This window comes from Magallana gigas, chromosome 5, assembly GCF_963853765.1.
Source record: "Magallana gigas chromosome 5, xbMagGiga1.1, whole genome shotgun sequence".
NCBI lineage: Eukaryota > Metazoa > Mollusca > Bivalvia > Ostreida > Ostreidae > Magallana > Magallana gigas.
In genome coordinates, this window is record NC_088857.1 from 38,224,284 (window position 1) to 38,296,372 (window position 72,089).

Below are 72,089 nucleotides of genomic sequence, written 5' to 3' on the forward strand. Positions count from 1 at the left end.
ATAAACATAATAAATTAACCATGTTGTTATACACAGAATATTTATTGTCTGCATATTCTTTATGCATAGTGTAAGGGATTGCCCAAGTCTGGTGCTTGTCTCTTTGCACACGCATATTGGAGAAGTTTGAAAAGTAGCTTTGCTTAAAACTCTCGCGTGATACTACTGATCAAGTATATATGATAGATCAAAACTAATTTGCTGAGCATAAGGACAAATCCACGCTATGAACAAATCAGTCCAGGATATAAGAGTTATCGAACGTTGCTAAGTTCGCTCCCAGTTCTACCTGGGATGAGGCCGGAGCGGAATGGATCGTAAACCAGTGGCTAGCGAAGATGTAAATCTCTTGAAAAGCAACGATTGAAAGAGATCGTTTGTAATGACAAATTATCGTCAGTTCCTGATGTCGCCTCTTGGATTCTGGGAGTCAACAGTACCCTCTCCTTAATTGATATAAAAAACATTAACTCAAATTATATGATTTATTTTTGATAACAACATAGGTACAGTCTATGGGTATTAACAAAACAATTTGTCAAGAACCGAAATATTGATTCTAAACAAAAAGAAAATAAGTTCTTGCGATTTAGCTGTCAAAACCAGCTACATGATGCACATCATAACACATCACTCGTGCAATCCAGACACAACCATTATGAGGCTTGTACCATATGCATTGTGTTCACGTCTACTGTCCTTATCATACACATACATGTTGGGGGGAGGGGTATCACATGGTTTGCTTTAAAACCTAGATCAAACTTAAAAGGAAATACTGCCACAAAACGTAAATTTAACACGTACACAATAAATTCTTTTAAAAGTGCACTACATGTACCAATTTAACAATAACTTTCTATAATTTCTACAGATTTTCCTAGCTATAGACTTTGGGCATGATTTGAACAGTTTTAGTTTAACCCCATACGCATTTGCTATGCTATGATTAAAACGTATGTTATATGAACAACTGACGACGGCAATGAGCTCACGTGAGCTTTCGATGGAGCCGGGAAATGTGAAATGAGCTGAACACTAACGTCACTTCCGCTCAGGGTCGGAAAGGATTTGGATTTCCTTGAGGTTGTTGCTGATACGCCTGCGTAGGCATTTTTGGCGCGTTTCCAAAATCATCCTGCGGTTCTTGTCCATGAGCGAGTTTCTAAAGGAGAAAAAAATAGAATCAAGGAAAAAGTAATGATCTCGACTTTGCATTCTTCAGAAAACGAAACAAAATACTGAGGTACTGTATACTTTCAATAATTGTAGTGTACTATATCACAGAGGAGCTGAATTTATGATTATTTTATTAACGTCTTTTTTCCGAAATAGGCAATCAATCATGTAAATTAACTTCTATAGAAGCAAAGATAAAAACGATTTAATAATACATATAATGGCAGCTCTGTCAATAGAATGCTCTGTCTGTATAATTATAAAGATGTGCTTTAAGTCGTTATTAATTAAAGGCGGCGACTACATTCATGCGCGGGTCCATAATCTTTATTCGGGGGTTTGGGGGGGTGGTTCCAAGGGATTTTTCATTTTCCCGGGGGGGGGGGGATGCATATTTTCGGTAATGTAAAATTTAAGGAATTTGAATTTTTCAGGGGAAATTTTCCCGCCACCCCCCCCCCCCACAATTCTAGATCCGCGCACTATATTCGTGTTTGCCCGCATAAAATGTACGCAGACTATAGATCTCAAGATCATAATATATACATGTATAATGAGCAATCAGTAGCCTTATTAATCGTTTGTATTTTAAAATTTACACTCTATCATAATGTGTTTAAATCCTGCGACTTTTATTAAGTGAAATTCAATTTAGAAATTCTACGTACAAAATCAAGGATGTCTTACCTCAAGGAAAGCATTGGAATGATCATAGGTTTCTACAACAACAAAACTGGTTTATTCTTTTAAAGAAATTTGAAAAGATGATAAAAATATCTAACTAAAACTGTCTGAATTTAGATCTTATTAGAGTTGAAAGAAATTTATGCATACCTGCAGATTTAGTCCCATACAATGGCTGGTTATATCCTAAAACAGAAAAGAATATGAAATCTAAATAAATACAAATAGTGCTATATGACAAGAATGCCCCACTCAATGCTGCATTTGTATTTCAACATGCAAAAATTTTTCAAGAGAGCGAATTGAAGAAATGGGTCATTTAAGGTCAAAGAGAATGTCAAGGTCAGAAAGTTATCATGCATAACATTGTAGCCCTCTTAAAATTTTTAAGCTTGAACATTTGATAAGTGTGAATAAAGATCTTTGGTACAATCAAGATAGATCAGAAAATTATTACTCTCCGTATTTAATTGTGTGAAATTTTTCAACCAACAACCACGAACTTGAATTTATTGGCATATTCAAACATGCGCTAAAGCTAAATATGTCAGACAAGCATTTGCAGATCACAGTGGCATGGTCTCCAGGAAATGGGTTTTTTCTTCTCTCGTTTGAATGCATTTTAGTTTTGTTTTAAAAATTCTTATGGATGCAGTTGTCTATGAATGTAACAGGTAATTGTAAAGAATATAGCGTGCCATAGAAATGCACACATTATTATTATTATTGATCAGTTTTGTGAAGAACAAAGTAAAGTATGGTAAATTGTAGGGCATATGGAAAGCTAAAGTCAGATAATTTTTACACAATGTAATTGCACTAAATCATTTTTATTAGAGTCAAAAGTTCTGTAAAGTATATTTTGAAGAGTTTCTCTGAAATTGAATTAAACATGTAGTGTGATGAATTGCCATACAGAAAACCGAAAAGATAGTTAAAAGATGGACATGTCAAGTCTGAACACGTGCACCATTAGGCAGCAGCCATATACATTTCGGGTCATTCAATAGATCTAAAACAACAGGAGGTGTCCGAGGAAACCTTTATAAAATAGCCTATATACCCATATTTATCAATAACGTACCAGCATTAAGCTTACTGCTGGATAAATCCCGAGCAATTCCGGATGGAACTCCGTGCGGTGCTAAGTGACAGGTAGGAGACTCCTCCTCCATAAGTTGGTGCTTTTGTTTCCCGCCATAACTGAAAGAACTACGGTCTTCAAAAAGGTACCGCAAAGAGACGTAGAAAACCAGCACCACTAAACACGTGACACCATAGATGCGGAAAGTTATCCTACTTCCTGTTGAGAAAAATCATCATCATCATCATCATCATCATCATCATCAAACAATTCAAGTTTTAAAAAAATGTGTATCATACATAGATAATGTTTTTTAAAAAATGAATTTGGAATACAAGATGAGTCATATTCTCTATTAATTACCACGTCTAAAGACCTACCGTAACCGTAGACCATCAGTCCCCCAAACACTGCACCGCACCCCCTTCCCAGCCCGTGATGGAGGCCCTGAAGAATTCCCTGGGCCGACGACCGGAGACCCAAAGGGATCGCCTGGGTGATGTAGGAGCAGCAAGACGCCCACACAGCCGCGTGGGTCAGGCCTACAGGACAGATGGGACGATTATTGTCACATTCTTTTATAAGAATCGATAAAATTGTTTTTTTCCTATATGAGGATTGCTAGAGTTTTTTTTTTATTTAGTGTTCTCAACAACTTGTGTGCTATGCACTGTTGAAAGTGCATGGTATCTTGAAAACAACATATAAGGCAGAATACGGTCTATTTCCTCGGAAACGTGTTAGTGTATAAAGTTTGAATGTAAAACTAGTTTACAACTCTTCTCGATAGAAATAGTAGACACCATCTTCGCTAGCCAAGTGTCCCATAAAAAAACCACGAATCGGACACTTGGCTAGCGAAGATGAATAGACACAAATAAAAATCTGTACGCGTTCAAAATTCATTACAGTATCATTGTCGCAATAAAAGAGCATTTCTTAATGTGAACTTGTAGTCCAAACTACTGTAGACGTATAAAAAATTCGTCATGGATTTAATTTCGGTGATTTATACTGCCAACGAAAATAACGATATTAAATCCTCAACGAACAGTATGTATTGAACTGTAAATTATATGGAAGTGTTTCTAGAAACTTTAACGGATCTTACGATAACCAAATGTTCGCTAAAATATCAAGATGAAAACAAAAAGAAAAGTTAAAACTAGTCTGATACTTTATAACTATCATCATTAGATTCATTTTTACTCCTGCAAATTTACGCTCTTCCCCTTCTTTTTTTACCGCATGAAATTATTAACTTTTACAGCATTCAATGTCCCCGTTTTACCTTGTACAAACTCAAACGGTAGGACCCACCATGGGTTTGTGAGCCAGGAAATGTACATGAATCGCAACACGTTTCCCACCAGTCCAGCATATAGGACCTTCACGTGACCTGCAAAAGCAATTGTATCAACATAACCAAAAACTCCCGTATATGATCTAACTTCATAGTCAGAAACTAAGCATTTGGACGTAACAACAGCCTTATTACTATGTTGTTTTTTGCTTGCTCGGCGTATATTTGATCTGATTCATTGACATTCAGATTTATTCACTACCACCAACAGAAAAATAAACCCCCCATAAAACAGGGTGATTAGTTGTAGAACTGCTATACTGTGATCATCATGTGGAGAGAAAAAAAAATCAATTTTCCATTCAGTTTGTTTATCGATTAATCTCTAATTCACTTAGTCATTATTTATAGATTATTGGTGTGATAACGCTTGAGCACAAATATCTGAAAAATTTGCATTTTTAAATTGCTAAAAATCCTTAGGATTTCTCTTTGAAAAAGAGCCATTTCTAAAAAACTTTTACAAAGGGAAAATTTATCAATTTTGGGCAAATGACATTTATATAAAATACACTCTGACCTTATTTACCATCAATTTATCTTCCAGGACTTTTTGAACGCAAGATTGAACAAATTGTACTACGTACACTATACATGTATCTATCCAAGACTCATCATAGCCAGAAAATGTTTGCTTGTTCAAAGTGTTTGCATAAAGAAAGCATAATGTTTCAAACAGAAAAGAGGATAACAAAAAAAGCACGTTATGAATAGGTACTAACTGAATTACATGTACCAATAATTTTCGCATCTATAATTATGGTCTTTTATCCAGAACACCTGAGTATTTTAAGCTTTATGAAATAAACTGCGAGCATCTGATTGATTCATAACATTTTGTGGTATTTCGGTGATTTGAGTCTCTAAAAATAGTAGCAATACTAGAACGAAGTACTAAACGTTTTATTATTGCGTTTGGAATCTTAATTCTTATTTCAAAAAATGAAGATAATACATATAAAATATCCGGAGAGAGGGAGAGGAATTTTATGCGTGGGACAATTCTGAATTATTGACGCTGAAATCCTGTCGGTGCTACGCCACTGATTGTGTCTCGTTTAGTGCTGCAGCACACTTAGGAAAACGGCCTCTCGTGGGATGAGGCTACTAATCCGTCCGCGATTTTCCTAGATTCAGATCTCCCATTGCACTTCACATTTTCCATGCTGCGTGCACATTTTATTTCACATAAGCTCCAAGTGAGCTTGCAATTTTTATATTCTTTTGTTTCTAATTAAGGTTTAAACGTTGCATATGCAGCATCTGCTGACAGTGCTATTTTTTCATAACGACGAACACAGTACGCGAAATCGCACGAAATCTTGTTATAGCTATCAAAAAATTATTTTCAAAATGCTCAAAACAAACTTTTAACATTTTAGCGAATTTTCACCATCATAAATCCGCAAATTGGAAATCTTGCAACAGTTTATAATTCCGCCCGGAATAGAAGGATATAAAATCTACAGAGAAGACATAAACTTAATGAGGAGGACATTGGTGTGTTCGAATCGATGCATTCCAAGACGGCACCTATCGATCAACAGTCCTTCAGCCGACTACCAAACGCATATGACTTAATCATATTTGCAGGAATCGTACTTTTCGATCAGAAGGTCTCTTTTTGTCGTGGGTTTTACAAAGTAACAAGTCACGCAATTTCGATTTCTCTATGCTGCTTTCTCTAACCATTGATCGGTCTGCATGCATAGGAAAACCCTTGATTGCAGAGGCGGTACATTGTATTTGCAAAGATAAAGGTTTTGAAGGTTCACTATCAATCGCAAGAAAAAATTGTATTCTTTTCTTGCAATATTTCTTTTTATACCTGTCGATCCATGAGGTCATCACCTCATTAACTCGAAAATCGTTAGCGTCTAAAGGTTTGCTCAAAATATACGCTCACATCAAAATGGCAGATCCCACGCTCATTTCCTTCCGCACACTTTTTTTTATTTGTATGGAATTCACATGGCTGATTTTATCGGAAATCTGATAATGATTCTAATATTTACCTTATCGGATTTTTTCGAGAGACTTGAGTATCTGAAGCATACAGAAACTATTATTTACCAAAAATAATCGATCGATTTTAAACCACTGTATTTAATTTTAAGGTTAACCTTTGGATTGCTAAGGGAAACAACTGTCATGTTGTAAGGTTTGAATTTACTTGGTAGGGGTAAATATAAAAATTTACCACATGTCATGTTGTAAATTTTGTATTGTGGTATATTTTGTATTTACACCAACCCAGTAAATTCAAAATTTACAACATGACGCCACTAAATATTGAATTAAACATCCGTCCTGTTTTTTGGATTGAATTTTACTTTTTCCGTTCTTATTACCAGCTTATAGGATTGCCTGCAAGTTCTAATTTTTTTTTCAAAGTTTACCTCTATGCATTTCCCCCCTAAAAAACATAAAAACTAAAAAAGCACCATACTTACCAAATTTATTAATAATGTTTCTGCTAAAGAAGTAAGTAATCAGCTCTGATATATGGTTGAAGACGGAAGCAATGCCGAAAAGCGTGGGACTTCCGCCAATATCTTGTAGATGCCAGAACAGGAAAGTAAAAATTAGACCAATCCCGAAACCCATGAACCAGGCAATGAAAAGCACCGACATGTACTTAAAAGTGGCCAGCATCTTCAACACGGCGTACCATTTCCCAAGGAATGGTTCTTCCTCCTCGTCATCCGGTCCGCCGACATTGGTGTACCCCGAGTTCTTCACAGCATCATCCACCATATCATTGTTGCCCTTCTGCAGAGTGATATGCAAGTTTTTACCATTCACATTTTCGTTCACAGTTCCATCCCCATTCTGACCGTTTTGGTAAGAAGGGTCTTGATTTTCTATTCGTTCCAAGTTCGATTCACTTGCTTTTGACTCTAAATACCCGATTTCAGCATCTTCGTCGCTCTTGAAAATTCCTTTTGTTTCGGTTTTTTCTCCAGTGATTGCTCCAACGACTTTGTCCTTGACCCTGACAACTATTTCCATCAGCTGAATGTCCTGACCCCCGCCATGGCGAGCGTCAAATTTGAGTTGTGTCGCTGTGACAAAGGCACAGCTCATCAGGACCGAAAAGACGGCGAAACAAATCGTGTAGTTCTTTTCAGTCACGTATGTGTACATACAGGGGTGGTTTGGAAAGGTGGACGAATGGTCCAGCGCAAGCCCAACAAAGAACATAGAGAGACCCCATCCCAGGGACCCAAACATCCGCTGCCTACCGTAATTATCCATATCTTCTCCAAGGTATGCTAGGGTGATAGAATCTACAAATGTTATAGCAGGTGCGCTGAAAAATTCACCGATGACAATCAGCAAAAGAAGTTTAAAGAATGTGTCCTGGATGTCACTATTTTTGAAGCATTGCGTGCTGTGGGGAGGACAGGTGTATCCACCCGTGTCTCGTTCGTCGCCGGAAGAAGGGTTGGCCGTGGAAGACGATTTTGAAGTAGTGGTTGAAGGAGTTGTGCTTGAGACAGTTTTGTTCATTGGTTGTTTGGTCGACAAAGTAGTTGTTGGAGCCACTGATGGTAAACCGCCATCTGGAAACTCTGAGTCTCTTTTAAACCGAGATTGTATATGAATCAGAGCAGCATGTAACATCTCACTATGAGAATAGATAAACTCATCACTTACATCTCTCTTTTCCCTACCAATGACGCCGGTCACCCCTCGGCTGTCAAAACCTTGCGGGGGTCCGTGGAGGGTAGAGTTTCCGAATTCTATGCACTTATAGTGAGGGGGTTTCACAAACGCTATTGCCAGAGTAAACACTATCCAACAAATTAATGAAAATAGAAGCAGTTGTTTTCCTTTCTTGTACCTATCGGCCAAACTTCCCCAGAATGGAGCACTACAGAACTCCACAAAAGGTCGGAACCCGATCAGCATTCCACTCCTCGTGGGGTTCATGGCTAGCTGTTTGAAGTATATGGCAAGCAGAGGAAACAGGGAGCCAAAGGCCGCGAAAAAGAAGAAATAGAACAACTTACAAATCAGCAGGTCCCTGTTTATGTACGAAAACATGTTGTCGATGATGTCCCTTTTGGACTGCTTGTCGTACTCCGTGTTGAGATGTGAACGCACCTTATACTTTTGACTCTCGACCGATGGCGACTTCTCCACGTCACTATCGTCCGAATCCAGCTCTGGGGGCATCTTCAGGTTCTTCTATGACCGATGCCTTGTCCCCACGGTGCACTAATCACAATATTTAATATTCATTCCCAGACTTGTGTTGTTCAGATCAATGTGGCCTGTATACTTGCACGTTGCTCGCCTGGAATGTAACTGTACCGTATCCTATGATATAACGGGGCTGTTCGGCTCGCGAGAAACTACAGAGGCAAAGCGGTCCAGATTGGAATCAGTGCTGAAAGATGCTTGCTTTTTTTGGACAGGGCTCAAGAGCACTTACGAAGGAAGAGGCTTAGTAGTATGTTAATGCATTGATTTTACTTAACAGAGCGAGGTCCAAGACTTATCGATGTTCCATTGCTATTTAAATGCAGAGTTTTGCTACAATTCTAACCAGAATGGAGCTAAGCCCGGCTCCGTCATTGATTTTTAGATGGTCTCGTAACGATCAATATGTTAGTTATTAATTTACTAGATATCAATTGCGCCAAATTGGTGAAGAGTTTTAATGAATTAAGCCATATGTTAAAAATTCCACACAAGCTTTCACTCTTATAAAAGTGTTACGTTAAACGATTAAAATACTGTCGGTATTAAGGCAAGGAAGAGTATCGACCGGTAACAAATGTATTCAAATCTAAACATTGGGAAGTACATCCTTGTTCAAGACAACCAACACTACCAGAAAGAATACATTTTAGGAAACATATCATGGAAGAAGCGATAATTGGTACCGGAGATACATGTATCTAGTAGTGTTAAGAGACTCCAATGTGCTTCTGTGGCATAAGTTCGCCCACACTAAGCCATTTATAGCATGTACTACTCAATGTTATTTCATTGTGTGACTATTGATATAAAGGTTAAAAGAACCAACAAAAATTATACCAAAGTTTAAAAAAATTTATTCTGTACTGCTTTGAGTCAGCATAATTTTTATTAGCACAAAGAATCGATTGGTGAGTAAAATAAATTATTGTTCCTGTTTTGCTGTAAATCACATGTGGTATGTCTGCCATAATTACTGACCGTGGAATCGATGCCTTATTTGCAGGGAGGAGGCAACCTCCTCTATCATGTCCCTGTGAGAGGAAAACTATCATGACTTGTGCAATCAACAGCTGACAGGATAAAACAAAAGAATCTGCCAATACTTAAATGTCAACTACAGTTTAAAGAGATACTACATGAACAATGCCTTAGTTTTAGGCTCTTGCTGATAGCACCATTTTGGAAGCTGCCAAGGCTTTTTTTTTTAAACTGTTATCAGCTAATTTCAGCTGTAATAAAATTTCAAAGGTTGCTAAGTATTTGTCTCAGTAATTTTTACTGGAACCTTTAACACAAAAGCATCTCCTTTAACTACAGTCAATCTGCATGGAACTGATATCTCTGTCAGCAATGTCAGTTTGAATGTGAGTTGATGAATAAAAGAATACAAAAGAAGTAATATTTTTTCTACATGTTTTAATCAGTCCTGTAAATTCAGTTCTTTGAACAGTGCAAGAGATGACAAAATATGCAGAACACATATTGATGTTCTATACCATGAAAACATCATTGTATGCTGTAGTAAAATATTCTCCAGATAGCTCTCTTATGCAGCCATGTAATCAATTCTCTCTCTCTCTCTCTCTCTCTCTCTCTCTCTCTCTCTCTCTCTCTCTCTCTCTCTGTTGTGGCCTCTAATCTTCAGTATTTAGTATTTTGAACAATTCCTTCATCCCCCTATCATTCTATTGATCCTTGCCTCTTAAATCCACCCCCCCCCCCAAAAAAAAAACCCCAGTCTTTCCACCCAACCTTCAATCTAATTTTCATCATTAACATCACTTCCCCCTCCCCCTGTGTCTTCTTCGTCAGAGTCCAGTCCTTTTGCTTCTTTGGCCTTCTTTATCTTTGCAATCAAATCTAAACAACAGAAAATAGGCGACATTTATCAGATAACACCATTGATTTTCTCATCACACTGAGAAAACAGTTTTATGGGAGGAAAGCAAACAAGATGATGGCTTAATTTACCAACACAGAATCTTAACTTGGCAAAAATGACTTACAGTAATGCTTCAATAGATTTTGAAGTATAATGAGAAATTTTTATTGCATGTATTATCCTTTGCTACTGTATTCCTGCAGTATTTATTTTTAGCTTTAATATTCTATTTGAAGAAAGCATCAAAGTAAACTTATGTTTCTGCCTAATCAATATTTAACACAATGTTTCAATGACATAAAAAAACAAGATCAGATAAAAATTTACATACTTCAATTTTATACATGATTTATATATAGATTGTATGATAGAATTGTTTATGTTGTTTACTTTACACAAATGCCTTTTTATCCTATAGGGAAAGAAGTAATTTTTGCTCATATTTGATAATTCCATGAGTTTTTGCCACAACAGAAACAAAAAATTTATTCCAACCAGAGACTAAGGGGCTAAACGGAGCAACAATGTCTTTTTGGAACAAATAAAATTGAACTTAATGAGAAGGTAGGAGCCAGTTGTTCAAAGTACATGTAAGTATAATTTGAAAAAGCAACAGGGAAATAAATGTGTTAGCATGTAACATGATCAAGTGGTATTCATTTTTGTTTTAGAGAGGTTTCACAGGAATCAAACTTGTATGTGTTATATTTAAAGAAGTTTTTATAAATGACAGGAACACGATGGAGTAAAAATTTATGAAATTAAAGAAAACATAAATGTAGATGCAAAATTATTTGTTGATGATTTAATTTTGTTATTTTCGTTGGCAGTGTTTATCAGCGAAATCAAATCTATGACAAATATTTAACCCAAGTATTCATAAATACAGAGTTGATACACTTTCAGAGATTACTATAGGACAATATTTAATCCCAATGATATTTTATTTGGTTTAAATACAGTGAAATTTTAACCAAATGAATATATGTGCTTCTCCAGTAAATACATAAGAAAGTATTTTTCTCAATAAGTTTAGCTATATTCTGTAAAGTAGTTTCAACAAGCATGAGTTTACTTGTATGTTTAATAATAGGATAAATATGGTAAACATTACTGATAAAATGTTTCCATAAAAATAAAATGCATTAAGATAATCTTTATATTGTATTTGATTAAGTAAAACTACTGAGCAATCATTAAACTTTTAAATCATGTTAGCCTCCCTTTCCTTCATACGCGTTTTTAAAAATTGTCCATTCCTAAAATTAAACATTACACTCAAAACTCGATATACAGTGGTAACGGCATATCTAAAGCGAAACATTCTGATGTACTAGCTTGATTCCATATAAATTTTACAAATTAGAGACTTCATGTTCTTCAAAAGACTGATTCAAAGAATGTTTGGTATTTCTTTCCTTTGAATTCTTATCATGACCTCATTATGACCTCCTTGGAGTCATAATTTGAACAAATTAAACCTACCATAGAGTAAATCAGAAAATAAGTGTAATACATTTAATGTGAATATTACCGACTACTTGATTTTTCATCAAAAGATTTTTAAGCCACCCAACTCTATTTTCCCTTTATCTGAATTATCTCCCCTAGGTAGGGAGCAAGATAATTCACTTGAAATAACGTGAAAGCTCTCCACTCAGTGATGCTTTGTGTTGTGTTTATTTACAATGGTTCTTTTAAAAAAGATGATGGCAACCAAGATCAGAAAACCTCACTCAAGCCATAGGCTCAGGTGAGCTGAAAAGATGAAAATATCATTAGCTGTGTCTGTTCAGCAAAAAACAAAACATGAACAGAAGTGTCAGCCCCATAGATTCTGACTGAGAAATGTCAGCAATCAAATTAAATCACAAATCAAGCAGTAATTACATGTGGGTGAAAGTCCTGAGATTGTGTGATTTTCCAGTGGCTTGGTAATCAGAAAAGTATTAATCTTTAATTCATAATGGTCATGGAAAATAATACCGCTTCATACATCATCTAATCAAAAATCTGTACGATTTCTCTTATCACTATTGTTTACCGGTAGAACATACAGGTTTTGCAAACTGGTTTCTGTCACTTTCTCTTACATATTTGGATGGTAAATATCATCTTAAGTGATTAAAAAAGAGGTTTAAAGTAGAAAGAGTATATTTAGTAATTAAGGAAACATTAACTAAAAGAACTAGATGCTGTCATTAGACAGTCATACCCGCACCAAGTGTTTGCCCCCTAAATAACACTGTTTTGTACCAGTTCTAGTAAAAATGAAGTCCACATGCAATTTCCAGTAATTTTTAAAATTTATAATTCTCAAAAAGGATGACATCCCATCCCATAATAGACATGAGCGGCCCTTTATGTACAATTTGACGTTAAACTGTTTGCATGTGAATTTTAAGTTAATCAATAATCTTAACATTTCATGTCATAGGAAGTATGATCTATATAATTATTACAAACAAAATTAAATTATTCCCCCTCCCGTCGGTGGTTGCCGGCTAGAGATTTGCTTCTGTGTGCAAATATCATCGTGTGCACAGATTTAGAGAACAGAAGGGGTGGGAGTGAGGGGTCCAGACCCTCCTGAATTGTCTATTCATTAAATCATAAGAGGAGTTCTGGGATCTAGATTTTTTTTTAGGAGTAATAAACATCAATTTTCTGCTACTAATTGACTCCCTGAATGAAATTAAAATTTTTAAAACCATACTGCATATCTATAGGACAGCCCCAATCATATCCTAAAAGATGACGTAGCTACTCCAAAAGTTGTAAGGGGAGTTCTGGAAACCATAATTTTTTGTAAAAAAAACAAAATTTTTTTGTTGCCAACGATCCCTGCGATAAAATAAATTCGGAAACCTGATCACACTTCATAATGACACCCTAAATCATATCCGAGAAAGTCATTTGGCTACTGCAAAAGATATTGACGTTTTTGAAGAGATTTTTTTTGTAAATATCGTCATTTTTCAGCCACCCCCAGGACAAAATTGAAAAACTCGAAACCTTATTAAACATCTATGGGATACCTGAAAACATACTTCAAGAGATTATTTGTCTATTGTTGAAAATGTAGGAGGAGTTTGAGGAAGAAGGTTTTTTGTGAAAAAAACCCCCATAATTTTTAACCAATTATTTGACTCCCAGGACTACCAGAGAATTTTTGAAACCTTTTTACAAAACAAAACACAACACCCCCAATCAAACTCTAAGAGTTCAGTTTGCTGGTTAATAAGATGTAAGAGCAGTTTGAGAAAGTAACATAACAGATAGACAGACGGACGGAACAGGGTTACAACAATACACCCAAACTTTCTGTAGAAAGCGCGGGTATAATGATAAATTCTACAAAGAAGAAATTACTTATTTAAAACCAGTCTTATTGAATATCATACAGCAATATTAATTGATTAATTAAGTGCAAAATGAAAATAAACTCTTAAAAGGGTTGTACTAAAATTCCATAAACTGCGCACAAAACTTCTAATTCATTCACTGTGATTGCAACAGACAACAGTGTACAGACAACTACGTACATGTATTGTTCTTTTTCAAACAATACCTTTAATCTAAATTCTGTGCTTAATTTTCCCCCAGAGAAATAGAAATAATTATAACTTGAAGCATACAAAGCAAATACAAACCTTTGGCAGGGTTAAAAACTCCCATAGTCTGCTCATTGCACACAAAACATCGCTTTGATTTCTTGTACTGGGCAAGAGCGCACTTCTCACAAAAATAGTGCTTACATCTACAAAATCACCAGCAAAATATAAACATACAAATATTGGTATGCTTCTGAAGTATTTTGAAATGTTTTCATTTTAATGAATTATTACATTTATCTGAATCACCAAAATTTTAACTGTCTTAAAATTCTATCAAGAAGAGTGGAAAATAATCAAAACAAGTGACCCTTTAAACTCCATTTTATAAAGATGAAAAAAAATTCTTTACAAATATGTATCATAAGACAACAGATTTTTGTGGACCTAAGAAGAGTAAGTAGGCAGTTAGTGTTATCACACACAGATTATGTAATCATTCCTGAGTCAAGGGACTGTATTCTACTGATAAACAGTAATGCACCTTTCATTAAGAAGTAATTATCCCCCAGTTCCCCCTTGGGAATTCAATCGCACTCACTTTGTCATTACTGGATTGGTGAAGAATTCACGGCATATGAAGCACTTAAAGGGCATCTCATCCTCATCACTGCTGATCTCGTAGTTACCTTCATCTGTAAGGCATCATAATATAGCCATGATCATGACAGTGAAATAAGCTCTAGACTGAGATTGAAAATTAATTAAAAATATTGGTACTAGGATTAGGAAAATTCCTTTACTGATACAATGTCTATTCATTCCATAACAATAGAGTTTATAATAATTACAATGCCACTAATATTAATGATAAGTTATTTAATAAAAAATGATAAATTTGGAATTTCATGCCTTTATTTTATTCAAATTGAATGAGTAAATTTTAATAGACTCTGAAAAAATTGTTTTTTAAATTATCATGATTTTTAAGACATTTTAAGGCTGTAAAAAGTTATTTCTAAGTTTAATGTCACTCGCATATGTAGGTTAAAGAGAAATTGTCATTTAAAAAAAACACAAACCCCAATTTTGAATTTTATTTTTTTCAGTTTGATTTTACTTTTTGCAACTACATGTAAAATAATGCTAACTGTAGAAATGCTAAATGTTTAGGGCACATTATATTAACAGTGCCTGTTTGGGAGGGTAACAGTTGAAATTGACACCCCTCGAAAACCATTGTCAACCGACACGAAGCGGAGGTTGACAATGGTTTTCGAGGGGCGTCAATTTCAACTGTTATCCTCCCAAAGAGGCACTATTTATTTTGTTATACTGAATGTCTTAATTTTAAAGAAAACATCACTGCTTTTAGATAGGAATAACCTGAATTCTAAGGCTAATCATACGTGCATGATTTTTGCGCATGTAACAATTCGTAATGTTACCCGTTGCTAGGTGCATTGCTAACGCTGAGGGTAATAGAATAGATTATGAACTGCGTCTAAACCAATCAGATTTCAGTATTTAACATGAAAGTATAACAACATGGTTTATTCTTCAAATATAATAATTTTGATTGTCTTTAAAACTGACAGGGAGAACATTCTACAAGTAGCTTGAATACTTTTTTTTTTTGGAATAATAGAAATGAAAAAAAAAATGACAGAATTTGATTGAATACTTTGTTCGTGTTAATTTTTTCACCCTCCCAGTTACGATTGGTATTTTGAAGGTGACGTTAAACTCAGAATTAACTTTGGGTAGCCTAAATGGTCCCTAAATGTTTAGATTTTCTCTTTTCTTATATGTGCATGTATTTTACAATTCTTTTTATTCATGCGGTAATAAAACAAGTCAATTTGCTGGAGGTTCAAATAAGTTCTTAACTACTGGTTTTTCTATCATACAACAGAAATAAATATTTAAAATCCAGATTTCTTACCAGTCTTGCCATAACGACCTTCATCCATTTCTCTCTCTAGCTGCCATCCATGTTTGTAATCACTTCTGTCATGTAAAAATTTGCAACTGTCTATAAAAAAAAACAATTAATTTTTTTAAATCAAATTTCCATTAAGCAAAATCAATGTATTATAAATTTCCAACATAAATATAATAGAAAGCCAGAAACAAAAAACAATATAAGTATTGTCTTAAGCAGAAACCTTGGTCTATCACGTGAACAAATTAATTAGGAATTTAAATGTGTGTTGGGTTTTTTGGAGTGTTTTTATGCCCAAACTTGACTTGCCTCCAAATCCACAGAATCCTGTTTCTTTGTAATCTTTGCAGATGTCGGGCTGATAATCCCATCGAACAGTGGCGCGAAGATGTGCAGGTGCCCTCATGGGACCTTTTCTGAAATGAACAGAAACGGTGAAGTTTAATTATCTGTTTATCAAGTTAATGTCTCCAATAGGAGATACATTCTACCTCAAAATTCACACTTTTCATACCACCTACTCAAAAGATTTCTACAAATAGTTCAAGTGACTGTCTGTTCATTGAACTTACATCACAGTAGCCCATTTATAGGTGACAATGAAATAAATTTATTCTTTCAGTTGGATTGATTTTACAAATTAAGCAAGGTTAGTGTTGGACTGCGTTATGTGACTCCCTGTCTTATGTGACTTTTTCTATTAATCCCTTGGATGGTCAGATAAGACAGTCTAGACTGTATGTGTTCATACTTTTGAATCTCTTCTGTAATCCATCCCCCTCCCAATTAAGATCTATAATGTCAATGATGAACTGGCAAGTAAAGGACTGATCATTTCTGCCTCAGAAATTTATTCTGTGTACTGTGTCTTGAATGAAATACATGATTGTGCTTCACCAACTGCAAACAAATTGATTCAGATCATAATTCTATTATATAAATCTATTATATAGACATACCTAACAATGCTGAGTTACCAGCCTTAAGCTGCAGTAGACTGCATGCAGAACCACATCACATGAACCTAACAAAAAGATGGTAACTTATCTTCTCACCAAACAGAAAATTAAACAAAATCTGGTAAAATTATTAGACCTTACTTAGTAAATGTATTTGGTGTGTTTCTTAAAGTTAACAAAAAATTGACCTTATGACTCACTAGTTCATGGTTATGCAAAAATAAATTCATCTTCGTTAGGGTTTCTGATATGCTACAATCCTCCCCAATCATTATGAGGAATGCAATGTTTGGAATCCTGGGCTACTGAAGATGCAATAAACCATCAACAACTTTGACTCTTCAGTAAGACTTTTTCTTTTTATCAAACCTAACTATGTTAGAAAAGTATAATAAATATTATTTTAGTTTACATGTACATTAGATAATTAAATGTGTGAATGTCAAAAATCAGATAACTTGATATCTGGCATCAAGGGCAAGTAAAAGACGCAAGATTTTATGAAGGGAGAGTAAGAAAAAGCTATGCCTGCAAAAGTGGCTGCTAAGACAATGAAAAAGCAGTTGATATTTCCAGAAAGTAAGATAAGGTCATTAGAGAGAAGAATGGAGATGGACCAAAGGGTCACCTTTAACCCTCTTTAAGCTATTCACACCTCAAGTGTAAAATTAATTAAAAAAATTTAAAAGGTCAAGAGCATTAAAAGTATTTGAGGATCAACTTAAGAAAAGGGGGTTAAAAGCATTAAATTACAGTCTATTTAATTCATATGTTAACAGATAAAGATCACAAAACCTTGACGTTGTGAAAATGGGCTGTCAGATGAGGATAGAGATACATTGTACGGATAAAAAATGCAAATTTCTAGAGGTATGCATCAAACATTTCCTGGAAAAGGCACTTGCTGACTGATTTATCAACATACCTCATTATGAAATGTATATCTTACGTAAACAGATGCTTACTATAACATCCTACTTGACAATGCATACAGACCCCACATGCATCAACATGTTTCAACAAACTTGACCATGCAAACAGTCTTTTATATAAACATATTCACTGTGCAAACTAAGCCTACATACATCATCATAGCTCAGACTACACAAACAGAGTCTGAGTCAGTATGTCTTACATGTAGCATGCCTTACTATGCAAACAGAACCTAAATATGTCAACTGAACATGTACCTCACAATGGAAACAGAATCAACATGAATAAACGTACATGTACATAATCATGTAAACTCAACCTCCAGGAATGTACATGCATACCTCATAATTACATTTTGTTATACTTCCATGTTAAATACTGAAATCTGATTGGTTTAGACGCAGTTCATAATCTGTTCTATTACCCCCAGCGTTAGCAACGCACTTAGCAACGGGTAACATTATATAAATAGTGCCTGTTTGGGAGGGTAACAGTTGAAATTGACACCCCGAGAAAACCATTGTCAACCGACGCGAAGCGGAGGTTGACAATGGTTTTCGAGGGGTGTCAATTTCAACTGTTATCCTCCCAAACAGGCACTATTTATTTTGTTATACTGAATGTCTTAATTTTAAGAAAATTTTACTGCCTTTATATAGGAATAACGTGAATTCTACAGCGAACCGTACACGCATAATTTTCGCGCATGTAACAATTTTTAATGTTATCCGTTGCTAAGTGCGTTGCTAATGCTGAGGGTAATAGAAAATATTATTAACTGCATCTTAACCAATCAGATTTCAGTATTTAACATGAAAGTACTGTAGACGTACTTTTGTCCGCGTGGTATTAATTTACGCTATGAACGCGGGCACAAATTTTCCGCGGAATTTTATCCCAGTGTACTTAAAGTGCGTTTTGGAATTGCATTACATGAATAAGGATAATCGGAAGTTACTACATTATAGAACACTTGCATATATGTGTACCCAATGTATATCGTTTTTATCTATGCAAACTGTCAAAGTATTGAGAATTCACATAATAAATAATTTAATCTCCTAAAGATTTGAATTTTCTGTAAATTTAATTGCATGAAATTTAAACTTCTCCAAGCTTGAGATAACGGCACGTGTCAGACGACAAATAGCCCCAAGCGGGTCTGTCTTTCAATGACCCAATTAACTACACGCCAAGACCCGTGTTTTTACTGCAATTCTTAGATCCCTTTGTGCTCTGATTTCTAATTGATAACACTTATCAACTCATAATTTAAACGACATGTGAACCCATAAATTGACAGTTAATAAAGATTAAATGGTTTTTCAGACGATTTTAGCCAGCTTCGTAACATCTTGACGGCTAACTAATGACTACCGACCAGTGCACAGCCGATAATTACTGCTCATTGTGAACAGTTCTTACAATTTAAGTTCAAAGTTGAACAAATTCTAGGTAATGATCGAAAATTGCTCAGAACTATATCTAATAATAATTATTCAAATGTTGTTTTTTTTTCGTTCAAAGAATCCGCGTAAATTTTTACCCGCGGATTAAATTGATATTGTGATTCCGCGGAATTATGACCCCGTGGAAAAAAATATGTCTACAGTATAACAATACGAATTGTTACATGCGCAAAAATTTCGAGGGGTGTCAATTTCAACTGTAACCCTCCCAAACAGGCACTATTTATATAATGTAAACCAGGTAACATACCCTGTACATGTACCTGAGCCTATGCATATTCATATAACAACTTTTATACATACCTGACCATGCCACTTGATGCATTTCCTTGAGCTGTGTCTTTCTTCTCTATGATTGGAGCGTAGTTGTTAATTCCTCTGTATATTTTGTCATCTTCCTGTCCTTTTAAGGCCTAAATTGAAAAAAAACCCCTAAAACTAAATTTTTCAAATTTACCAAAGTGTTGATACATGTACTGTAGCTTCTTCATTTTCAAAGACATTGCACAAAGATGTAAAGGGATGCATCAAGAGCAGCAACTCTTGCAAGAATGTATGTTTTTGTTTGCAATGAAGTGTTGAATAAATAACCAACAAGTATTACATAGGAATATCTGCACTTTAGTAGTATTTATTTTTATTATACATACTTAAAAGTTAAAACCAACATTATGACTTGTTCTCTGTCTATATTTTCCCAAATGCCATTCTAAATAAAACAACATTTGTACAACCTCTCATTATACATTGAAATTTATTAGCCTGAATCCATCTACACAATCGATTTTCGTATCATTGTCGATCGCATTTATAAAAGTCTTTTTTATTAAAACACTCTAACCATGTGACTCAAATCTATTTATTCAAACACACAATAAAAAAACCATGCCACACAAAATTATAATTGAAAAATCTCATACATATACTTATTCTTAGAGACCTTTAATTTTTAAATGAATTGTTTTTCTTGTCAAAAAAGATATAATGGAAAGTTATTACAAAAGTATTAATCAATAACAAAAAAATTAGAAGTTCATCTTTACAAGCAAATAGTATTTCATGAGGGACAAAAAAAAAAGATTCATTGAATTAAAAAAATCCCCAAAAAACTAAATAAAATACATCATAGACATGTAAAAGAGTATTTACCTTATTAATTTCCTGAGATTTCTCAAAAATAGCCTGCGCGTCTCTGTCTCGATCAGTGTCTATTTCCACTGTAGCAGTGGCTCCCATGTCATCTGGTCCCTCTCGCTTCTACAACACAAAAGTCATGACTATCAATACATAAATTGAAAACTATGCAGTTATTATATGCTTATTGAAAAAAAAAAATCCACTATACATGTATTTCTTATATTTATGCTGAACATGACCATATTATATAGAAACCAATACATTTACATGTATTAACTTCATGAACAGACTTTGAATTTTACCAAAAGTTTACCAATAAAGCCATCAAATGGGGATTCTTAATTGCATGTTGATCAATATAATACAAAAATTAAAAAAAATCATAAAGGTTTAGACAGAGAGACAAAAATACACACATTCAGACATAAAAGCAAATCCATTGGGTCCTCAGTCTTTGACACAAAATCAATGAACAAAAATTTTCATTATGACTTCATGAAGATTCAAGTAGTAATAAAAAACTGTCTACAGCAATATAAATCATAATTTGACGGTGAAAACTGTTAGTATGAGTATACATTATCTATTTTTTATTTTTATACAACGGTAAATTCACAATAAAACTTACTCCTGTTCTACTAGATTTGTAGCTGACTGAGATTTTGTTGTCATCCTCACTTTCACTTCCACTGTAACCAATTTCCTTCCTCTGTCGAAATCCTTTTGTCTGTCAAAGTAATGTAACAGCATCTTTACTGAGTGACAGAATCTAAGTTTAAAAATAACAACAATAAAGAAATCAACTAGGTTGAAAGATATTTTTTTAATTTTTTAACAAAAGTATTTTGTAAAAAATATTTTTCATTATTGAATTTTTTTTGTGTAAATATCTGTTGGCTAAAAATTTAAGATTTTTAAGCATCAATTCAAAATTAAACAACTGCAAATTATTTGATAAAGATTAATTATTCCAACCAGAATCATTTGCTTAAGGTATTCAATGTATAATGAAGGGATATTGAACAATTTTGAATCATTTTAAACTAGTTAAATATGTATTGCGAGGTAACAATGAAAGTGAAATAAACCAAATTCACATGACTGACAGCATATAAAAAGCCGGTCATTTTGCACTTCAAATTTTTTTAATGAGTTATCTCCCCCCTCGACAAAAAAAGAAAATTTTAATTTTGTCAAAATATCTGCGGTAAGTGATTCATTTTCTTTCATAGATTAATAAAGAGAAAGTTTATGCATGTATTAACCAAGAGAGTTCTACGAATTTTAAGTTACTTTTTACAATATCGTAATAAAACATATGTTGCGCATAGACTTTAATGCAAAATTCAAGGTGTAATTAGTTGGATCATAATCAAAATTTTGAAAATTCCTTTGGTGGAGTATTTTTATTTGATAACACTGTCAATATGATATCATGATTGAGAATATCGGACCATTCATTTATTAGGTACAAAATGTGGTCGTTATACATCGAATACCTTAAAATTTTCACAAGTTAACAATTTTTACATGTTTAACAAGAGATGTTTGTAAAACACTTATGCCCCCCTCCCTTGGAAACATCTGCAAAGAAAATGAGTTGAAACTGCAAATAATTGAAACATCTACAAAGAAAATTAATGGAAACTGCAAATATTTGGAATTCTTCTAAGTCCATGAGGCATAAATGTGTTGAAAATTGACCATACCCCAAATCAAACTTGACCTAGATATCATCATGATAAACCTGTATACCAAATTTCATTTCAATATGTGCATCCTCTGTGAAGAAAATGAACAGAAACTGCAAATAATAGGAATTTTTCTAGGTCCAAGGGGCACAACTCTGTCGAAAATTGGTCAATCATACCCAGCATCGAACTTGATCTAGATATTATCATGATAAACTTGTATACCAAATTTCATTTTAATACGTTCACCCTCTGCGAAGAAAGTGAAAGGAAGCTGTTGGTGGACAGACCAACAGACTGCAGCAAAGCAATATACCCTCCCTTCTTCGAAGAGGGGCATAAAAATAAATGTCACTGTTAATCATGATAAATTTCCAAATTCATACACATTTTCATGTTTACAATAGTTCTAAGTGTATAAGACATGTAGAACACCTGGCTAGAAATGTTAGGTATCCGTTCCTGTCACAAACCTTTCCTATTACAATACAAATGTTCATGTTTTTCTCCTAGTTATCCAAATCAGCTAAAGTTCTTCTATTGTAGGTACCAAGACAAATATTTTTTGGGCACAAACACAATAACAGCAATTGACAAAGAACCCTAAACATCATAAGAGTACACTGTACATGCCTTCACAATGACAGCATTGTAAAATTGTTAATTAAAAGTGATTTTATCATAGTTTGATAAACAATATTAAACATTCTTATGGTATATCACATACTTCTAAGTTCAAAACAAACTGTAGCAAGTTTTACAATCAAACTTTAATATTTATATCATTTTTTAAATATACACTTCTTTAACATCAAATCAAATACATTGAGAATTTATGATTCTTATTGACTAGCTGTATGATAATTGTTTAAGTCAGTTATATTTTAGTCTGTTATAAAGACAATCCCTTTGAGTATCTGATATCTATAATCAATAATTTGCCCTAAACATATCATATTTCTACAGATTGCAGTATTTTTGTTGCAAAAAGTAAAATCAATCTAAAAATCAAATTGGAAAAGATATCATTGAAAATAGATTTTCTTCTTTGATTTTTTAAAATGATTTCTCCTAAACCTATTGGCCCAGGTGACAGCAAATATAGAATTAAATTTGGACAGCCTAAGTAACATGAAACTTTAGACAGAAGAAGTCTTACCCCTTGAACCAAAGGATTGTGGTGGGACTTTCTTGACTTTTTGATGGCAACATTACCTTCATCATCTGAGTCACTACTACCTGAAAGATAAAAGTTTGGTAACAATTTGTTCTTCATATTACAACAGGGAATTATTTAATTGTTGTATCAAAGATTCATATCTATCATAATTCTTTTCAATAGACCTCTTCATGGTAACTGCAGCACTGCTCTTTTGCAGGACAAAAAAACATAGTTTGGTGAAATATGACATAATGTCAATTTTTTCAATTATGTCATTTAATTATCTACCTACTAAAACTTTGGCAAAGCCCTGCAAGAGAGCAGTGCCGGAGTCATTGTGGAAGGGCCTATTCAAAATGCTAGTTTCAAATGAAAATGGCTGTAGTAGCTTGATAAATAGTATCAGAGTATCAAATAGTGTCAGATATAGAAATAAATTATAAATTTCCGATCTTCAGCATCAACCAAATAGAATTTCAAACTAGGAATGGCATGGAAAACACATCACAAAACTAAATATCACTAATGTCACCTGTATAATAATGTAAAAGCTCTAAAAACTTATTGTTTATGGCAATTCGATGATATATAGGTTGAATCATCCTTAATGCAGGCCTCACAACACTACTTTTCCGAAGGTTCACATCAAAACATGGCTTAGGGAAAATAATTCCTGAATTCCCCTTCATTTTTAGGAGTTTTCCGCCAGCGACAGGGACTGTACTTTTATATGAGATGAAAAATGTGTATAATGCCTGATTTTCCCACCTTTGTAAAAATATGAGGTCACTTGAATTTTTGATGCCAGTTGTTTCGGCAGGGGGATGAAAGGGCTCGGACATGACTTTCAAGCACATGTATAACTTTGATGTAAACAAACTCTCGTGCATTTGTGGATGGCTGTGTTTTTTGCTACTAAATTGGTTAGGAACAATTGTTTTAAAAGTTGTAGAGAGGAAATTCCCCAAAAGTTTGTTTTAAACTCGCTATCCGTATCTAAAGTTGCGTAATTTTGGTAAGAATATATCGTAAAAATTAATAGTGGTGTGCAACATTAAGCAACCAGCATGACAACTTGTTAAACACCACGACGAGTTAAAAACGTATAGAGCTTTACTACAGAATACAGTACAGTGAATACGTATATCATATTTTATCAAAAGAAAACTAAAGATGTCTATCAAATTCTATTTTACCGGATGCACTTTTGGCTTTCTGTCGAGATCTTTGAAATTTTGTTCTTTTTTTAAACATTGATCCACCTGATTCGGCCATTTTGATGCGTGTACCGAAGAGTCTGAAGTAAAACCTAATTTCATTGGCTTTCACTCAACATTCATCCAATAACAAATCAGATTAGAAAATAATTAAATTTCTTTCGGAAGCTTCTGTCGAAGGCACTTTCGGGACTTATCTATGTTTATCACTCACAAGTCCTTTTGACAGTAACAGACTACAGATGAGGTGTCTATATATACAATTTAAAACATTTTGAGATTTACTTAAACAACACAACCATACGCTAAATCCATGAAAAGAATATGACAGCATGTTTTTTTAAAAAATAAGATGTATATGTACATGTAATGTTAATTTCATTATTACCTTTAATAGTTGTAGATTAGTATTTCTTGTGATTTTATGTAATAATTTTCCTCTCTTCTATTTAAGATGCCATGGATTTTCCAGTATTTGTAGTTTTACCAGGAAGTGGAGTTGGTTTAAGATTTGGAACACCTTTACCAAAGCAATACACAGACATTAAGAATAAATCATTATTTTTGTACACTGTCCAAGCCTTTCATAGGTATTGTCTATTGAGCTTACATAGAATATTATACAGAAGTTGTTACATAATTAATAAAGAGATAATTAGATGGGTGTTAAATTCGGCAATTTAATTTAATAGGAGAATATTTTCCCCAATCGACAGGTAGTAATGATTGTGAGGTTCACAAAATCAATGCAAGAGATAAATTCCTGTCATATACATTATTCATATGGACAAATAAGAATTGTTGTGAATGAATGTGTACCATTAAATGAAAAACAAACTCCTTTTGAAATGATTTTATAATGAACATGTATATGAAAGATTTGTACAGACAATAGGTGTTATTGTATGGATATCTAGGTAATATTTTGATACATTAATTGTTACATTTTTTTTATCTGATAGATTTCCATGGATACACACAATAGTAGTGGTTGTCTCTCTAAGCGACATACCCTGGGTACAGGAGCAGCTTGAGGGTAACAATCTGACCAGAGTGAGGGTTGTAGCTGGGGCAAAGACCAGGCATAGGTCCATATACAATGGAGTGAAGGCCGTCAAAGATGGTGGGTGAGCTGGAACAGTATACTGGACAGGCATCCAACGATTGCCAGGTCCGAGTTAGGATATATCCAAAGTGCACTTGTATGACTTTGCCATGCATCTATATATAACCTCTCTCTGACCAAACATTGTTAGGCTTTATCCTTAAAATATCGGAACAAAACAGAAATTAAAGAATGAATAAAAAATGTAGGATAATATGTCAAGAAAACTGAATTGCATTAGCTACATGTAGAAGAAATAATCAGGGTTATCTTTCCTGTGCTAATAGCATTATCAACCTCGAATAAAACCACATAAAAGAGTGTCATAACTCTGTCATAATTTAAAAAAGTGGAAAGTTTTGTAGTGTTCAAAAAGTGGAAAGTTATGTAGTGTTCAATATGTTTTACTTTTTATGATATTTCTTACTTCTTGTGTCTAAAAATTGAGAACAAGTGTACTCTTAAGTAGTAACTGTATATTTATTTTTTTATTATAAATTATGTGTTTCTTTAAATGTCAGACAGTAGAAAAAGTCATTTTCATTATTAATATGTAATTTGTACAGGATTTTGATAGGTAAAACTTGTTAATTGAATAACAGAATTCAAATATAAAGATATTAATAAAAAAATTTGCAAAGCAGGATAATTTAAGTCATTAATTGTATTTTTAATGAGCCCGAAGCTTACATACATGCATATGATGTGTAGTTTTTTCAAAATCCTCAATAATAATTTACAAAAATTCATTTTTATTTGTATAATCAAAATATGCTAATTATGTTTAAAAATGATAAAAACTGGAAATCTCTATCTTCTTACTTTTGTTAATTTATTATTTGAAATTTTTTTTGTATTGTAGTGTGTCGTGGGGATGATGTGGTGTTGATTCATGATATTGTTAGAGTTCTAGCAGAAGAAAATGTTGTGAAAGATGTGGCTAATGCTGCCAGACTTCATGGTGTAAGTTTATTTGGTATAGCACTATTTCTCTGAACTGCTGATCTACATGTGCAGCATCTTTGCTAGCCAAGGGTTTTCGGTCCACTTTGCTCCCCAAAAACCCTTGGCAGATTTCATTACGAAAACTCAGTGAACAAGCTCCATTTTATGATTGGCTGCAGCTGCGAGAAGCTGATCCAATCGCAGTGCTTGTAAATATAAACTTTAAAAGAAAACACATGTGTGATCTTTGGTAAAACATTCGGTGCTTTTAACAAATTGAGACACAAGTTCTCGAGTACAGTGCCTTCCCAACGGTTGTTTAACCAGATCGCTTTAAAAACCTATATATTTTACTGGGATTGACCATAGTTCTACATACTTGTCAAGGCTCACGTGATAGCATGAGAAGTAAACACGGCGAATGTAGAAGTTGCCTATCCTGTTAGTATATATGTTCCTGCTTATGGTTATTGCTTTTAAAGGTTCAGTGAGCTATGTTTTATTTAATTTCTTTGGTCCACAATATTCATGACAACGATACCTGGTTTTATGGCATGAAAGCTTTCATATAAATCGGCGACTTTTTCACTCCCGGTACAGGTCCTTACAAAACACTATGAATAAAACATTCCGTGCTTTCCCTAGGATATAACTTAATTCGTATTTAATAGCATTGTTAATTATGTTCTGATATTCGGTAGTCAACAATTAATGCTGTAGTGTGTATATAACCTGTTGTTTAATTCGATTAAAATGTAAATATGCAAGGGGCGCAACTCAAGTTGCTCGCTAGATAGCGCCACCACATCACCGAGTTTTCGTAATGAAATCTGTCAAGGGTTTATGGGGAGCAAAGTGGACCGAAAACCCTTGGCTAGTGAAGATGCATGTGCAAAAACTTTGACATCAGTGGTTCAACACACATAAACTAACAATAAATATCAAAAACAGAAAAACAGAATTTGAAAAATTTCAGCTTAATTAATGACTATGTCTTTTTAATCAAATCTACATTGTCTTCTGGAAAGAAGCTCACATGTATTGAATTATATTCTAAATCTGATATGATCTGTGTTTGATCTAGGCATCAGGCATCACTAGACCTTTGACTTCCACCGTGATAGCCAAGAGCAGCGATGGATTTTTGTCAGAATCTCTTGACAGAACCAAATATCTTGCCAGTGAGATGCCCCAGGGATTTCACTTTAATGTCATTAACACTGCCTATGAAAAGGTATTACCTCAGGTTTTGTTTCCTGCAGTCCTATACTTCTGACATAGGTTTTATATAAATGAATAACTGAATGTAAGATAAACTTTGTGACACCCTCTGAAGAAATGAAGCTGTAAATTCTATGAAATCATTACATTTTGCAGTTGTTTACTTTTCATGAAATCATTAGGTACCCCTTTCTTGCAAATTTACTTTTCAACATATCGTAAAACATATTGTCTTTACAATAATTTCAACTGGCAGATCTACAAATATATGGCTTTAATGAATGTAAGTTGACCCATGCAAATTCAAATGATTCCACAGTATATTAGATATTATACATTCATTTTACAGGTGTGTATACAATTTCATCGCACATTTTTTTGCTGAAGTAATGCATGATTAATTCTAATAACATTGGTAAATTTGTACACAAGAGCTAACCATGTCCTTATTGCAGGCCACTGAGTATGACTTTGAGTTTGGTACAGAATGCCTCCACCTGGCTCTGAAGTACACAGGTACGAAGGCCTGGCTAGTGGAAGGACCAGACTCTCTATGGAAGGTGGGTGGGGATAAAAACTGAAACACAATTCATGAGTGGACCTTGTTTAATTCTGTTTTTTAATATCATGTTGAAAAGGCATAATATTAAATGAAAGTTTAAAAATTGTTTTTCCTTCAATTGTTTGGAAGATGATAATGAATTCATGGTATATGCATAAATTATGTTTACCTCCCTTTAATTTATTTCAAAGGTGACATACAGAAAAGACTTGTTTGCAGCTGAAGGGATATTAACAGGTCTATACCATATTTTGATTCATTGGTATATTTTTATATCATTCCTTGATATATTTTTCTCCATAAAAATACTTTATACTTCAGTCTTACAATAAAACTAGTTGAACTCATAAGTATGAAAATCATTTTACTATAGAAAATCTGTCATCAATATATGTTGAGGAGGGAAGTTCACACCTAAGAGATACAGTTATGAGCTGTATTGCAAGCAGCGGTCTCAAGGTAATGCTAGTTTCAGTTTAACATGCCTAAATTGATTTTTACAATGTTCAATTCTGTATTCTACCAATGAAATCATCATTTGTGAAAGTGAAACTTTGGTTTTTGAAAATGAGGATTGTGTCATGATTTGGTTGATACTGTTTTAAAAAATGTAAGAATTCATTTAATTATTGAAATTCTTTTCACAAACATGTAAAGAAACCAATGAATTATTCATTAGATTAGATGCTGCAAAAGGCACCTAAAATAAGATATTGCTTATCAATTATATTGTATATACAGTTGTACTTCGATATCTCGAACACTGATATCTCGAATACAAGAATTCTTATAATCGAATGGATATGTCGAAGTGATTTGTAAGTCCCAACTACTTATTTTTTAAAGTATTTTACTCTCCATATCTCGAATACTCTGATATCTTGAAGTTTTTAAACAGTTCCATCTAGTTTGAGATAACGAAGTTTGACTGTATTGTATTTCCTCTTTCATTTAATTCAATTGCCTTTTAGATACCATTTCCTGAAATTGTTACGTGCATTTACTAACTGTAACTAGTTAAAGAACAAAGAAATAGTTTTTTGAAAAAGTTTCCATTGAGATATAATATAATATGTATGATATATACTTTGGTAATGTATGTAGATGTACTTGTGTGTACCAAACATAATTTTCCCATTTACTGACAGAAATTTAAACACATTCAAATTATTTTTTTGGCTGTTGTCAGATATCATCTGAAAAGATCCCAAATTGCACAGACTCAGGATTTATCTTCTTTGTACCTCAAAAAAGCTTAGAATTGGAAATCGCAACAAAAATTAAGAAGATCTGTTCCCTGATGAACAAGATTATAGTGGATCATTCTGTAGAAGACAGTGACAGCAGCTTAAATGTGTTGACAGATAAATTGAACAATTCAGAGGAATCCAGTAGAACAGAGGAGTCCAGTGGAAAAAATAAAGGTACTCGTAACACAGTAAACAAGGTATGTACTAAGTGTTCTTTCTTAACTCGCAAGACAGTTGTTACTGTGGTTGAAATTGACAAGAAGGATGAGAGAAGGGAGACAATTGAGGATATCCGCGACCAGATCCTTGGAGAGAGTCTACCAGACAGTGTGGATATATGTGCAGTTGTGTGTCACAGTCAATCCAACTCTCACAAGGTGGGCAGTTTGGTGGCATCACTTGTAAGAAACCAAGACTCTGGAATGAACTATCAGGTTCTCTATGTGGAGTGATATGAACCCTCCAATTCTGTATGTTAAGTTTTATGATCCACCTTGTTCTTTGTGTGGAGCCATAAAAGCCCATATGAACTAATCGGATCTTGATGTGGAGTCATAATTGTGAACTGTCAGTTTTTCTGTGGGTTGCTCTAAATGTTGAGTAATAATACAAACCAGTGAGATACTCTTTGAGGAAAACAATGAACCACTAACTTCTCCATGTAGATAGAAATACATCCAATTCCTCTGAACACTGAACAGGCGTTGTATTGCAGAATTTATCATTAGCATTCAGTCCATCCTAAAGCATCCCCATGAATTTGATATTCAAAAGTACACGCAGTTGTCCATGAGTAATGTAATTGATTCATGAAGATAAGGTGCACTAAAGCTGTTCTTTAGTCAGATTTTGCATTTTTACATGCATTGGTCTTAACAATGCCCATCTAGAAATGTACTCAGAATATTATAAAGTGAATGCTGTACCAGTCTTAGTTTTTGCTTCCCTTTTTTTATGCATAGTGGATGAAGAAACCTATTTATTTTTGAAAATAAAACAGAACTTGGTTTCACTGTAAATGAAAAAGATTCTGGTTAGAGACAGTTACAAGCAAATGGATGAAAAAAAAAAAATGACTAAACATCATTAAGAAAGATTCAGGTTTTTCAATCAAAGAATACAATTTATGTAGACCCAGAAAATATTGATATTAAATGGATATGTGTAGACATACTTTAAAGATCTGCTGGCATTTTCTGAGACCTTAGGCCAGGGTTTGTTCAAATGGTTTAATCAAGCCAAATTGAACCACCCCTCCTCCTTTAAAATAGAAACCAAAATCTGCAGATGAAACCAATGCACGTTGGTTTGAACTCCTTTACAACTTGCGGCACATTCGTCCCGTTGTTCAAGCTGAGTGTTTTGAACCAGGTATACCCCAACATGTGGGATGGGGTATACATGTATAGTCTTGAAAGCTGAGGCTATTCACCCAGGGTTCTACCTGCTTTATATGAATATATTTTTGTTGTACAAAGACACAATTGGAAACTAAGAACTCTCTCTCCCTCTACAGATTGCATACACCCCAAGTTCAACATCAATTTACCCTTAGTATCTTTGAATGCATCATTTGATTAAAGATGTTATTCATAAATTAACTTAAGATAAAGATAAATTCAAAAATTATCATACGGATAAGAAATTATCATTCAAATAACAGTGATTATTACAAAAGGCCAAAGCCTTGTTCCAAATTTGTTCATACCACAGTAGTGTCAAACTCGCTGAAATAACCGTGACGGTGTTGAGGTGTTGAAAGCAGGGAACATTCCACACACAACAGAGCAAACGCCATGCATGTTGAAGTTTAAAAACCATTTTGATTTGCTTGTTGACAAAAAAACCTCACCAAAAAGCCAGTGATATCGTGTGTATGAGAAATATGTTTTTGATGGAATAGTTACTACATGTATATATACATACATGTGCGGTAGATGAAATGGCAGTGTTTTAGACATTAGGTCAATTTTTCTGTCATTCTGAAAATATTGGTTATGTCTTTAATGAGTGCAGACTGACAATGTTTTCAATAAGATGTCAATGTATGTGATCATAAAAATAAATAATTTTTTTTTTTTTGGTTTTAATACTTTAAGGAGGCTGGGGGGTCCAAAAAACATTTCTCCAAAACTCACCAAATTTGTAGAAATGTTTCATATAATCTTAAATTACATTTTAATATGGAAGACCACATCACAATCATCATTAATTTTATCATTTATTGCATCTGAAGAAATTGCACATTATGTAAAAAAAAAATATGAAAAAATATTTGAAATATAAAAAAAGGCAAAAAGCATACAAATAACATCACAAAAAATTAACACAATAAGAAAAACTAAATATTATTTGCTATAAAGAAAAATATCACAATTTTACCAAAAATATGTGTCATACAAATGCAAATCTTTAAAACAAAAAAAAAAGTAGCCACAAGATTATTTCCAAATTTTAACATAATTATAATCAATACATGTGTAATAAAGATTGAGCATTTAAAAAAATTTTTGGTGGTGAAATTAAAAAAAAAAGAAGAAATAAAAGGAGAATATTACAAACAAATATTTGGAGTTTTACAAGTTACCTCCCTTTGACAAGTTAGAAAATGCTCAAAAACAGCTGAAATGATTTTTTGCATCTTGTAACCCTTGGTTTACCATCAATTGACGCTTCAATACCATTATATTCATTTCTTTCAAAAGACAATTTCATAACGATGTAAGAGCTATAGAAAATTAAAGTGAAAATCTTTTTTGTATAAGAGATAAAAATGGTTTAAAATGGCAGCAACCCCCCAGCCTCGTTAATACTTAATATTTTCGATCGTGTATCTTTTTTTCCGCAATGAATAATGAGTTGGTCATTTTATAATATACTTCTATCTCAGGGAAAAGATTACTTTGATAAAGCATGGTGTGGAATCAAATCGGTAATTTTATAAAATTCAACGGATTCAACACTAAGTCAGTCAGAAGATAGTCGTTTTGAAGAACCCAGACTCAATAATACCATTTACTTGTTCCCTTATACTATTACAATATACAAGTATGGTAAAGCTAGTAACACGACATAGAAGTTACACTTTGTGGTGCTTAATTTTCTTTGAAGTGTTGAAGTGTTGATTTGTGTAAGTCAGAAGTAAATATTATTCCACACAGTTGTCAATACTGATATTTAAAACAGATGCAATTAGCACCACGATTGTATTAATACATGTAGTTATATCGCTATAATTGCAGAATGACGTATTTGGAAAGAATGGTGCAAAAAACACACGCATAAACAATTTATGCAAATCTTTATCACGATAGGTGTAAATTTTAGCTCGCCTGAACTGCATAACTTTAACGATCCACTTTTGTCCACCGTCGCTCCCTCCATCGGTTAACATTACCGACTTCTTCTCAAGAACCATTTGAGCAATTTCAACCAAACTTGAAGCAAATCCGTAGGTGAAGACAAACTTGAATTCTTGAAATATAGGGTCACACCATTTTCAAAGGGGGAATTAAAATAATCATTGAAAATAGCGTGGATGTTTTGAAATATTCTTCTCTAGATCTGCTGCACTAGAAATGACATTATGTACAAGAAAACTTATTTTTGTGGGTTCACACTGACCAAGAATGGGACCAAGGAGGGATGCAAAATTCAAAGACAAACTTTGTCTCAAGATCTTTAATTCCAGACTAGTTATATTAGATAGCAAACATCCTGATGAAGTGGTTAAAAAATTGTTTCGACAGTCTCCTCAAACCAATAATTGGCGCTATGAAGAATGCAAAGTTTAACAAACGTTTATACCACGAAAAAAAAACCCATTTGAAATATATTATTCTCGAGATCAACATAGCCTCAGTTTATAAATACATGGAATTTTAAATCGTTACTGAATTATAATGAAATGTTTAAATAAGAAGATATTTGTGATTTTTTTTTTACTAGACAATAGTTTACAGCTAAATAAAACATCTCTGAAATAATCTGGGTAATTTGTTGACCGCTTAGTCTCCTCAATTACAAATTCATTCTGTCATGATTTTAAAAATGGATGTTTACTGGTGTTCGGTTAGTTCTTATGTCCCAAATATGAAAACACGTGTTCTTCAATTCATAACATGCATTGCAAATTAACAAAACTAAATATCTAACGTCTACCCATAAATGAAAAACAAAAAACAGATTCAAATCCAATAATTACGTACCTTTTTATTGGCATTGTAAATTCAAATGTCATGTACTGGCGTATAGTGATCTTTTACTTATTAATCTGTAATTATTGTTTTGACAGAACTTGATAATTGAATATTAATAGCAATGTACTAGCAATTATCTCTGTATCATAAATATTTTTCACAATATTTTTATTTTTAATGACATCAACAGTTGTATACACAACGAAGATGTATACCTGTATATGATATTAATTACCAATACATGTATTTAGTAATCAGATTAGATCAATATAGACAATAAACATTGCATTTTGACGTCATATATGATAATTTCGTACCATATAATCTATCAGCATTCCCAAGTAGTGTAGATTCAAGTTTGTTCAAACTCTGATCTTATTTTCAAAAACTGGAGCACCAAAAGGAGCTCAATGTTTAACTTATTAAAGGGACATGGTCACGATTTTGGTCAAATTCTATTTTTCTGTTTTATTATTTACAATGCTTAAGAAATTTATTTCTAATGATCAAATGAAATTTGAAAGTCAGTCATTAAGTTATATTAAGCAAGATACAGAGCTCACTATTCTTTGTTTATAAACAAGGCCCATGCCCTGTTTTTGTTTACATAGGTTCAATATACCAGTAAAAATGTTTTTAAAGCTAATTTATGTATCTTCTTATTCATTTTAAGCATAAATATACAGTTTCTAACGTTTAACACATTCATTTAAGGTCTAAATTTGGGCTTTTCACTTAAACATTCAAAATATAAACAAAAGCTTTGTTTACTTAGTAAAGAATTGTAAACTCTGTAACTTGCTTTATAACTCAACAAATGACCATCAAATTGTGGTTGCATATTAAAAATGCCTCACTTAAGCACTGTAAACATTGAAACCGGAAAAATAATTTTTGACCAAAATCGTGAGCTTGCCCTTTAAGAACATCTAGAGAAAAAAAATTGAAATCTTTTATAACAAGATTGACTCTACTAAATTGTCCAGGTTTTTGGTTTCTTTTTTGTATTTGATATTCTAAAGTCAGTCTAAAGCTTTTCTGATCAGTTATAGCTATTGTTGTATGGCGAGCGATGTGGCCCCTGTGCCTCTTGTTTATTTTGGTTTCTGAAAACAACACTGCAAATGGTAAATAAGTATGAGATTTGGATTTTGGCTCGATCCATCGAATCTAAAGTTTTTTCATTCTACAATTTGTGGAAACTTTTTAAAATGGGGAATTATAATTACTACATAACAAGATGGCTACTGCTCACTGTTTAAAGTCTTTTTTTTTTATAGTAAAAAAGACTATTCATGTGAATTATCAGTAATGTGGTTTTAAAATTATTCGCTGGCATCCATTTCTATAGATGTACATGTAGTTGAGGAATAAAGAATCATTCTTTGAGTATTTTGAGGTGATTTTTTTATGAATGGTATTTTAATCTTTGTTCTTTTCACATCATATACAGCATATAATTTTTCATAGACATGCACTGTATGCATGGTGTTTTGCCTTGGACAATTATAAAGTACACTGAATAAGGATAACACAATAAATTACATTTCATTATTTTTGTTGTTGCAAAAAACTACATTTTTACGGATTTATTTGCGGGAGGTAATTCATTAGATATTAATGACAATTACCCACTGACTTTCTTAGAATAATAAAGCAATATGGCTGTCTTGTGTCAATAAGTATAGAATGTCTATGTATAAACAGAATATGTGTTCTGATTTGTTTTATTATAATGAATTGTAAAAATCATTGCAGGTGTTCATTTTTCAAAGATTGAAATATTTAAAGAAAAAAACTTCATTTAAAATATTCTTAAGAAATTAAAGGCAAAATCGGATATCGTTTTCAACTTTTGAACTTGAATTGACACGAGCCGAAAATAAACCACCAGAGAGTTGCGTCTAAGGCAGGGACGTATATACTAGTATATACGTCTGTGGGCTAAGGTATAAAGTTAGATGAAAAATGACTGCTTTGATTAATATGTTTCTGTATATTCATTCACGGCCAGATGAATTGACCATGCTAAATTTGTCATTCAAAGGATGCATTAATCAATTTTATGTACAAGATCTTAAGCTTAAATTGCTGGTACATGTACATGTATTTTGAAGTCCTCTTTGCCGTATCCTTGACCGCAGGAAAGGAAGGTTGCACTTTGATATACCAGTATTAGATAAATATTTTTTTAAACATACATGTAAAAATACAGCTCCTTTTATGGAATTCTTGCTGTAGAAGATGACGATGCTGTATTTATTATAAGTTTTTAATTTTGGAATGAGCTGTTGATTTTTCATTTGTTGTTTATTGCAAAAATAAAGTTTGATTACGCACTGGCTACTTTGAAAGACAGAAGCAATCTGATTGTCTCGTGTTATTTAATAGAATGCCCTTTGCAATAATATACATGTACATGTACGTCAGACCCCCTTGGTCTTCTTCCAAACAAACAAAACAAAAATAAACTTGTGGTGTAGAGCAAATAAATGATTAACAACAAACATACACACAATATCCTTCAGCTGTTCTATTGCTTATCGCTAAGAAAATTAAAATGTTCTTTTTACTTTTGTCTCCCATATTGTAAGCTATTCTTTCAATTTTATTGCTCTTCATTTTTACTCTGCTCCATTAGGTTTTTTCTACTGTAAGCTGCTCCTTCATAAATATCGCTTAATATTATGATAAGATATTTTATCAACTTTTACCCATCAAATCGTTATAGACACGATTAATTGCTATGAAATCGATAAAGGCGTTTAAAGCTTAAACAATTCATAAGCTGCAGATGAGTTTCAAAGCTATATTAAACCAAGGACTAATTCCATTCAGGAGGAACTCTTTTCATTCTAGCTGTATTGCGGCATATTCAAAGTCAGTCTAGTTTAATGGTTATTTTATTGCATACTAGCTACATATCATCAAACACCAATAAGACGCATATCGTTTTCCATTTTATCTGAGTATCTTCACAATTTCAAATTATGTATCAGTAATTTAAGGTTTTTCGTTTATTTCTCATATAAATTATTTGATTTCGCTCAAACACATCTTCACTCTCTTTGTAAATGATGGAAAGGGCCTGACTTTTTCATTAATGAATTCGATGTGTACTGTTAATGATGGGTGTGCGATTTAGCCTCAATTCTTTTCTCAGGGGTTTCAACAATTGCATGATGTAATGGTTTTTCTTTACAAAACATTCGGCACAAAAATATAGTTCCTGGAAAAACTTGTCTGTTTATTAATTTTAGGTGGATTGTAATTTCTTTATTAATGTTGTGTAATGATGAAATAATAATCTTTCTTTGCTAAATAAATGAATACATAATAATATAAAAATAATAATCATGTGGACAGTGAACTTAAAATATGACAAGTGAGAAACCGTGTGTTTTGAGCTAATTATAGGTACATGTATATCACGAGGCAACGTAATTGCATGTATAATAGATAAATAAACTTTGTCGTTTTATTACCATTTGAACCCAAATGACTGTGCAACATGCCGTATTGCATGGTTATCAATGCCTCTAGATTTATCGCTCTCAGTAGTGCTATACACGATATGTAGATTTACAAGTGGAATAAATGTTGCAGTAAATGTACATAGTTCTGACACCTTGATTGATAGTTTAGTGTTGTGAACTATGAAGTAGTATAGATTTTAAATGTAAATCAACACGTTCCTAGTAGTCATAACAATTGCGTCCTTGTAGAACGAAAAATTCAATTATAGTTGCATTATAACACCGAAGAGAAGATGGGGGGGGGGGGGCATAAATTTTTTTACTCTCTCTCTCTCTCTCTCTCTGCAAAAAACTTTATTATTTTCTTACAAAATGAATGACCTTTGACGTAAAAAAGATAAAATCTTTATTTTTAGCTCACCGAGACGAAGTCGGGGGGAGCTTATGCTATACCCTCGGCGTCGGCGTCGGCGTCGGCGTCCGGACCTGGTTAAAGTTTTTGTTGCAGGTCCTGTATCTAACTTATTACTTGTCCTATCTTCACCAAACTTGCATGAATGATGCATCTGGACCTACTAATGGACTTGAGAGACTTGGATGCTGAATCTGGGCCATGAATTTCAGATGCTGGAGGAGGTTAAGGTGTTTGGAGCAGGTTAAAGTTTTTGTTGCAGGTGCCCTTTGATAGCCATTTCTAAGTTACTACTGGTTGTTTAATTATGTTTTTCTTCTGTGTACGACCCCCCCCCCCCCCCCCCCCCGCGCTTATTTTGAAGGTTTAGGGGAAGTAAGACGAGCCTGCACTTCTGAGGGTTCCGTGACAAGAAACGTGCCATGTTTTCTTTAGCGGAACTCAGTTATGATATGCAGAAAATTACCAAAATATTTCTTAATAAACTAGATCTGCCCCAATCTGATTAAAACCAAGCCTTCTACTAGCTCCTTTATTTTGATGGTATTGTCCACGCGACCATCAAAATAAAGGAGGCAGTAGAAGGTTTGATTTTAACCAGACTGGATCTGCCCTGTTTTAAAATAACTTTTGGTGTTTATGTTCTTAATAAGTCGTCATTGCTGATAAAGAACACATTTGTTTTAGAGAGCAAGAATCCCCCCCCCCCTTTTTTTGGCAGGGTGAACGAAGCTATTTAAAGAAAAAATCAATTCAGGAAGTTTGCAATAGAATTCGTAATAAAACGCTGTTGTAAACAAGATTTTGTAACGATATCTTAAAGTGTCGGATCACCAGGGTAGATTTTCGTTAAGACACAAACTTAAGAACACTTTGATGATGTAGATTATGTTTTGTTTCAAAACCTTCGTTGCCATTTTTAGTTTATTTTGCCATCTGTAATATCTGATAATACACAAAAAAGATTAGTTTTTGCTATTGAAAAGGAATATGAAATCTGAGAGGAGCGATAGATGTTAAAGTGCACACAGAGAATTATCTGGCGATGAATCTTTTCATTAAGATTTATGGACGAAAGTACTGGAAATTTGCCGAGGAAAATCAGTCTTTTCCGTCGTAAGATCGTTTGATGAATTTTTTCCCTACATGGGGGTACTATTAAATTTGCATCAATATAATGGTATGTCATGCATCTATGACACTCCTCGTGTTAAATTTACTCAAGTGCAACTCTTGCACTTAAAGTGCAAGGCGCTTAGATTTCAGACCCATTTCAACAAAATGCAACAAAACAATTTAAGAAGATTTATTTAAATTTCATATTGTAATGTTAAATTCAAAATATTTTACTGCCATGCACACATCAAACATGATTGATACATAAAACCGTTTTCGCACTTTACGGACGTGTATGCGCATGTGAGTGTTGGTTTTTTTTTATGTATATGTATACATAGGACAAAATATTTAATCATTTAAATGCTGCGAGCACACAAATGCAATGGGTTTTGGGGCGAGGAAAATCGACCATATACATGTACGGCTGTTTAAAAATAAAACAATCCAGTTTTTATGCTAGAATTATTTCAATTGTTGCCTATCAAGAAAAAAACCAATTGTAACACTTAAAGCCAACCCAATGCATAGAAACAAGATGGTTTTTTGACATTAAATTCGAGAAAAATCATTACAGAATCCCATTAATGATATTAGGTTTATTCATGATCCAATCTAATACTCATCTTTAAAAAATAATAAACTTTCTGAATGATTTACCCAAGTATTTGTATGACAAGAATACGTAGAACTTGCAAAAACATTTGCTATTTCTTTACCTCAGGAGCATATGTATCCGATGTATTGATATTATTGGATGAAAGAAACCTCTTTCCAGTTAAATAATGCCAGAATATATGTAAATTGTATATGCGTTCAGGATAAAAAGAAGATAAATTCTCCAGGGTACAGTTCTCTCAGAGAACCCGTACGGTTACAAGTTCTCCAGGGTACGAGTGCCCCAGATTACGACTTCTCTATGGCTACCATTTACCTTCATATTACCTAACATACTGTATCATTTTAAAATTGAATGACTGAAAAAAAAGAATCTTATTCATGATGTGATAGAATCCTATCCTGATCATAGTCATAACTTGACTCTTTTTAAAAAACGATTCATATCGTAAACGAATCAACGATCACAACGTGTATTTTTTTACAAAAAAAATTTTACAAGATGACCATCATCATCTAATGAGTAATGACATGTTGCATAACCCTAGCCATATATTCCGATTTCATGATACTTTTATAAGCTAATATAAATGTGTTGAAAAAATTAACCATCCATCGTTGCATATTTTCTCTCAGCTGCTCAGTGAATGGTTGCAGAGTAGCGATCCTGCTAGTAGTTAGTGTTTACAGAGGACTTCAGCCACTGGTCCAAAGTACATAAAACAAACAACCACCATCGAAGCTGTCGTGTCGTTATCGAAGTGCAGTCGTACTTTTATCCCTCGCCGGTTTAGAAAGGTTGTAAGAGGACATGACTATCACAGATAACAGATGTGGGAACTGGCCGACGAACATTGATGATTACATAAGATGAAGCCCTAATCTGAATTGTAATATTTTGTATACCTTGTTACAGTTTTGGTACAATGATTATTTTTAAAGACCAAAGTAGTATCAACTTAGACTCATGAATTTTCCCTCAGTTATAGAAGGGTGGGGGAAGTCCGAGTTTTGGGGGGTGTCTAATTTTGGCAAGTTTGTATATGAACACAGTAAATCGAAAAAAAAATTATAAAAAGGGGTATCCGAGACATAATCTTCTAATATTGATTGATTATCATATCTAATGTCATGTGTTTTAAGCTATCAAGACTTCTTGGCGATACTGTTATTTCTATTAGTAGATAATTCATGAAATATTTTTTCAGATTTATATTTTCCTCCTCTGAAGAACAATTGTTTGAAAGAAAATCAATAAAATATTGCTCATATATTCACATTGATTTGTCAGTTTAGAAATACCGGTGTTCCTTTAGTGATTCCAACAAGCTTAATGGTGCTGAATCTTAAAGCTATATGGTCCGATTTTGAGTTTAAAAATTTAATTCTTGTTCAGCCATGCTAATTGAATACATGTGGAAAGTCTGTCTTCAATTTTGTAGAAATCTACTGGTACATATGAGTACATATTCCCCTTTTTGCTATATTATGAAAGTTCTGTTGATTTGAAACCATCAGAAGTTTCATAACTTTATAAATGCAAAAAGTGTATAAAGACAATTCTTCAAATTATACAATGTAAATGTATTAATTGGGACGTTACAGATTCAAGGTCTTCACTCGTACTTTCATCACTTGGTCGACAATCTTAAAAAGTGGGGTTACATAGATATGATATGTAGAAAGCAACAAAGAGTTCGTAGTTAATAAGAATAATCCTACTGGTATTGGTGAAAAATGTCAATATTTTGATCATAATTTTTGCTTTGTTTGCTTGCAAAAATTGATGCAGGATTTTCTGTCGGCGAATGGGAAAAAGGATCTCGATACCACGGAAGCTCTCAATGTAATGGACAGGTTACTGTATTATTTGCAGAATACTTACCACATATAGTAACTATACAACATATTTAATTTTTTTTATATCAACATTGTGCCAATATCTCAATTCTAAAGTATCTAAAATGGTCAATACAGAATATGTTCTAACTAACCCATTTTTTAACCGGGTTTTCCAACGGAAAAATCCGGTTATTAAAATGGTGAAAATGGCGGGCGGGCGGGCGGCTGCCAAAAGGGTACCCTCATTGTACGGATAACTCCTCCTACAGTTTTCAAGATAGGAAGTTGTTCTTTTGCAGATTAATTGTACATATATCAGAAGTGTGCATATTGCTAGGATTTTGATTTCCGATAATTTATCGAAAAAATACCAGCTTTTGAACTTAGTCATTTTTTGGCAAAATATTGCATATAGGGTACCCTCATTGTACGGATAACTCCTCCTACAGTTCTCAAGATAGGAAGTTGTTCTTTTGCAGATCAATTGTACATATATCAGAGGTGTGCATATTGCTAGGATTTTGATTTCCGATAATTTATCGAAAAAATACCAGCTTTTGAACTTAGTCATTTTTTGGAAAATATTGCATATAGGGTACCCTCATTGTACGGATAACTCCTCCTACAGTTCTCAAGATAGGAAGTTGTTCTTTTGCAGATCAATTGTACATATATCAGAGGTGTGCATATTGCTAGGATTTTGATTTCCGATAATTTATGAAAAAAATACTAGCTTTTGAACTTAGTCATTTTTTGGCAAAATGTTGCATATACATGTAGGGTACTCCATTTCACTGGATAAGGGTTGACATGGATTATGGATACAGTTTACATAAAAGAAAACCCGGTTTGCTGTCACATTGACAGCTTTTCACTTGTTTTATAATTTCAAGACCATCCTAAGTTTTCAATTCAGATGAACCATCAAAAGAACAGCTTCCTTACAGCTTATCGTTGCAATCGCGTGATACCTATGCTTACCCTAAGACTGAAATGGAGTTTCTCTCTCAGTTAATTTGATAAAAAGCAATACCATGGTTTTCAAAGAACCTTCAGCCATCAATTATGCATTCTTAATTCATTAAAATTGGCAATAACATTGAATTGTTGTTTGTTATGTAAAACTTTGTTATGATCACTGCAATCTTCAAATCGTGTTCAGAGACTTAAAAATGATTGCATGACTTGGCTACAACCCACTATCAGTACAAATTGAGTGGTCTCCTATCACCGCGAAAGAGGTTTTAAGCAAAAAAAAAATGGTTTAGATTTTATTTAGATATCTTCTGATGCGTGCATAATAAACAACATTGAACAACATTGTAAATTTTTTTCTTACCTGCAAGCAAGACTTCGAAGTAAATTTTAAATGTCTCACTATGAAACGCAATTCTCGTTATGGAACTATATCAGTCCCTTTTTTTTATTTGATTTAATTGCATTCAGTAAACTGAACTTCGAAGTTGACATTGCTTATGCTAAATATAACAATAAAGCTATAAATAGTAATAAAAAAATTACTTTTGCGTGTAAATGCATGGACTTTCTGATGAAATTTGACCTTTCCTTGACTTTAATTAATATTTATTGCGAGGATTGTCTTTCTTTAACTATAAATAGCTCGAGTCTATGGTTTCTAGCTTACTGATGAAAAGCAAACTATTCTAAAACCAACATGCAGTCTTTAATTTCAGGAAATGAGTTCTATAAAAAAAAATCCATTGTAACAGATGAGCTGCTCTCCCAGATACAGAGCCTCTGATTGGCTGAAAAGAACGGGTAGCCAACTTCCTGTTTCATCAACAGATGGTAAAGCCAATAGCTATAGAGTACATCAATGTTTACTGAATGGAAAATCGAATGGCAATTTCCCACAGAGTAAATACGCCTGTTTGGGTAATAATCGTTCTAATTAGAAAAGAGAAGCATTTAATCTTCTTAATGGACTCTACGGATGAAAAATAAGTAAGGTGTAGGATGAAATGTATCATGATGGTACTTTTTACACGTATACAAAGGACCAGTGCAGACATGTTTACATGGTAGATTCAAATTAATTTTAAAATTTCAAATTTGAAGGAGGAGTGGAAATATATGCGATGTACAGCATACAAGTATTGCAATTTTACAAATTTTTGCAAATGTACACGAAGTATTATGAAACTTCTCTTGTTACTTTGAAGATAATGAAATGACTGTGAACTAAGATTATTAATTATTTTCCATGTACCTGAATTGTGGCTTGTAATAATCAAAGTTGCTGCAGTTAACCAGGGGATCATTTTATTATTTAACTATGTATTGAATCCTTTTGAGATTTTTTCCCCTTAAAACTGTGTTGTAAACATACTGTCCTTTCTGATATAATTAATTCAACAAATAAAATATACACCAAGACTATTATTTGTTGATTCCCATAATCAGAATTTTTGTAAAGGACAATACTACTGGTACTTATTATCAAATAGTTACACGACTTAACCATGATTAAATTTTACAAGGGATGTAATGAATAAACTTGTGCAAATTCAATATATATCTATGCGCAGAACACATGGAATGTTAAAGATGAATGGTTCAGAGTGTCGGGTCCTAGATAACTTTATGGACAAATTACATGTAGGTGTTCGATGTGAAAGTCATTAATTTCGTACACAATAAATAGGACGATTTAGGATGAATGCATTTTAAGTACTTTTTTATTGCTAAAAGAATTTTTGTGACACGTTTTTTGGTGATGTTTAACCTACTTCTCTATGCATAAAAAATAATTACATTATAGTGTATGTAATTGGTTTATTTTATCATGAAGGCCAACCCAAATTCATGGGAAGTAATTAATAAGGGAAATATTTCTATAAAAAGCAAGAAATGAACAATGTTTAGACAACATGACAATTAAACCAGATTTTGCGCAGTTATGCACGCGAGTAGCAAGGCATTTGCACTCATGTATACAAATAAATATGTATAAAAAATTGTCACCAGTTTCCAACTTCTAATAGTGGGCTGATATTTGTCATTAGGCCTTGGCAGGTGGAGGGCCAACAAAGTGATGACGTCATGTACTAAAGAGAAATTCTTCCAGTTCAAGTTCTGGATATAGAACGTTTCTGACAAATAAACATAGTAATGCGCAATGCAATCGCCAGGAACAGCCACAGAATCTGTGGTTTCAGACAAGATTGTCCACAGTGAGTGACAGATATAAAGTGTTTACGCCATGAGAACAAGCTAGACTACCTGTCCTTTATCTGGATCTCTCGGTGACTACAAAAACGATGGTTCCAATCGAATGGCTACAAGGTCATACGGTTATACATATCGATATGCGACCGTGCTATCTTGCAATGATATCGGAAACTGGAGGATAGCAGTTGTTGCAGCAGATGTTTTACTGTTATAGGTAGCCCAAATGCGCTGTTTTTCTGTTCACGCTACAAAGGACTGGTGAAATGTACGCAATATTCATTTTAGAAAGCGGGTTTATTTTGTAAAACTTAAGTTACCTTTCTAAAGCAAAGATAATCAGTATGCCTAAATAATGACAGCATTTACTAGTAATTCTCTTTATTTATCATTAAAATGTACGTGTCAACAACAACAAAAATCAAAACAATTTAAACCATCTTTCCAAAGTTATTGAAGAATTAATGCGCATGATGATGGCATGATTTTTAAACACGGAGTACCGTTACATACTTAGTTTTATATTTAGGTCAAATTATAATAGCATAAACCTAAATCTGTGTCAGGCGGTCTGTTATGACCCGTGCCAGCAAGTTTCTGTGGTCCTCATACTATAAATGGGTTTACCATTACCCAGTTTAGGTACACCTAACCTACATTAGATAATTCTCTATATATTCTGTTTTTTTAATTATTAATTTTTTACTGCAAGGTTCATGCTCCATAGGGTATTTTAAAAATAAACTGTGAGTGAAGGATAACGTTTTGGCCTTATTTGGATTAGAAGGTGTGGATAAAAAGCAAGCAATAACCCCTCTTACAGTGCTGAAACCTAAATTCCTGGTATCTTGGTTATTTGTTTATTAATCAATCACTTTTATGCAGCAAATATTAAACCCATAACTATATTATTTTGTGACACTAACGATGGAACCAAATCATGTTCATACGTTAAGAAAAGCCTGTTAAATTAATTAATTTGCATAATTTATGATTTGTTTCAAAAATTAAATTCGCGATTACTTCCTAATGGCGCCACTGAGTGCCTTACCATTTAATCCGTTTTTCATGACTTGCTGCCAATACTTTTTTCAGGTTCGTTTAAATTTTAATTACAACATGCATGCATTCGAATATCAAAGAAGGCGATGAGTCCAAAGTTGACGAAACTTTAAGCAATATTAACTATTTGCCACTGTCTAGTTCCAGAACCTGTCTCCCTGCAGTTCGATTTTCCCGATAGAGTACAATACCTTCTCATCAGTATTAAAAAACGTTATGCATTGAAATTCAACGAACTACATTTATGATTTAAACACTGTTGGCAAATGACCAAGTTTAAAGAACCATAAATTCAAAAATAAAAGAAAATTAAGAGCAGAGTTTTTTTAAAATTCATTTATTAAAAGTAACATGAGCGTAAAATCTCTTGAAAAAATAACCTATACACAAATATAGGTCATAAGTGCACAAAAAGTAATATGTAACAATTGTAAGCACTCGTAAAGATATTGACACCTCACACAAAAAGTAAGAGACGGGACAACTGTTTTTTCTCTAGGAAGGAGATGGCTTCACGTTACACACACGGGTATGGAATATTACGTCATGAATACGTCATTACTTTGTCTAATATTCATTGCTGTGTAATATCAGTCCGCTTTAGTCACACACACTCTGAGTATTCAAACATGGAAGAACAAATATTCACACGCAAAACACTGTCTGACTAGAGAAAATATCACAAGATTAGAAGAAAGTGTACTATGTATTACAGTAATACATGTGCTTTGTGTTTTACATGGAACGGCATCAAATGATACCAAATCGTCTGAGATGGTTCTGTATTATAAGTGTTCGACACCCATTCATGACGCGCTGAACGTTGTTGGTGTCGATTGCGCATGTGTAGAAATATTCACAACTATGTTCATCATGCCAGTTTCTTTCTTGTTTTGTAATTCGCTTTTTCAGGTTAAGTTCTCCTTTCACGATTTTCTGGAAATGGATAAAAATAGGTATTCATTTACAAGACTATTAAATGTTGCAAAGAGCATATTTGTACGGAAAATACAAGATGAACAAACGAAGCATTACAACAGGAAACAAATGATTATCCTTAATGACTGGTCTAATTTACTTGTACTCACGTAAAGCGTTTTATATTGATTCAAGTCAATTTACCTACCATGAAAAGATGCTTGATGTAGACAGCCGTTTTGACAGTATCTGGGTGGACGTCAGAGCGCGAGGCAGTCCGCGATTTCTTTCTCGGCTCTGTATCCTGGTATGGAAAAGCTTCTAGAAACTGAAGCTTTTCAGAAGCTAAAAGAAAAAAAAAGGAATAAAATAAATGTACTTCAATCAACTCATTAAATCTAAAATTTTGATTCTACTAATTTTCTCCAAATGAAAACCGAGGGACATATGTTTGTGAGCTATATTCCAAAAAATGAAGGGAACTTACCTGATGGGTTGAATTTGTCAAAGTCAGGAAAGATATCTGGGTATTTCTTTGTAAGTTCTGAAATGTCTCTTCCTCTGGCAATCTTTTCAGCGAGAATGTCTATTTTGTTGATGAAGAGAAGAACAGACACATATTTCAGGAATCGGTTATTCCAGACTTGGTCAAAGTTTTCCAGAGCTTCAAGGAGCCTGTTTTTCTCAGGATCCTCACGAAGAGTTTGGTCGAAACTACTACAGTCCACAACGAAAAGAATGGCGGTCACACTGTCAAACACTTGGATCCACTTCTTGCGTTCTCCCTGCTGTCCTCCGACGTCATAAACGTCGAATTTGATATGGTTCCCTCCATCTGGCACTTCGAATTCGATGTGTTGAATGGCGGTTGTCATACAGCGACACCGTAATATGTCCTGGTCAGAGGGGATATAAGCCGGACTCTTAATTTCGTGGAGTTTATCCAGGAAACTGAAATTTAAAAATAGCATCCAAAATGTACTCAGTCACATGACTTTTTTTTTATATTCTATATGTCACAGGGTGAAAATAGCTTGGCATTGAAATGAACTGTCGAAATGTTGGCAGCATGTTTGCAGGAGATCTGTCAGTCTCCACCTACGATGTTTTTATTCAGACCCATGAAATGTACTCACTATTTAGCACAGTCGATCAGCTGATACTCATGTGAGCGGCTGTAACAGGCCTGCACTCCAGGGTCATTCCACAGTTTTTCAGCATGATCTAGAAATTCCTATCAAAATAAAAAAAAGTTATCATCTATCAAATCCATAAAGTTTTGTTTGAGAATACATGCAATTATTAGATTTTATGCTGCAAAACAATCTACAAAAGCTGGGCGTTGTCATCGATAAAGGTATAAGCAGGATTATAAATAAGGTTCTTGTTATGGAGTTATTATTTCCTTAACCCGGTGCAGAATAAAAATGTGCAAATCTAGTGAAGTGTGCAGCGTTTACTATTATTACAAGTACTCTCTTCTGATAAATATAGATTGACGTCATCATTCAAATAATCCTTACGCTTGTTCTGTGTATATCTGGGTTCCCGGCTTCTTTCAGGATAAAGTCTCTACTTTTAACGCTTTCCTCGCATTCCAGTGGTATTTGAAGTTGATGCATAGCCAACAGCAACACCTATTTTTGGTAAAAATAAAAATGAAAAATGATAATGTTAAGGTGAGAGATAAATGTATGAATCACCATTATTGATCGTAAATTGCTTGAAATCAAAAGGGAGAGAAAAACAACATTCCATAGATGAAACATGTTTAAAAGTTGTAAGTGATCAACTAGATATGATTGAACTCCTGTGACTGATCAGGTGTTAAAATAAAAACAGTTCATTCACAAAGACCTCATCAATGAAATTTATGTAATTTTAGTTTTTAATGTTGAGGAATGCTTACCACAATTGATTCTTTGATGTTTTTTCTGATATCACATATTTTTTCTGTTCGTTCTCTGTAAGGCAAAAGGAAAAACATGCAATTGATTTTGATCTTGAACAAGTGCAATTGTTTGACCTACTGACTAAAAGGATAAAATACATGAATTCTGTGTACTCTAAGACAGAAACACTGGTTATCCTATTGAAAGTCAGGGAACTCTTTCCTAAAATAATCCAGGAAATGGGTTTGATGGATAGTTAATTGTAGGGGGTTTTATGTTTCTGCAAGAGTGGGGCCGAATTCTCGACTTGCCATCTTATGTAGATCAGGAATGTAAACAATTGTAACTTCTTAATGCAAGGATGACTTTATTGCAGTGGAAAAACAAGGTGATGTAACGAATTTTATACCTCATGTTGAAGCCATTGATGTGAATGATTCGCATTTGCTTTGTAATGGTGCTTTTACCAGACTCCCCGGTTCCTAAAATAGATCAAAACAGGAATTATTTATTCATCCGTTTTTTGGGTTATAAAAGTCACATGGTACACAAAAGTACAGAAATAAATGAAACCACATTAAATATTCTGAAATTGTGCGATAAAACACCTCGAGAAACGAAAAGTAGACCAGTGCTACACCTGCGACAGCGAAGACTTTGAAAAATGGCTTGATGAAGAAAATTAACATGAAATAAGAATAATTAATTAAAAGTGCCTTTTTTCTATAAAAAAAGAAAAAGAAACTCATGCTCTGGACACCAGTGAAATGAGAGGTGTAATGAATGACACCTAATTCCACTTGACGTCATCGTTGCTTTAATACACCTGATAAATTTTGTTGTGACATTCGTAATTACATGTTGAGTTGTGTCAAGGTGTTTATCTGATTTTCAATAATAAACCGACGGCGCTTCTTTGATTCAATCCTTTAACAAGACTTTCCACTAATCAGTTCCTCCATTTAAACTAGTGTCTAAGTTCTTTACTGTGTGGTACCGGAAAAAATTGATGACGTCATTGTGATAAATTGTCGTGTAAAAGGCTTACTAGTTACAGAAAGAGTAACGGGTACATGTACAGGCTCCAAGTCTTTCATCCATTCAACCAATGATAAGCGTTTGTCTTGCGATATCCCTTGTATAGTTAGAAATGTTAGCTTGTCAACAAACGACAGATAGGAGTAATCTCGTACAAACACTTAAAAGTTTTTCTGTAAAATGTTATCACCGTATCGAATTCAAAAGTTCAATTGTCTTGCTGTTACAAAACCGTAGAATGAATATCTACGTAGAAACCTTTGGTACTTTGTTTCAGGATTGCGCAACGAATTTGTGTACTAAATACACGTGCATTGAGAGAAATTTAGAACATATCACGAACAACGATAATGTCCTCAACGTACTTTGACGAGGATGTAAAATATTGGTCAAGTAGTTCATGACAATTTTGTAATAAAAAATACAGATCTCGCTTATCAATAAACAACAAACATATATCAAGTGGCCACTCGAAAGACTGTACCTTGTATTTCCGACATTACGATTGCACCAAATGGGGAGGATACCTTAAAATTATACTAAACCGTATAGGCCTATGATTACAGATCATATTTGGACACGATCTATGTAACCTTATGAACCTAAACATTTTCATATTAAATGATTATCAACTGCTAAAATAACGATTCTACCAGCAACCAGACACATGTAGAACCGGTCGACCACCCAGGTCATTCTCATTTCAGACACCTGGTGTACCTCTCCCTCTATACAACCATGAGGGCTAGTATCGATGGCTCTAGTAAGTTTAACCACTGTTCTTACCTAGCAGAAGAATCTTAAGGCGCTTCAGCTCTTCCTTGTGGTGCTGTTTTAGCAGTTTGCTGATCTGTTTGTTCCGATGTTTTGCCTTCTTTGCGTCCTCCGGGGACTGGTAACAAGTGAATCTCTCGTCACATCCCGTCCCAAAACATGATACTATCCGGTCCTGCATGGCTTTTGTCGATTTCCAAAATATGAGTTATACCTGTCCGTTTAGTATTATATCAGGTCCCAAGTTTTACATTGCAAAATGTTTGCACACAATGTACTGTCAACTGGAAGTAATATTCGAATTTGTTTTTTAGGTGCACACCTTTTTTGTCATTTCTTTTTATTTCCCTGATAACAAACAGTTACACGGAAATATAACAATAGGCTGGTTTTTTCTCTCATTTATCACATAACATTGCGCAGACACAGACTAAAGAAAAAGAAAATTCTCACTATCACAGTTTCGAATCTGTTCAGAATATGTTCAACGTTCAACTTCAATTGGATGAGTTAGGTATGTCCTCAGATCGCTTGTATCATGAACTGAACTGTCGACTCGTGTGTTGACAAGCGCTTATATATCTGCTATCAATGTCAGTGTCATTTAAATGCTGCGCGTTGCTCCCTCTCTAAGGCTTCCCGGTCCAAATGCGGATATTGATTTCTATTCTAGAAATTATTTAAAGATTTTGTTCCGGTTAAAATGATTTGCAAATTTTAATTTTTTCTCTAAACATGGGATAGTATGCCGTTAAAAATAGCGCAGTAAATTTGTGAAAGAATTAAAACCCAATTAAAATCTTAACAAAAAATATTGTAATACTGTACATCTAAATAACCACTATCTTTCGAGAACCAACTTCCTCTTGGAATGTTATTAATGTCTTGGAAAATTTCAACAATTTTTACAAATAAAAAAATATCTGAAAAAGAGAAAAAGGGCTAGCTGGGTATATACTGAAAATATACATGTATATAAAAAGCTTAAGTGGACAGTTGAATGCTGTACAAAGGTTTTACTAGCTCACTCATCCAGCGTTACACTGATCATCTATGAGCTTCGTTGCACTGATCACGTAGGTTAGAGGTGTTCCTGGGGTGGAACCCGTACATATAAAATGCGGAATCAAATTCGAACAAGTTGTTAGTTAATTACCCGGATCCAAATTAAATTGTCGTAAAATTACCGCAATTTAAATGAACTGAGTCTATTTACGGACATTTAGAAAGAAGACAGCTGACGGTGAAAATTTTAAACCTCTTCGTGGTGGCATCTCTTCGCACTGAATCCAGAGGGGTCATTAAACTGGCTTTTTTTAAATTTGCGTAGGTATATTGGAAGCATATTCAAATGGGGGTTACGTACATTTTAATGCACACCCTGTGTGTTGCGGCTTAGATCTCTGTTAGAGATTATATTAAAGGAACATCCATGCCACACTCTTGGTGATACGATGCTTTTTCTGCACCCGATTCTTTCGATAGAAAACGACGCCCTGCAATGAAATAAAACATGATCTAATTGATTGCTACGAGACACGCTTTGCAGAGACCATAATTCATAATGTATAGAATATGTCGTGCCAACTAGGTAGGAGCCAATAGTGTCTCTGGATGAAACAGGCCTCGAGTCTAAACTAATAATGAAAGGCGAATATATAGATATTTATTGTAATCCAATGAACTGAATAAGAAAAAAAGCTGATAAATTATATCCCATGATTTGTAACCTTTCAGGAAACTGGCGTTAATTTGTCACCATTATATCCTTTTTGTACGGACAAGGTAACTGCAATTTTGCTACACGTGTCCTGGGTGTCAATAATTAGATATGAAGGTCCGGGATATTTAAGAATCACGAGATTTATGGTTTATTTATAACTTTGTGCAATAAAGAAGTCTTTTGATAAAAAAGGCCGAAGTCTTTAATGTTCCCAGATCAGTAATTTTGCAACGATGGATTTAAGTCATGCAACTTCAAAATACTGTACCGTATAAATGCAGTGGATGATTTTGCCGTCGTACCCTATCGATTTTGATAAAACAATGCATCATCTACCTTTAACAAGGTTTTGATCTAGGCTATTGTATCTGACCTCGGGGCCATAAAACTTAGATGGACTTAATTATGATCTAAGTAAGTCTCAGTTTTCCGATATATTTTATATTTTTTTTTTATTTTGTAAAAGTGAGATTGGGATCAAAAGTGAGCTCGTCAAAGAGTCGGTATTTTACTGAAATTAAATAAAAATCAAATTATCAAAGTTGATTAGATTGATATGTACATGCTATTCTAACCTACCACAAGACGTATGTTTGATAAACAAAACTTGAAAATATTTGATCAGCCTCTATGTAGTTGACAACAGGGGCCCAACTTTACAAATGGCAATGATAGATAGATTAACAATATTTCACCTATTTTGACAAGTTAACCCCATTTGTGTGTTATCATGCCATTAAATGACGATAGAACCGATAAAAAATTTTGGCTTGACGTCCGATACGAACGTCCGAAGATGTGAAAATACTTGATTTAAAAGTACTTCTTAAGGGAAATTTATATTTTGTTTGTTTACTATTTTATGTAATGCAAGACATTTACATTGTCATAAGGTAAATCATACCATTAAACATCGGATGTCGATCAAGGTAATAAAATCGCTGTACCACTGTGTAGGGGGTTCTTCCCAGGTGGAGAGTTAGTGTTTGTACACCGCACACATATCCCAGGAACGGCGCGGGGTTCGATTTGTCATCGACGTCATCAGTCAGCAAAGAATGCTTTTAACGCTTGTTCATCTTGTGTAAGAACTACGAACACAGACCCACACATCGAATTAACAAATCTTGGAGGATCTACAAGAGAAGGGGATAGTCACCATCATTTGGCCACATCTAAATCAGAAACATAGGAATTTTTGCAAAACGGTGTGCCAAGCGTTATTTGGCATTAAAGTTTCCACAACTTTGCAAAGTGTAAAGTAGTAGATATGTTATAATATAATATATATTATATGATTAAGCGTATGTAATCAATGAAGTTTTTCCGTGACCATTTCTGGCCGGGTGAACTTGTTTCTTTAAACTTAACGATTGGTATCTTGCATTTAGGTGGAATAACACATCAACACAAAATGGCTGATCTCTGATCGAATCGACATTTCGTTTAATTAAAAGGATTTTATCGATTGCAATATAAAATTTACTCCATAGCCGAGTGAATAAAATGTCGGGCTTGTAGTCAGAACATCCCGAATTCGAATCCCGCAGTGCTTTTGTTGTTACTTACTGAATTGATTTTTTTTTTTGATATTCTTTTTTTTATCCCAAATCTGCAAATTTTTTGCTTATTTGACGGATATACAGTTTATTTATAATTATATCTTTCATATTTAAATGATTTACTGTTGATGGAGTGAAATTTTCCATGTGTGTTATTCCACCTTAATGAACACGTGTCATGATAATTCATATTAGTTCTTTAACAACTATACCAACCAAGTTTTTTCCTTTGCCAACATTTTGCGTCACAAACAAACAACACCAACAGCACCCAAGATACCTTTACTACAAATAATTCACAACTGAGAACTAAATTGCATTCATTTACCGAATTTTGTACATTTTATGTCACTCGAATTGCGCACATGCTTCGCCTTTTGTCTATTATTTCATATTAGTATAGGACACCTCAAAATGTTATATCTTAAACTATGGCTGCGGAAAGTTTAACGCAAGTATTTACACTAAAATTTCACTTCATTTTCTCCCTGTGAAAAACTTTATTTCTTTTTCTCCTTCGCAAATTGCTGCAAAGATGCCGTAAAAAGAACCGTTGTTCCCTTTTAACGACTATCGATGCGCCATAATGGCGGTAATTATCAAATCGTGGCCAGACGCCATTCACGTGATTGTTTTTAACACTATTTGTCTTTTTTATTCTCTGGTGTTAGGATTTATCACGTGCAATCAGACAGCCGCAAAATGAAGCCAACAATGTATCCATTAATACCATTTATTGCTTACTTATATTTTTTAGGGGGAAAAAGACTGTTTAGAATACTAGTATTTTGTTTGTTTACGTTCAAAGATCGAATAAATGCGTATGTGAAATACATGTATGCGTAAAAATTAAAGCATATTTAGTAAAAAATAAGAATTCTTAATGATTCAAGGCCCTATACTGATATACATGTATATTCATTATGTAACAAATATTTATCGTGATTATTCAATGTTAAGATTACCTATCATTTCATCTGTGTACACAAATCAAAATATAGAGTAAACACGTGTGTCATTTATCTTTGTTCACGTTCTAATCAATCTCTCTCTCTCTCTCTCTCTCTCTCTCTCTCTCTCTCTCTCTCTCTCTCTCTCTCTCTCTCTCTCTCTCTACTTCATATAAAATTTCATTAATAATTTTTATTTTTCTGTATAAAACTTGCAAAGGGCAACACGTTGAAAGGATATGAGCACCCATACTTAGGTTGATCTTGTCTCGTTGACGCAAACACGATTTAATGGCACACTAAATGCAGTTGTATCTGTAACAGCGATCTGATCAATTTTGTTGACTTCTGTCTAAGGCTTTGATTTTGTAACCACAACAAAGGAATGCAACAAATATCGTGGAACTTTCGACTGGTTAGCGTTAATCAAATTGACGGAGTCATCCGATGTAGGGGAACCGTTCTGGAAACTGCCTTTGTTGTAGGCGAGTCTCGCATTTATGTTTCGTTTAAGTTATCTTCCAAGAATTTTTTCTTCCAATTTGCCAATTTACTTTAACGAGAGGGTATTTCATCACTATCTAATGAAGACGTAATGGAGGTTGTCTTTTATTTGGCCAATTCCAGGAACAAGTTTAATACTCTACGTTGGCTTACTTCTCCAAGTTTAATTGAATGTCAATGCATTTTCAGCACAATTATGTCTTACATGAGTGTACATATACACGTAATATTACTGCAGTTCATTTAACATATTAAAGTTTTACAGTCGTTTTAAGTAGATCAGCTTCTTTTATTACGCATGGAATTTTATGTATTTTATGTACATCATTTAGATTTTCCCAGTTGGTGGTGGATTCATTGATAACAAAATTACATGAATGTGTATGGTTATTCCGGGTATATAAAATCATATTCCAAGTAAGGTATTAATTCCAAAACATTTATTTTTGTGATCTAGCGTATCATTGAATTGAAAAAAAAAACCATTATAGGAAAAATCACATTGGCCGCCAAATAAGACCCGCTTATCCTAGCTCTCACGTGTTTTCCATCCCAACGGTATTAAATGTAAATTGAGATTACTAGTACATATTTTATGATTCTATGATGTTTAAAACGTAGGGAGGTCTTACGGCGGCCTTGGATCCCATGTATAAGCGATAAAGCGTACTCTTTGAATGTGAGTACATTTATGCTACGGTCATGTTATAAAGCCCACTGCACGGATGCAAATATGCCATTCATGAAATGCAAAAATACAAAGTTTAACGCCATAATAATGAAAAGGAATTAGAGCAAACATTAATTACACTGTGAAAAATAATATTTTAACATGCCGATCCCCTTATATTGCAGGTGTAAAATAAAAAGTAAATAAAATAAAACTTCATTTGTCAATATATCATCTCATTAACGTCTGTACCCCCCCCCCCCCCACACACACACACACTACCCCCCCCCCCCCCACACACACACACACTTAACTGTTTCATTCATTGACTTTGTTATCAGAGAAACCCACCTGAGAGTGACCATAAAAGTGAAAATTACACACACTCCTCCCAAATTTCCCCACAAAATCTCTACATATACGTGGATAAATTTGCACGCAGGGGTATGTTGTACCCGTCAATATATTAGGTGTACTCTCGGTGTGGTCATAACGGCACAGAAATATGAGTGCTAACACAGCGAGGTATGGTATATAGTCAATGTTTATGGTGTCAGTATTTACAACTTGATAGTGAGTCACTGCCTTGTGATTTTGAAGTGTGTTTCCCGATTAGGAACAGTCTCCACCCCTAGACCTCTTCCCCTTCCCAAAACCACACAATACCTTCTCATTTGACTATTATATATTTATTGCTCGTCTTAATGAACTTTCATCAATAGTAAATTAATATTGAGCTTAACGGTGAAATCAACTGTCCAGGCGATTCAATCATTACATCGATCGATCTTTTCACGGCAGAACAATGATTTTTTTTTTGAAAGGCTGATCTATCATCCTAAAGCTATATATGGGTTCTGCTCTGACAGTTTTTTCCTTTTCAGCATCATTAAAAGGCGCAGACAATGTTAATTTTAATTAAGAATTACAAATTTAGTACAGTACAGGAAAAAATAACTTTTTTTCCAACATGTTACGTGGTGCATACAAAATAAGTTTTTTAATTTTGCAATTTATATTAGACATTGCATAATGTATAAGTACATGTAGGTTTATTTCCTTATCATATTATGTATTTTGTTTGAAAAAAGAGTGATTTATATATTTCAATAAGGAAATGGGAAATTAAAAGAAATACAGAAATAAAACGGGAAAAATATTTTGTACTAATTAAAAAAGTAAGTTCATATTGACATCATATTCACGTTGTTTGTTTGTTTGGTTTTTTTTACTACATCTAATGACGATCCTTAAAGATGCTATAAATAAGCATTTCATCCATATTGGATTAATATTATACCCCGATGCCAAGGGGAAAAAAAGATCATTTATTGCATATAGTGATATACATTCAATGCGCAGGACAAACGAAATAAGGGACACAGAAATAAGAATTAGAAGCAAGTTTCAGACAACATTGCTCTTCCGAGCTGGCAACAAATCACACAAGTACAGATGTAGTGGTGCGCGCCTAACAGTTGTTATCTAGAGTTTCTATTTCTGTCCCTGGGTAGTCCATTTATAGTAAGTCTAAGTATCATTAGTGATAACACTCCACTCTACCGGATAAGGAAACAAAATGTGTCCTTGAGTGAATAATCCTTATTCAACCCCTCTTTCAGTGATTTGTCTCTGGGCAAACTCGAGATAGACACCTTGCTAGAAATAAAACCTGTTATGGTATCTGGTGCATTTTACAGCGCCGTATAGTTTTATAGACGCCTTTTAATAAGTTGTTTTTGAAATAACAGGGATTACCTAATAATGATTAAATGGACATAAATCTACATCGATTTAAAATTCTTAAAATCTTTTGCTGGTTTTTTTTTTTATGAAAGGTACATTAAAATATATAAAGATAAAAGGAAGAAGTTACTAATAACGTTATTTTCAATAACAATTTGTAAATTATGCATGGGGTCCAAACTACTTGTTCACCGCTACTAAATGAATAAAAAGCAACTAAAGTGTGTCAAATACTTCATTGATTTATGAAATAACGACCCGTTTAACTTAAAATAAGGAGGTCGGTACAAAGTTTTGTTAATTTGTACTGATTTTGTACGGTCCTCTCTTTTGTTGGGAGAGGATTGTTCAATTTCAGTCATTCATATTTTGATATTAATATTTTTATTGCAGGGATGATAGTCCTGCATCATGAAATTGAGAAATAGTTGCATCCAGGATGCAGCTAGAAAAATGCTTTTTACATTTGCGTCGTGAATGCAACCAGAAAAATAGATTCATATTTGTATCCTGGATGCAGCTAGAAAAATGCTTCTTATGTTTGCATCCTAGATGCAGCTTGAAAAATGTTTATTATCAGAACTGACTTAAATCTAATTGATTAAAAAAAACCAGGATACAGTATAATCTAGGTTTTGATTGGCTAAGTCTGAAGAGAATGCCGAGTCTTTTGTCCTCTGTATCTATCTAATACATCTTTCCTTTTGTCAGATTGATCCGAATTCTCTCAGATTGAATATTTTATTGCGTTATGGACGTTTTTTACGACTTTCTTCATAAACATTAATGTTACGAATGGTCCCTTTACAGGAAACTTGTAATAAAGACATGATTGTAACTTGCGAGGGAAATTAGTATGGATTTCATGGTGGAAGATCATTTGTCAGCTCCTGCAATTATTCATTATCAGCAAGATATTGCGGTCTATTTATAGGAAAAGAAACACATATGAAGATTTTTATTTTTAGAATAGACATGTCTATATTTGTTTGATGAGGAGGAGTGCTTTGATAAATGAAGTATCGGTATTTTTTTAATAGGAGGAACAAAGATAAATTGGTGTGTGTTTCAGTAAGTGTTGAAATGATATACACCGCTGTTGTGTTAGAAGACCCTATCATGTTGTATAACAACATTACAAACAATGGACTGGCCGTTTTCATTCAAGATTTTTAAAATTTTAGAAAATAAATATGGAAAGATATTATTATAGTAACTCTGTGTCATACAATGGAAAGAAATTAACAATTAAAAGCAAATCCGAAATAAAAGGCAACCAAACTGATCATTAATGTATAATGATAATTTTTAAAGATATTTCAAATGTGGAAATTGGGAAGGTTGTCGTGCAATTATTTTCATAACTGCATTTAAACTAAGGAAATAAAGTGCAAAAAAACCTTTTTTATTCAAAATTCGAACTCGGAGACTATCTATTAACAATTTTTGGTTTAAATAAAAATGCAAATGTTTTTAATTTGTTATTCGATAACATTTTAAACTTTGAGTACATGCAATTGTACTAGGGGGAAGTATCAGATGAATAATTGGGCAGCTGGATATAGATCAGTTTTCTTTTCCACCAATGAAAACGCTCTAATCCAGAATGCTGATTTTATTTTGACTTCCTCAATCACTTACCATAAAATATTATTGATGAAACTCGGACGTTATGACAAATAGTTTTCGTGAGGGGTGTGCACGTGTATATTGCGACGAAAAGAAAAGAACACAGAAACACGCTAACGGCACACCTAGCGATCAACATTTGATTTCATCGCAGGTTTTTCCAGCCCCTCCCGTTTCGTTTAAATTTAATATAGTATCATGCATACAATGCAAAAAATCTACACTGATATGTGTAATTAGAGCACCCGTTGAGACGATCTTCAGACCAAAGAACAATTAGACCTTTATGTTGAAAATTGCAAAATTAAGCTTGTAAATTGGCAAGGAGTATCTTTTATCGAGCAAAAAGAGCCAAGTGTTAGATATATCCTGCGATATATCAGGCACTCTCGCGTGTTGCATACAGACAGTTTCAAGGTTGATGTAAAATTAGATTCATAAGAGATTAATCAATCACCACAGGAAGTCTGCATCTAAAAAGAGATGCAACATGTTGTTATCTTATTTCAAAAAAAAATACATGTAAGCCAAGGTTAACATTGAAAGCCTACTCAAATTCAAATTCTACTTTCGGCTTGATATGCATCCAAACATATACAAGTATTATATATATATATATATATATATATATATATATATATATATATATATATATATATATATATATATATATATATATATATATATATATTGATACCAAAACTAGAAATTTGTATCACAATTCTTATAATACTGCAACAGTTATATAATGTAACAACAAAGTATGGACTAGTAATTAAAACTTGCATTCGACAGAAATACTGAAAGTTTCAAAAAATCTCTGCTCGAGTCTTGGGACTAGGCTACAATCGATTCCTCCCGTAATTTGTGTCTTTGTTTTGTCAAACTTTTAAATACCCGTGTTGTTTTCCTTTAATCTGACTATACACAATTGTCCGGGCTGTTTATTACTACCATTCACGTTATATTGTGCAAACTAATTGCATTTTTTTTACGAGGTGCACCATCTGCTCTACCTGTCTAAACGTTTTGATTCTGAAAACGTGTTTTAAACAAGTTATCAAGTTATGCAGAGTTTTATTTGTAATGATATTAAAATTATGTTAAACAACGAAAAAAGCTGTTACCATTCGCACCAAACAGGTAGATGTCAATGATATAATTGTATTAATAACTTTGATGGTTTTTCCATTCCCCCCTCAATTACATAACAGTTATGACATTTTTTATTGCATTTGATACATTTTAAACAGACCAACTTTCAAACTGTCACGTGAATTATACATGACTGTATAATAATGGAAATGATATCGAATTTTAATTTCATCCACCTCAGTTTTAATTATACTAAACCAAACGGGGGTTCCCTTTTTTCGGTTTCCGTTGTATTAAATATGGAAATATTAAATGATCTCCGTAACCACGGCAACGGCATCTTGTTCCTTTTTGCATCAATTTATGCAATAAAAAGAAAATTAAGTTAGTTGCTCCACTGCCGGAACCCCTGTATACAATTTTATATTTGAGGGAATGGGGTGGAGGGGGGGGGGGTTGTGCTGTGTACTGCTTATACTACACAACAAATATAAAGAGACCGCCTCTTTGAATTCAACAAATTTGGTTTCAACTAAATAGTTGATGTATGTTCCACAAAAAGTTTTTGTATACACATTGACAGTTGAACCTGAATGCCTACTGGACAAAATGTGTCAGTTGTTTTTAATATGATAATCCGTTTAGCAATTTTTGATAAGAGCTGTTACAAATTTGTATGTTGTTTTTTTTTAAAAACCTAACGAAGATTTTTTTGTGTGACTTGTTACGCCGATATGATTGGATAAAGTAAAAATTGCAAATACCAACCCCAATTTCCAAAGAAACATTTTTCTCATCAATCTTATTACCGGTAATAAGAAGTTAGTTTCTGGGTATTCGGATTTCGTTGAGCTGTCTAGATATAGGACCCCGATTCTATTCTCTAAATTTGAGGTCGTGGACTGTACCAACGACTTTGAGTTCACAAAGACATATGGAACTTTGGGGTGTGGATAACGACTGTACTTTACTTAGCGTAGGAGGACGTCACGATGATTCTGTGTGACAGGACCAGAAATAAACATTCGTCTGGTTTTTACAGAATACAAATGTTAAAACATTATCAACGCAACCAACGTTAATGCACGTCCGAAAAGTGCAAATTTCGTTTCTCTTCAGACAGTTTGTACTGGTAATTTATTACCATAACGGTGCAAGACAATAACAGACGTGAATAATTTAAATAAAGATTATCGTTTATTATTTAAAATTTCATAAACAGAAAAAAATTATAAAATACTGCAAAGCCAAGTTAACAAAAGACACTTTTGTTTGTTATACGAAAACTGCGTAGAAATCAAAAGGTAAAACTGTGCAGTTCAGTCAACTAAATGCTTACTGAGAAGTCTGATAGGGTGACGGAATGGCATCTATTTGCCTTTTAGTCACCTGTCAGTTGCCTTTTAGTCACATTTCAGTTGACTAAATGGCAAAAGTTAGTGAATCTTGTGAATCGTCAATGTCTTAGTGGAGTTGGCTTCTGAGGGAAAGCTCTAATCTGTGAAATGTATAAAACTTTACATTTTTCAGAAACAACAATAATACCTACATTTACCCAGGAAATAATACGATAAAACAATTATGCCTTGTCAATAATTCAAACTGATTTGAAACAATTTTAAGTTGTACATTATTATTTTAAGAAAACAATAATGATGGTGTATTCGATGTCTTCGAAGTGGCCAAGAAAAAAAACCATGTACATTTTACAAAATGTGTTATTAGTCATTTCAATGCAATTGCTAGAAAAAAACTCTTAAATTTGAATTTACACATTTAACCTTAAATATTTGTCGTATCTATGTAGAGATTTTGAAAAACAAAAAATATATCGGAAAGATTTTTTTTTAAATATTTCACACCAAAAAATGTCAACAACTGACACCTGCAAAACTCTTTTTTATATGTGATATTGTTTCAAATGTAATACCTGCAGATATCTGTACTGTAAACAGTTACAAAAACTTAAATTTCTTCCCAACTTAGTTATACAACAAACCTAATATAATTCCAGAGCCGTCATCTAAAGTCCGGAAATGTTTTAAATTTTAAATATTGACGTTTGTTAATTTATAAATTATTAATTATGTGCATCAGAACATAATTTAATTGTAATTTATTTTTTTATTTAGCTTGTTTTATCTGTGTGATCTGATTATAAATTCGAATCTTAAGCAGCTGATCCCAAATACAAGTCAACATATACCACACGTCAAGGTTTCTGTCTGAATTCCACCAGGTACCAATATATGTCTTTTGTATAAAAAACAGAAATCTGTCATCATATTGATCATGAAATATTAAAATCTCGACCCTTGTCGCATAACGATCTCTAAATAACTCGTCCATGGATTAAAAAAGTTAGATCGACGTAGAAAATACGCTTAGATCTTACAGAAAGAATTGTCGAGAATGGCACATAAAATTCATACCGTACATGTTGCCCTTTTGCGGCTAGAATGGTTTACTCAATGTATTCTAATCATTGAGGTAAGACAGATTATGTAGATGATGTACTTAAGATAGATTGTAGTTGCATTATTTATTTTACACTGAATGTCAAGTTCACATTCCAAAAACATGATATTTGTCGTAGTTTTTGAATGACACTTTAATCTGGTTGCGTCCGTACCAAACTTTGAACCAATAAGTTTCCATCGGATAGAATAGTTTTTTGTTGGCAAGTATTCATTAAACGAGAAAATACCAGTAGCAAGAAATGCATTCAAACGAAGAGTAACGAATTAAAAATTTCACGATATGTTTGCGTTATCTAAGGAAATGTGACTAAGCTTTAAAAAAAAAATTTAAGCCGTGAAGTTGTATAAAAATGGCCACGCTACTTATATTAATTTGTCAACGTCAATGAATTATGACGTCATGTTCTGATACATTCTGCCATAGAGAGTAAGAATGAGTTTTTATACCATTTTTCATAAAACACAAAGCTGGTACACTGGTTCACAATTTTCTAAACGTATGAATAATCATGTTCAAAACTACAGAAATTAAATACGCCTTTATGTGAAAAAATCATGAAATTTTCATTGCCAAAAAATGTTTATGAGAATAAACACGTGGCATTCAAGAACATTTGTTCTCGAGAGTAAAGGATAACCGATATCCTAGTTTTTGTAACTTTTACAATAAAATATGTTCAAACTAACTTTATCCTGATGCTCTTCTATTCATATTAAATCTAGCGAAACATCGTAATAGTAAGTTCCAAATAATCAAAGTATACACCCTCACTTTTCTTTGTGCGGTGGGAGGGAAAAGCCATGTGACATTTTTGTTCGTCTGATCGCCTAATTTATTTTAGCGCGTTTTAATCAACAATGGTGAAATAAATCATCTCTTTATTAGTCGGGTCATTCCCTTTTTAATTTGCACTCTACTGTGTGTTGTCTGATCATTTATCTAGGGCTTTTACGTGTGATTGGTTACAAATGGAGTCCAATGTATTCAGTTACCTTGAAATGGAATTCATTGGAGGTGTTTGCGGAAAACTCAATAAACAGTTGTTAGGAATCACGGACAAATTAGGAAATTCTTGTTGTGTATTTGTCTTTGCCAGGACAACATTCGAAATACAAGAGCCTTGATTGCACTTATGACACGGTTTCTTGCCGTTGAACATGGTATATATCGTATTCTTCAATAATTCTTGTTTACATTTCCGGATATATATTTGAGTGCGAATTACCTCACATGATTCTGTTACTTGACAGAATCTTTGATATACCGAAAGGATCGAGGAATTCCAATAGAATGTAAGGTAGTTTGAAAACCTTAAAGAAACTCTCGTTGTTTTGAATCACTTAAGAAAAGCAAAACATAGGACGGTGAAAAGCTATGTTTATTTATGTAATTTATCATTTTGCCACTTATTGCTGTGTGCATGAATTTATAAAAGGGGAAAACACTGACATAAAGTATGTATACGGGAAAATCTACGTTGTATGAGGTTCTATTAAACTTATGGACTTCTTGCCATTGAATTTAATTTTGATTATTAAAAGAATACAAAAAATATACTAACTATATAATAATATAGAATGCATTTAGGATGTATATATACTTGCTTATTCAGAAGTTTAAGTGTTCAGAAATTTAGGAAAATTGTCCTATTTAAAGATATTATCGATCACTCCCTTAATGTTTCAAGAATATGGATTACTAATAATCAAATAATAGGAATTTAGACTTGTTTTCTTCATTTTAATTTTCTTCATTTAATTTTACGATATCATTTATATTTGTTTTGTTCTTTTTCTGTAAAACGGAATTAAAAAAAATTAATTTAATTACTGCGAAAAACCTGGGGATTCCCCGAGCCACAAAGTGTCGTAATAAAGAACATCTTATGCAGTGTTAGGCACTTAATTAAAAGTTTTGACAATATTTGAAGATTTTTGGTTCTCTACCTGAACAAATTTGCGATTTGCAATTCGTATTATGTTACCTTTTTAATTGTTTAGGAGATAATTAAACTTCCTAATTCAGTCACGGAAATCAAAGTTTAATCCAAACGCCCTTGAATTTACTTGAATGTCACACTAAAATGAGAACTTTAATGTTCCAAAAGATTAAAGCCCATGTCATTTTTTTAAAATGATAAGTACTATCATTTTTTCGCAATGTGTTTTGGCTCTTAAAATGTTGCGTAGAACAGATTACGGAATTGTTGTTTCATCATGATTTTCATGGAAGACTTGATTTAATTTTGTAAGGATTTTACAAATTTTATACATGCTAACCAAGATATTACATGAGTTGTTATTTTTGGAATAAATATTCTGAGGCATTTCGTATAATTCTTTTGTTTACATTCTATGAAAGAAACTAGTTAGAACGCGTTTATGTTTCAAATAAATTATTACTGGTAGAGAGCCCAAATAAAAACTTTTTCATTTTATGATGTGACTTTACTGATTTCTAATTTATAAAAAAAATGTATTTGTATGGTAGCGAGTTTTTTGACACCAATATTTTTTAAATCAAAAAATGGAAAAAATGAACTGTTTTGTTTGACAAACTGTTCTAAGATTTCTGCTAGCATATCAGATTATTTTGCCAATAACAATATTTGCTACGATATCTACAAAAGAAATACAATATCATAAGACATTGTACAAGGATATCGTAATACAGCAGAATCCGTGTTCACATTAAGAAATTCGTTGATAATTTATTTCTTTAAGAATTTCTTCTTTGTTTCTTATGTAATTCCAAAAGTTTGAAAATTTATAAGGGGGATTTTGTTGTTGTTCATATCCATTGGCCTCAATGGTGAAATAAATAATCAAAGTACTGAAGTAATGACGGGAGTTGATTTTATCGATTATTATCAATTTTAATATCAACGATATGTTATTTTGCTTGGCTTGAATTACGCACACTTTTGGGAGTTGATTTTAATCAACTCTCCTATGCAGTTACTCTGGCAAACCAAAAGTGATACAGTGTTTGGACCTAAGTACAAATCATCACCGCTGACAAGATTTAGTTCTTGAAAATAATCGATAAATTCGATGAAATGTATCTTGAAGCATTGGTTTTTAAGAAACTTACTGATGAATACCTTGAAAATAGTCAGATGTTAAATAGTACGAACAATTTAGATATGTTTGCAGTCGTATGTATTCATACGCCAGAGTTCAATAAAGTCTCGTTCAACCATCGGCTGTCTCCGTAAATCTCCGACAAGCAGAGGGTCATTCTATTAGAGGTGGCGTCATCAAGCTATCACGTGACCTGGTGTACACATTCTCTTGCTTGTTTGGAGATTAACGGAGACAGCCGATCATCTTGTTGAAAGAGACTAGAGTTCATTATTGTTTGGATCCATACAATTTTTTGAATATTTCGATTATTTATACATAGTTTGATGGAATCAATTCTATCTTTAATCATTACACAACACGATTCATACGGGGTTTTTCTCAAAATTCTTGTCGGAAAAGTCCGAGAATTTATATTATAAAAATGTGCGTAATTCAAAGAAAGATTATAAACTACTTGCCAAGCAATGTGACATATCGTTGATTTTAAAATGAACAAGTGAAAAGCTGTCAATGTGACAGCAAACCGGGTTTTCTTTTATGTGAACTGTATCCATAATCCATGTCAGCCCGTATCCAGTGAAATGGATAAGGTGAAAGGGTACCCTATATGCAATATTTTGCCAAAAAATGACTAAGTTCAAAAGCTGGTATTTTTTTCATAAATAATCAGAAATCAAAATCCTAGCAATATGCACACCTCTGATATATGTACAATTGATCTGCAAAAGAACAACTTCCTATCTTGAAAACTGTAGGAGGAATTATCCGTACAATGAGGGTACCCTATATGAAATATTTTGCCAAAAAATGACTAAGTTCAAAAGCTGGTATTTTTTTCATAAAATATCGGGAATCGAAATCCTAGCAATATGCACACCTCTGATATATGTACAATTGATCTGCAAAAGAACAATTCCCTATCTTGAAAACTGTAGGAGGAGTTATCCGTACAATGAGGGTACCCTATATGCAATATTTTGCCAAAAAATGACTAAGTTCAAAAGCTGGTATTTTTTTCATAAATAATCAGAAATCAAAATCCTAGCAATATGCACACCTCTGATATATGTACAATTGATCTGCAAAAGAACAACTTCCTATCTTGAAAACTGTAGGAGGAGTTATCCGTACAATGAGGGTACCCTATATGCAATATTTTGCCAAAAAATGACTAAGTTCAAAAGCTGGTATTTTTTTCATAAATAATCAGAAATCAAAATCCTAGCAATATGCACACCTCTGATATATGTACAATTGATCTGCAAAAGAACAATTCCCTATCTTGAAAACTGTAGGATTATCCGTACAATGAGGGTACCCTATATGCAATATTTTGCCAAAAAATGACTAAGTTCAAAAGCTGGTATTTTTTTCATAAATAATCAGAAATCAAAATCCTAGCAATATGCACACCTCTGATATATGTACAATTGATCTGCAAAAGAACAACTTCCTATCTTGAAAACTGTAGGAGGAGTTATCCGTACAATGAGGGTACCCTATATGAAATATTTTGCCAAAAAATGACTAAGTTCAAAAGCTGGTATTTTTTTCATAAATAATCAGAAATCAAAATCCTAGCAATATGCACACCTCTGATATATGTACAATTGATCTGCAAAAGAACAATTCCCTATCTTGAAAACTGTAGGATTATCCGTACAATGAGGGTACCCTATATGCAATATTTCGCCAAAAAATGACTAAGTTCAAAAGCTGGTATTTTTTTCATAAATAATCAGAAATCAAAATCCTAGCAATATGCACACCTCTGATATATGTACAATTGATCTGCAAAAGAACAACTTCCTATCTTGAAAACTGTAGGAGGAGTTATCCGTACAATGAGGGTACCCTATATGCAATATTTTGCCAAAAAATGACTAAGTTCAAAAGCTGGTATTTTTTTCATAAATAATCAGAAATCAAAATCCTAGCAATATGCACACCTCTGATATATGTACAATTGATCTGCAAAAGAACAACTTCCTATCTTGAAAACTGTAGGAGGAGTTATCCGTACAATGAGGGTACCCTATATGCAATATTTTGCCAAAAAATGAATAATCAGAAATCAAAATCCTAGTAATATGCACACCTCTGATATATGTACAATTGATCTGCAAAAGAACAACTTCCTATCTTGAAAACTGTAGGAGGAGTTATCCGTACAATGAGGGTACCCTTTTGGCAGCCGCCCACCCGCCCGCCCGCCATTTTCACCATTTTAATAACCGGATTTTCCGTTGGAAAACCCGGTTAATAAAAATCGATAAAATCAACTCCCGTCAGTACTTCAGTACTTTGATTATAATATGGATTCTCGGACTTTTCCGTCAAGAATTTCGAGAAAACCTCTTATGAGTCATGTTGTGTAATATTTAAAAATAGAATTGATTTCATCAAACTATGTATCGGTATTCGAAATATTTCAAAAAGTGTATGGATCCAACCAATAATGAACTCGTCTCGTTCAACCAGATGATCGGTTATTTTCGTTAATCTCCGACAAGTAAGAGATACCAGGTCAGTTGATAGCTTGATGATGCGACCTCTAAATATAGACTGACTCTCTGCTTGTCGGAGATGTACGGAGACAGCCGATGGTTGAACGAGACTATATTGAACTCTGGCGTAGGAATACATACGACTGCAAAAACTTCTAAATTGTTCGTACTATTTAAAATCTGACTATTTCTTAGGTATTTTTAAATAAGTTTCCTTTTTAAAAAATGCTTCAGCGTACATTACATCGAATTTATCGATTATTTTTAAGAACTAAGTCTTGTCAGCGGTGATGATTTGTGCTTAGGTCAAAACACTGTTTCAGTTTTGGTTTGCCATAGTAACTGCATAGGAGAGTTGATTAAAATCAACTCCCAAAAAAGGAAAAGAATAGCATTGCCCTTGTTCTTAAAAAATAAAAACAATGCCTGTAACTTCTTTAAAATGAACCAATTCAACTTTCGGAAGAATAATTGGTGTTGATATGACACGCCTAAATTAAGGAATGTGGAGAAAAAATATATTTCAGCAAGGCGTCAGGTAAGTAATGGATATATGCCGAAAACAGTTTTGTATAAAAAAAATATCAGAGATTTTCGAGGGCCGTTAGAGTCAAGAACTATTTGATATTTTTTCATACAGAAGTGTTTGAGGCATAAATCGTATTTAAAACACTGTCATTGAGTTTCATTATTGATTTCCCCGAGACAGTCCGATTTTGAAGGATATCGGTACTGTAACCACTGGTAACGGTCTGATATTAAGAAGTTCACTAATATCGGACTGTCACAGGTAAAATCTATGACTGCTGGAACAAAGGAATGACATCAGATCAATGTTTTAAGAAATTATATCACCCATAAAGACGTTTGGCATTTGAGACAGAAGACATATAAATAAAAAAACTATAATTTCTTTGCGTTTGTGCTATGGATCTGACCAACCTGTGATGTTGATACATATGTTAAAAGTATATTATAGAGTAGTAAAAATATTTATTTAGCATAACCGTAAATAATTCTTTGGCAAAACTATAATATACACTGCTGGACTGTCATCAGTTTTGATGCTTCTTCGGTATATGTAACTGGAAGGGCTCCCAACGCTTCAACAGAAGTATTTGCTTAATTACTTAAACTATAAATAATAAAAACCAAACATGCAATATTTGTTCCAAATTAACAACGGACACACCTATCTGCAAGTATGTAGGTATTTAGACAGTAGCAGGTCATTTGTAAAAGCTCGTCTTATGATACGGTGCACTAGGACTAATATTAATCAAAATGGCATAAAAACCATACGCGGCGTTCCCTCTTGATTAAGTATCACTGACAGCTTCTTTAATAATTTTCTAAATTTCGCAACAATTGTCTTTACAGGGGGTTGAATCACAAATAAGTTTAAAATAATTATTTTTAAAAAACTATATGCATCCAAAGTCTGCCAGTTAGTTGTTTAATGATGTGACAAACATGTCTCCGGACATAAAAATGATAAGTCGTGTGCACGAAGTTCATGTCTGTCCAGGTTTCAATAAAACTATTTTAATAAGTTTTATAAATGTTTTATAAATGTTTTTATTAACCATAAAATAAATCCTATCAAAATTACTTTTCAGACCACTTAACAAGTTCATGATCCAGATTAAGAACAAATCGGAGACCTTTCTCATGAGTTATCTTCTACTGTTCCCAATACATATTTACTGTCGTAAATTGACCAAAAGCGATTGAAAATATTTGTAAAGAGAATGTGTTAGACACATTGTATTTTAATTATATATGTGTAGATATTTTAAGATAAGTTCGATATTTTAAAGATATATACAATGTAGATAACTTTAATAGACCATTTTTAGTCATACTTTCTTATTTACATACATTGGGGATATTGGAAAATTTTAAACTAAGAACACTGTGCCGGATAATTATACCAGTGCCAAGGTGGCATTTTTGCACCCCCTTAAGCTGCATATATCGAAAAATTCAAATATGCCATATGATAGACCATTGCTTAAAGAGTTAACAACCACCTTTGTTACCTTTGTATCTCACCTGTCAGGTGAGATATTTACCTTTCAAAAATAAATTCCTAAAGGAAAATAATTTTTCCCATAGGAAAAACAATATTCCTACAGGTAATTTGAAATATCCCATCGGAATACAAGAACTTCCTATAGGAATTTCAATTCCGATAGGATTTGATAAAATCCGATAGGAAAACTTAATATACTGTAGGAAAACTACATGTCTGAATCAAATTCCTACAGGAAATAACATTATCCTATAGGAAATATAATTCCTATAGGACTTTTTAAAAATCCAATAGGATTGTCAATTTTTCCTGTAGGAGATTCAATTCTCCTATGGGAATTATCATTTTCCGATTGGATATCAATTTTTAAAGGTAATTATCTCACCTGTCAGGTGAAACACACTAAAAACAAAAATGGTTTTATACTCTCTAGACAATGGTCTATCATTTGGTATACATGGATTTTTCTGAAACTGCATCTGCCACCTTGGCACTGGCATAATTATCCGGGACAGTGTTTAAGGTTAAACAATAATTTGATTAACATTTTGTAAAACTATTTACTGGCAATATTTGATACAACAGCATATCTATGCATTTATCAATTTTCCTCCAAAAGCTAAGACAAAACAAGGTCACTTTACATTTTCTTCATAAACACGAATTTTAAAAACTCCTGTTCTTTTTTTTATAGTTGTGTCTATGTGACTTTGCAATACCAGCAAGTTTATTTGAGTCAAGGGCGCTAAACCTAATTCTATTCATAGCAGTTGTAAAGTATAATTGATGTCATGCAAATACTAGTAGATAATCTTTGTGTAAATTCACATTGACTTTGGTTTATTTCTACCACAGGGATTAAATGGATCTTTAACAGATAGTCCAGTAACCTGGAGACGTCACGTGAGAATTCCTAATTGACAAGCCATAATTAATGAATGTAAGTGCGATGTCCTGTAAACTCTAAGAGAAAAACGTGTTAAATTTACGCGTGTTCCTTTACAATGCCTTCAAGATGATGAAATGTGCAATTCTACACCTTTTCTTTCCCAATATGTAATGATTTTATGGTATTATACATGAACGTCAATGGAATTCAAATATATCTTAGATCAATGACCCAGAGTTTACTAAATGTCCGCTATAATTTGGCACGGTAGGTTGGAAGAGTAGTCGTTGTTCCATAAATCCTTCTTTAAACTTTAAGATGAAATATTATACATTTGTATCAAAGACGTTTGATGACATCGCTAACATTTGGTTCATGTATCTGTAGGTCAAACTGATCTTTACCGAATTTACATATCTATGAGGTGTGCGATCGTATTCTAAATGATGGCGTCATTTTTGCTATTCGACATTCTATGTATATGAGCTTTGAAACCTAAGACTTTTGAAGCTCATTAAACAGATTTCTGAGAGTAATGTCCGATCTGTTCTGATGCACGCGGGCAGAACGATGAACACAGTTTTAAAATCAAAAGGTCAGTTATTTTTTCGCTCAAAACAGCAGTTATGCTATCCCATATTTGAAAGAGGGAAAATTCAAAAAGTAAAAACACTGTAAGATAAGTTAATTTTCTCCTGTTTTATTAATAACTGAAATAAATTATTTGAAAATCATCAATTTGTTCTCTTATTATATTAAACGATCCGTAGACTGTTAAACGAAACCATATGCCTTTGTAATGAAAGTTAGGTGACACTATAGATCATTTTCTCTCTCTCTTTTCAATGATAGAAACTTCATGTAATAGAACGGTCCAACCTGTCATACCTACTATTCAACCTCATATAAGAAAATTCAATTTTACCGCCAGTAATTTTATAAAGAAACTCAATACAATTTACCAACAATCAGCGAAATTCAGGTCTTACACGAAAAAAAAAGTAGGTTATATTTCGACCGAAATCACAACAAAAGCCTGAATTTAGCAAATTTCAGTCCCTTTTTCATACCATGACACTGATAAAATGCTCACAAAGTGCTCTCCGAAAGAAACGGTGACTC

The 72,089-nt window shown here is 33.4% G+C and overlaps 4 protein-coding genes across 5 annotated transcripts; 1 reads left to right on the forward strand and 3 right to left on the reverse strand.

Moving 5' to 3' along the window:
• Positions 1-471: 471 nt before the first annotated feature.
• LOC105337336 (major facilitator superfamily domain-containing protein 6-A) lies at positions 472-8,878 on the reverse strand. Its single transcript, XM_066085015.1, has 6 exons — positions 6,764-8,878; positions 4,239-4,346; positions 3,328-3,489; positions 2,948-3,166; positions 1,867-2,049; positions 472-1,165 (listed from the first exon to the last, which is right to left on the reverse strand). The coding sequence occupies exons 1-5, from the start codon at positions 8,490-8,492 to the stop codon at positions 1,961-1,963; spliced, it is 2,307 nt and encodes a 768-aa protein (XP_065941087.1). The 5' UTR covers positions 8,493-8,878; the 3' UTR covers positions 472-1,165; positions 1,867-1,960.
• A 1,035-nt stretch (positions 8,879-9,913) lies between these two features.
• Positions 9,914-24,593, reverse strand: LOC105337337 (E3 ubiquitin-protein ligase RNF113A). The gene is made up of 10 exons (XM_066085016.1): positions 24,451-24,593; positions 23,252-23,331; positions 21,030-21,128; positions 20,414-20,521; positions 19,568-19,677; positions 16,209-16,319; positions 15,904-15,989; positions 14,560-14,653; positions 14,058-14,164; positions 9,914-10,382 (listed from the first exon to the last, which is right to left on the reverse strand). Exons 1-10 carry the CDS (start codon positions 24,527-24,529, stop codon positions 10,282-10,284), a joined length of 975 nt encoding a protein of 324 aa, XP_065941088.1. The 5' UTR covers positions 24,530-24,593; the 3' UTR covers positions 9,914-10,281.
• Positions 24,594-24,656: 63 nt separating this feature from the next.
• On the forward strand, positions 24,657-30,158 carry LOC105337338 (D-ribitol-5-phosphate cytidylyltransferase). Its single transcript, XM_011442021.4, has 9 exons — positions 24,657-24,718; positions 24,926-25,061; positions 25,434-25,594; positions 26,439-26,539; positions 27,606-27,755; positions 28,198-28,302; positions 28,496-28,541; positions 28,678-28,763; positions 29,494-30,158. Exons 2-9 carry the CDS (start codon positions 24,931-24,933, stop codon positions 30,004-30,006), a joined length of 1,293 nt encoding a protein of 430 aa, XP_011440323.3. The 5' UTR covers positions 24,657-24,718; positions 24,926-24,930; the 3' UTR covers positions 30,007-30,158.
• Positions 30,159-45,998: 15,840 nt separating this feature from the next.
• LOC105337339 (guanine nucleotide-binding protein G(s) subunit alpha) lies at positions 45,999-50,751 on the reverse strand. Of its 2 annotated transcripts, none has more exons than XM_011442022.4 (8): positions 50,103-50,751; positions 48,688-48,760; positions 48,296-48,350; positions 47,910-48,023; positions 47,523-47,620; positions 46,874-47,337; positions 46,595-46,731; positions 45,999-46,404 (listed from the first exon to the last, which is right to left on the reverse strand). In XM_011442022.4, exons 1-8 carry the CDS (start codon positions 50,269-50,271, stop codon positions 46,219-46,221), a joined length of 1,296 nt encoding a protein of 431 aa, XP_011440324.3. In that variant the 5' UTR covers positions 50,272-50,751; the 3' UTR covers positions 45,999-46,218. The 2 variants fall into 2 exon arrangements, with proteins under 2 accessions (XP_011440324.3, XP_065941108.1); XM_066085036.1 differs by lacking the exon at positions 50,103-50,751 and adding an exon at positions 49,327-49,574.
• Between the last annotated feature and the right edge of the window lie 21,338 nt (positions 50,752-72,089).

What these genes read in the sequence shown, in the direction of transcription:
- LOC105337336 (XM_066085015.1), bottom strand. Translation starts at nt 8,492, where the DNA reads ATGCCCCCAGAGCTGGATTCGGACGATAGTGACGTGGAGAAGTCGCCA. An exon ending in AAACATTATTAATAAATTTG is followed by an intron (nt 4,347 to 6,763) that starts GTAAGTATGGTG and finishes TTGCTTTTGCAG; the next exon opens with GTCACGTGAAGGTCCTATAT. An exon ending in ACCGTTTGAGTTTGTACAAG is followed by an intron (nt 3,490 to 4,238) that starts GTAAAACGGGGA and finishes TCTGTCCTGTAG; the next exon opens with GCCTGACCCACGCGGCTGTG.
- LOC105337337 (XM_066085016.1), bottom strand. Translation starts at nt 24,529, where the DNA reads ATGGCCGAATCAGGTGGATCAATGTTTAAAAAAAGAACAAAATTTCAA. An exon ending in ACAAATCTAGTAGAACAGGA is followed by an intron (nt 20,522 to 21,029) that starts GTAAGTTTTATT and finishes TTTGTGTTGTAG; the next exon opens with AAGCGAGAGGGACCAGATGA. An exon ending in TTCTGTGGATTTGGAGGCAA is followed by an intron (nt 15,990 to 16,208) that starts GTCAAGTTTGGG and finishes TTTTATAGACAG; the next exon opens with TTGCAAATTTTTACATGACA.
- LOC105337338 (XM_011442021.4), top strand. Translation starts at nt 24,931, where the DNA reads ATGGATTTTCCAGTATTTGTAGTTTTACCAGGAAGTGGAGTTGGTTTA. An exon ending in ATGCTGCCAGACTTCATGGT is followed by an intron (nt 26,540 to 27,605) that starts GTAAGTTTATTT and finishes TGTTTGATCTAG; the next exon opens with GCATCAGGCATCACTAGACC. An exon ending in TTGCAAGCAGCGGTCTCAAG is followed by an intron (nt 28,764 to 29,493) that starts GTAATGCTAGTT and finishes GGCTGTTGTCAG; the next exon opens with ATATCATCTGAAAAGATCCC.
- LOC105337339 (XM_011442022.4), bottom strand. Translation starts at nt 50,271, where the DNA reads ATGCAGGACCGGATAGTATCATGTTTTGGGACGGGATGTGACGAGAGA. An exon ending in ACATCAAAGAATCAATTGTG is followed by an intron (nt 48,024 to 48,295) that starts GTAAGCATTCCT and finishes TACCAAAAATAG; the next exon opens with GTGTTGCTGTTGGCTATGCA. An exon ending in ACATCAAGCATCTTTTCATG is followed by an intron (nt 46,405 to 46,594) that starts GTAGGTAAATTG and finishes ATCCATTTCCAG; the next exon opens with AAAATCGTGAAAGGAGAACT.